This window comes from Vulpes vulpes, chromosome 11 (genome assembly GCF_048418805.1).
Source record: "Vulpes vulpes isolate BD-2025 chromosome 11, VulVul3, whole genome shotgun sequence".
Lineage (NCBI taxonomy): Eukaryota > Metazoa > Chordata > Mammalia > Carnivora > Canidae > Vulpes > Vulpes vulpes.
This window is the reverse complement of record NC_132790.1, coordinates 84,818,320-84,889,783: the sequence shown is the minus strand read 5'-3', so window position 1 is coordinate 84,889,783 and position 71,464 is coordinate 84,818,320. Positions and strand designations below refer to the sequence as shown.

At 43.8% G+C, this 71,464-nt stretch overlaps 2 protein-coding genes across 4 annotated transcripts in view; one reads left to right on the top strand and one right to left on the bottom strand.

The window, feature by feature from the left end:
• DZIP1L (DAZ interacting zinc finger protein 1 like) overlaps positions 1-19,365 on the top strand; it is a 73,954-nt gene extending 54,589 nt beyond the window's left edge. Inside the window, exons 20-25 of one of the 2 annotated variants that reach the window (XM_072726943.1) lie at positions 1-37; positions 434-585; positions 3,604-3,826; positions 4,226-4,377; positions 6,499-6,638; positions 19,320-19,365. The exon at positions 1-37 is cut by the window's left edge and continues 186 nt beyond it. In XM_072726943.1, coding sequence (XP_072583044.1) covers positions 1-37; positions 434-585; positions 3,604-3,826; positions 4,226-4,377; positions 6,499-6,638; positions 19,320-19,337 — 722 coding nt within the window. In that variant the 3' untranslated portion in view covers positions 19,338-19,365. Of the gene's footprint in view, positions 38-433; positions 586-3,603; positions 3,827-4,225; positions 4,378-6,498; positions 6,639-19,319 lie in introns of those variants that run through there. The other variant, XR_011995281.1, reaches the window with a different exon arrangement.
• A 17,320-nt stretch (positions 19,366-36,685) lies between these two features.
• Positions 36,686-65,390, bottom strand: CLDN18 (claudin 18). Of its 2 annotated transcripts, none has more exons than XM_026015436.2 (5): positions 65,092-65,390; positions 45,683-45,847; positions 44,725-44,842; positions 40,115-40,225; positions 36,686-38,880 (listed from the first exon to the last, which is right to left on the bottom strand). In XM_026015436.2, the coding sequence occupies exons 1-5, from the start codon at positions 65,309-65,311 to the stop codon at positions 38,709-38,711; spliced, it is 786 nt and encodes a 261-aa protein (XP_025871221.1). In that variant the 5' UTR covers positions 65,312-65,390; the 3' UTR covers positions 36,686-38,708. The 2 variants fall into 2 exon arrangements, with proteins under 2 accessions (XP_025871221.1, XP_025871220.1); XM_026015435.2 differs by lacking the exon at positions 65,092-65,390 and adding an exon at positions 55,670-56,154.
• Positions 65,391-71,464: the final 6,074 nt, after the last annotated feature.

Here is a 71,464-nt window from a genome sequence, read left to right as displayed (position 1 = left end):
ACTTCGACTCCCCTGCGTCCCTGAGGCGTGGGCTAAGGTGAGTCCCACACTCTGCACTCGCAGCCTCAGGCAGCCCTGCTCCAGATACAGGCGAGGGACCGAGATAGAAGTGAACATGAGGGGCCTCAGATGGGGTCCATTCCAAGCTCTCATGACGAGACCGAGTACTTGGCTCTCAGCCATGACAAACCTACCCTTTCCTTCCCCATCTCTTCCTTGAGCCTTAGTTACTGGTCGGGAAGGGTTAGGTCCTCATCTTCTAACAGCGTTGCTGGTGTGGCTGCTGTACTCCAGGGTGACTCTTGGCTTCTTGTGCCCAAAGAAGGAGCAGGGCTGGCTGACGGGGCAAACCAAACCCACTTGCAAGTGGCAAGGTATGGCTTGTAAAGTTTTTCTGGTCCATATAGCCTTCATTTCTTCCCCTCTGTGACAGTAAGTCCCCATTCAGTTTGGAAGAGGACGCAGAGCAGCAGACATTTCTCCAGCCTCTACAAGATCCTTTTAGGCCCCAGTCACGGGCTGACTGGGAATGCTCTGACATTGAGACCTTGGAGGAGATTCCCCAACCCCCTGAAAAGAGCTCAGGTAGGCTGGCTTCCTCAGGTGAGTGAGCTGAGCTCTCCAGCTCAGATTTCTCTAGTTCTGGAAATACCCTATAATATTCTTTGCGTTTTCTGATTTGGCAACTCATTGTGACTTGGAGAGAATGACCTTTTGTCCCAGTAGACATTTTCCTGGGATTGCAGAGATATCAGAAGAAAGAATCTGAGTGAGGTTTATTTTGCCCCTTGTTTTGTCACATGGAATCCACCAGAACCAGAGCTTTGGAGAAGTACTGATAGCAACCAGGTGGGACGATAGGGTAGCAGGGTGTTGGAAGCAGGAGTCAGGAGTCCTCTGATACAGTCTGAGCTCTGTCGTTTGTTCCTGCTTGTGCTTGAGTGAGGGGTTTTGGTTCCTTTGCTGTAAAATGAGGTGTCAGGAGAAGACAATTAATCAGGGGTGAGGAACACAACGCCTGGCACAAAGTAGCCCTTAACGAACAATTCTTTCTTTCTTGAAAAGATTTTACTTATTTATTTGAGAGAGGGGTCACGGGTGTGTGAATGAGTGAGCAGAGAAAGGGGCAGGGGAAGAGGAAGAGAGAATCTCAAGCAGACTCCTTGCTGAGCACAGAGTCCGACTCGGGACTCGATCTCACAATCCTGAGTTCATGACCTGAGCCAAAATCAAGAGTCGGATGCTGAACTAACTGAGCCTCCCAGGTGTCCTTTAACAAGCAGTTCTTGAACGAATCGATGAACCTAGGGCTGTTGTAGCACCAGACGTCTGCTCAGACCCTCTGACATTTGAATCTTATGAGGTGGTGGTTGGCGCCCTGCTCCTGGGCGTTCCTGAGGTCTGGGTATCACCATAGTTTAGCAGGTTGCCAGGAGTCTATCGATAATCTATGTCCCTGCTTAGGCCCCCTTCGTTTTTTTCTTTCTTTTTTTTTTTTTTTTTTTTTAAGATTGATTTATTTATTCATGAGAGACACACACAGAGAGAGAGGCAGAGACACAGGCAGAGAGAGGAGCAGACTCCATGCAGGGAGCCCGATGCAGGACTCGATTCCGGGTGTCCAGGATCACGCCCTGGGCTGAAGGCGGCGCTAAACCGCTGAGCCACCCGGGCTGCCCGCCCCCTTCCCGCATAGAGTTTGCAGAAACCCCTCTGGCCCTCGGTCCCTCTATGATGATTTCTATTTACAACATTTCTTTTCTTCTCAGTGAAGATGTTGAAGGAGGCTGTATTTGCTTGTTGGTCTTGCTTTTCACATCCCAGCTGAGTGGAGGTCCACCTCTGCCACCCAGCGAGAGGGAAGCACGGCTTCCTAAGCCTCTGTGCGCAGCCACGTGGTTAGGTGCAGCTATATGTGTAGGATGGTCACAGCGTCTTTTCATTGGTACACGTTGTACATGGCTCTGTGTTTCACTAGGGCCAGGGAACCTGGTGGCTGACGTCGCCCTGTGCCCAAAGTAGCCCATGTTGATAGGACGTGGGGACTGCAGTGCTGGCCTCCTTCCCCACACGTCTGACCAGAGGACCAGGGCAGCGGTGTCTGCTGCTTGGATCCAAGTCTGGCCTGGGGCGGGTGCTGGGAGGGGAGGCCTGTTAGAAGGGTGTAGCCACTTCCTAGGCAGTTCCTGTCACCCACCTCCTCCCTGGTGGCCTTGTTCTCTGCCCAGGGCTGGGCAGCAAGAAGGCAGAGCCCAGACCTCTGGTGCCAGGTCTCGGTGAGGAGCAGGACAAGGCAAGAACTTTAGGGTGGTCAGGTGGAAAGAGCTCTCGCGGGGGGCTGGCTCTCAGGGCTGGGGAAGGTGAACACGTGGCCATGGTTGTGAGAACAGCTGTGTGGTGGCATGGGTGGCCTCGGCAGCAGGACAAGGCAAGAACATTTTCTTGATCTCTCTTTCCAGCCCATGCCCACATGCTCCTTTCCTAGGTCCCATAAGTGTTGTGTGAATGGGCACCTCTGATCTCTGCTTAGATAGTGTTGCTTTTGTTCTGGCCCAAAGCTGTGGAATGAGACCCGCCCATGAGTGGCAAGAGTCCTAGATTTGGGGTGGCCCATGACCTGGGTTTGCACCTACCCCTTCCTTCCGTGGAACTGTGTGTGTCGATTGAGTGCCTGGATCTCTCACAGCCTCGGGCGAGGAAGGAGAAGGACACTCTCCTAAGGGCTCTGGGCTCGGTGGGTGCTGTCGTCTGTGTGCAGTAGTTAGCTGTCGTTACTTCGCCTCAGCCAGTTGGTCTGCTTTCCCCTTCCCTCTGGCCTGTCCGTCCTAGGCGATCCACTTCTGTGTCAATGCATTATCTGAGAGCAGTGTATTCCAGATGCTTTCTATCTTGAACCACAGTCAGAAACACGTTTTACCCAGTGACAGCCCACACACGTGCGTTTCACGGGAACAGTGGAACAGTACTTACTTACCCTGATCCCCTGCAACGCACGTCTCTTTCCATAAAAAGAAAGAAAAAAAAGCTGATCCTGGATCCCCCTGCCTCCCATCCTGCCCTAATGGGACTTGATGCAATTCAGAAAAAGGAGGGTCTGCGGGCCTGCCTTTAGCACTCCTGCCACCCGCAAGTTTGGGGGGGACTTGGTGGTCTGGATGCCCATGTGGTCGTGTGGCAACCTCTGGTGGCAGCATGGCCTTCCTGCAGGTGGCCTGCACTCTGCTGGCTGCAGGCCAGGTGGGTAGAGAGGATAGGTGCTGTTGGTGAGGCCAGCCCCTCGGACGGCACTGGGAGGGCTCAGCTGCGGACCAGCTGGGCCCCTCTTCAGATCTGCCAACTCCTGTGGGACTCCTGGAGTGATGACATGACCCTGGAACACCAGCTTCTCTCCTGGTCTCTCTTGGAGAACTGTGGGTGGGTCCCAAGCCCGAGTCTGGCAGGCGGCAGGATGCCTGGGGGTGGGGGCATTGATTATATTGGCTGTAGTTATTACGGTACAGATTGATAGAGTGACTTGTCCATTTCTAGCATTCTGGAACCTCCCTTCAGGCTCGAGGGCCCACATGGTCATGCCCTGGAACTTTTTTCTATCTCTGTTTCTAGTACAAAGGCAGCGGGGCCCAAAGGTCATCAAAGAGGCCCAGCCAAAGCCAAAGCCCAGGACCCTTCCTGTGGCATTGCCATGCTCGGTGGTAGAGGTACCCATGGAAACTCATCAGAGCCTCAATGGCCATGGCCCTGGCCTGGCTCAGGTACCTGCCCCTATTCCACATCAGAGAGCACACGGACACCTCGACTCCCCTGCGTCCCTGAGGCGTGGGCTAAGGTGAGTCCCACACTCTGCACTCGCAGCCTCAGGCAGCTCCGCTCCAGAGACAGGTGAGGGACCGAGACAGAAGTGAACATGAGGGTCCTCAGGTGGGGTCCATCTTAAGCTCTCATCAAGAGACCGAGTCCTTGGCTCTCAGCCAGGAGAAACCTACCCTTTCCTTCCCCATCTCTTCCTTGAGGCTTAGTTACTGGTCGGGAAGGGTTCGGTCCTCATCTTCTAACAGCGTTGCTGGTGTGGCTGCTGTACTCCAGGGTGACTCTTGGCTGTCACCTGTGCCCAAAGAAGGAGCAGGGCTGGCTGACGGGGCAAACCAAACCCACTTGCAAGTGGCAAGGTATGGCTTGTAAAGTTTTTCTGGTCCATATAGCCTTCATTTCTTCCCCTCTGTGACAGTAAGTCCCCATTCAGTTTGGAAGAGGACACAGAGCAGCAGATATTTCACCAGCCCCTACAAGATCCTTTTAGGCCTCAGTCACTGGCTGACTTGGAATTCTCTGACATTGAGACTTTGGAGGAGATTCCCCAACCTCCTGGCAAGAGCTCAGGTAGGCTGGCTTCCTCAGGTGAGTGAGCTGAGCTCTCCAGCTCAGATTTCTCTAGTTCTGGAAATACCCTATAATATTCTTTGCGTTTTCTGATTTGGCAACTCATTGTGACTTGGAGAGAATGACCTTTTGTCCCAGTAGACATTCTCCTGGGATTGCAGAGATATCAGAAGAAAGAATCTGAGTGAGGTTTATTTTGCCCCTTGTTTTGTCACATGGAATCCACCAGAACCAGAGCTTTGGAGAAGTACTGATAGCAACCAGGTGGGATGATAGGGTGGCAGGGTGTTGGAAGCAGGAGTCAGGAGTCCTCTGATACAGTCTGAGCTCTGTCGTTTGCTACCTGCTTGTGCTTGAGTGAGGGGTTTTGGTTCCTTTGCTGTAAAATGAGGTGTCAGGACAAGACAATTAATCAGGGGTGAGGAACACAACGCCTGGCACAAAGTAGCCCTTAACGAACAATTCTTTCTTTCTTGAAAAGATTTTACTTATTTATTTGAGAGAGGGGTCACGGGTGTGTGAATGAGTGAGCAGAGAAAGGGGCAGGGGAAGAGGAAGAGAGAATCTCAAGCAGACTCCTTGCTGAGCACAGAGTCCAACTCGGGACTCGATCTCACAATCCTGAGTTCATGACCTGAGCCAAAATCAAGAGTCGGATGCTGAACTAACTGAGCCTCCCAGGTGTCCTTTAACAAGCAGTTCTTGAACGAATCGATGAACCTAGGGCTGTTGTAGCACCAGACGTCTGCTCAGACCCTCTGACATTTGAATCTTATGAGGTGGTGGTTGGCGCCCTGCTCCCTGGGCGTTCCTGAGTACGCCCAGGGTATCACCATAGTTTAGCAGGTTGCCAGGAGTCTATCGATAATCTATGTCCCTGCTTAGGCCCCCTTCCTTTTTTTTATTTTGTTTAAGATTGATTTATTTATTCATGAGAGACACAGAGAGAGAGAGAGGCAGAGACATAGGCAGAGAGAGGAGCAGACTCCATGCAGGGAGCCCGATGCAGGACTCGATCCCGGGTGTCCAGGATCATGCCCTGGGCTGAAGGCGGCGCTAAACCGCTGAGCCACCTGGGCTGCCCACCCCCTTTCCCGCATAGAGTTTGCAGAAACCCCTCTGGCCCTCGGTCCCTCTGTGATGATTTCTATTTACAACATTTCTTTTCTTCTCAGTGAAGATGTTGAAGGAGGCTGTATTTGCTTGTTGGTCTTGCTTTTCACATCCCAGCTGAGTGGAGGTCCACCTCTGCCACCCAGCGAGAGGGAAGCACGGCTTCCTAAGCCTCTGTGCGCAGCCACGTGGTTAGGTGCAGCTATATGTGTAGGATGGTCGCAGCGTCTTTTCATTGGTACACGTTGTACATGGCTCTGTGTTTCACTAGGGCCAGGGAACCTGGTGGCTGAAGTAGCCCTGTGCCCCCAGTCGCCCATGTTGATGGGAAGTGGGGACTGCAGTGCTGGCCTCCTTCCCCACACGTCTGACCAGAGGACCAGGGCAGCGGTGGCTGCTGCTTGGATCCAAGTCTGGCCTGGGGCGGGTGCTGGGAGGGGAGGCCTGTTAGAAGGGTGTAGCCACTTCCTAGGCAGTTCCTGTCACCCACCTCCTCCCTGGTGGCCTTGTTCTCTGCCCAGGGCTGGGCAGCAAGAAGGCAGAGCCCAGACCTGCTGGTGCCAGGTCTGGGTGAGGAGCAGGACAAGGCAAGAACTTTAGGGTGGTCAGGTGGAGGGAGCCCTCGCGGGGGGCTGGCTCTCAGGGCTGGGGAAGGTGAACACGTGGCCATGGTTGTGAGAACAGCTGTGTGGTGGTATGGGTGGCCTCGGCAGCAGCCCGATAGGCTTAGTACCACTTGTGGGCATGGCCAAAGCTACAGCCTTGATCTCACTCCTTCTTCCACTGAACACATTCAAATAAACTGCTGGCTTACTGCAAAAAAAAAAAAAAAAAAAAAAAAAAAAAAGTCATCTCTCTGTGTTTGCTGTTCTTTTCATTCTTTTTGGCTACCTTTCCTTCTTCCTCTTGACCCTTCTCCACACTCCCTCTATCCACGCCAGAGCCTAGTCATGTTGTATGAAGATGCGGCATTCATTCTCTGATATAGTCCCTCCGGTTTCTTTTCAGAAACAATGGTGCAGTCATTAGTCAAAAACTTTGAGGAAGAGCTAGACGTTCCAGTGCAGAAGCCTCATGGAGGGATTAAGCTGTTCTTGCCGTCCAAAGGTGGGCCCCGGAGGGCTGCCGTGCCAGGATCGGAGTCTCAGGTAGGGCTCTTGGAGGTTGCCTTGCCATTTCCAACAGAGTCAACTCCAAGTTTAGGGGTCCTGGGGTTGGGGTCTAGTGAGTGTCAGTCTTGGCCCTAATGAGCCATTGCAGGTGACCTCACTGTCTCTTACATTCGCGAGAAAAAGCATAGGATGTTCCCATCAAAGCCCAGGTGGCTTCAGTGCCCAAGGAACTGTAGTCCGGGGTAGCCTGCGCCCTTGGCCCACTCTGGGCTCTCGTGTTGGCTGCAGGCCATACCCTTTCCAGACGAGGCTTGTTGGTGCTCTGGAGCTGCCTTGCTCATCCTCTAGTCAGGGTGTTTACCTGGCCCCGGAGAAGCTGTCTGAGAGGAGGTTGGGTTGGGGGGCACTGTAGCCCCTGCTGCACTCAGCTCAGTAATTCAGAAAAGTCAAGGCTCTGGGCTTTTAACTCCATCAATGTGGAGAATTTAAAAATCTGGACAACGTTTAAATTATAAGAACAACCTGATTTGCCCTAAGCCTTTCCAAAGAGCCTGCTTTGGTTTGGCCAATAACATTTCAGGAGGGTTTGAAATCACTCTGACTACAGGTCTCTGAATCAGGTCTTCAAAGACAGGGAGAGGTGATAAAGCAGGAGAAGATGTGTCTCCCTTCTGCTTTTTCTAGACCTGTATCTTGCCATCATGTCTATCGAGCATTTTCATCCTCTTGTCAGAATGTATTTTCTTTTTTTCCTTATCTCTCCGCAGCTTTCTGATGATGAGAGTGACTTGTCTTCCTTGATAGAATTCTTCAAGACCCAGGGCCAGAAACTAGAAATGAAGCCACTGGAGATGTTTAATGCCAGCCCTTGGATCCCTATGTGACCCAGGGTCCCTGGCTGGTGATCCTGCCTCAGAGCCTCGCTGAGGCTAGCTTAGGGCACCCGCAACAGAAGAGGCTGCTGGGCCTCTTGTCTTCACCAGTAACCAAGAAGTCTTCTCCTTTGCAGAGAAGCACAGCAGAATGTGGATAGAATTTCTTCCCTCCTGCCTGTGAGGGATCCTGTTCCAGAGCCCCAGGGGTGCCTGGCTGGGTACCCCTGGGTCCCTTGGCTTGAGGAAAGGTTATAATGAGCAGTTTCCTTTCCCGACCTCCATGTGCACTCCAGACTGAAGGAGCCACTTGATCTTTAGTCCCTGGCATTTTGTAAATCTGTGGGAACACTGTATAGATGAGTCTTACAGTATATGGTGTCCTTTTGGGGACATATGCCTCAGTCATTTACTGACTGCTTGCTCTGTGCCAGGACCTTCAGCCTCTCCCTGCCAAATTGGGGGGCTGTCAGAGGTGACTCTGACTGGAATGGAAGTACTTGGTAATCATCTAGTCACAGAGATTAGGGTGTTATGGGAGCGTAGCATGGACCACCCAGTGCAGCCAGGGATGATCTTGCAGACCTGATGTCTGGCTGTGCTTCCGCATGGGCAGGAAGGAAGGAGAGCCACCTAGCTGGGGCCTCCTGCTTAAGGGACCACACATTTAATGTTTGATATTATTTCCAAAATTAGATTATATATGCAACCACTGTATTTTTTTAATGTGAAAAGCACTTATTTATTATATGTGATCATTGAAATATAGCACAAAGGTTTTAACTTGTGTGTATTCATTATTTTGGGGGCTCCAGCGGGGGCACAATGAGGCAAAGCAAGCTGCACCTCTGTGGTATTAGGTGAGGTCCTTGGTATGCAGTTGCCAAGATGGAGTTCGGTGGGCCAGGGGTTTGTTGGGCTGAAGGGGGAGGAAGCAGGATGGGCAGGGGGAGCCCTCAGAGAGCAGTGCAGGTCCCACCCCGTGAGAGGAGAGGGAGCCCCCAGATTGCCTCGCAGGGCTGACATCTCTGCCAACCTGGTGGGAGCTGCAGAGCGGGGAGTCCCCACTGGGCAGAAAGGGCCAGGCCCCAGTGCCCCCACCTGTTAGCCCACTTCATCCCTCAGAAGTTTTTTTTTGCCTAAAGGGAGACCCAGCCTAGTGACTCCAAGCCTCACGGAGAGGAGCCCCAGTCTGTCTGCATGTTCGTTGTGCAGCAGAGACAATGACTGAGACTTGGAATAGGCCGCAAGGAAAGGTTTAGTGAGGCCGCCGAAGGGACGGGAGGGTGAGCCTCAGACCTCTCGGCTCAAGGGGGCCGGGGAAATGTAAAGGCAAAGTAAAAGAGTACAGAGGTGCAGCTGAATTTACTCGTCTTCCACTTGATGGGTCCCCTTTGGTTACAGATTTCAGAAATACTGTGACAAGTGCTTGTCCCCCACAGGTGCTCATCCTGACACCCAGCCTCAGCCGTTAGGAACCCAGCTGGCCGCCCGTCTTGCTCGCTTTGTCTCTCTCTCCTCTGTCTCTCCCCCGACCTGGGGTCTCTTGCCCTCCCCAGCCCTCCATCCTGGCTTCTTTTGACCTCCTGACACTGGCCAGGCCCAGAAGTTTCGGTGGAAGGAACTAGGGGAAGGCAGCAGGGAAGGGCATTGCAGAGGGCAGAGGGCAGGCCGTGAGTAGGCTTGGGGGTTGCCGTGGCACCAGGCTGCTGGGTGAGGCCAGAGCCCAGCTTATGAAGCGCCCGATGTGGGACTGGGGGTGAGTGCAGCCCTGGCCGGGGGTGTGTGTGGGGTAAATTCCCTTTGTATATCTCACACCTTTCAACAGCTGAGGACCTGTGCCCGGTGATCCCGGTGACTGTGTGAGGAGGGGAAGGGGCAGTGAGTGGGAAGCTTGGTGGGTTCATCTCCCTCCCAGGAGTCTCCTGACAAAGTCACGATTTCCTATTCACTGGGTTTGGGCAGGGGAGCTACAAAAGACTGTGGTGCCACATCCTGGGGTCCCGCTCTCTGCATCCTGACCCCTGCAGGCCTGAGCACACAGAGCAGCATGGGATGCCAGCCCCTCCCATCACACCTGCTCCCTGGGCGCTCTGCTTTTTGGCCCCAGGCTTATCTCTGACGCTGGGAGAGGCTGTGCCGTGTATTTGCAGGTGTGACCCCAAAGCTTGGGAGAGCTGACCCTACCAGGGCAGCCTGCCACCCAGGAGGCAGGGCAGCTGTGGAGTAATTGTCCCAGCCTGCCAGTGCTTTTGCATGACAATGCCAGGGTCTATCCCACAGTTTCTCAGAGAGTCCCCCAGTGGGAATGAATCCCAGTTGCTTGTGGCAGGTACTCCCTATTAACTATGCCTTTGATTGGCCTTTCTCCCCAGGGTTCCATTTTTTTTTTCATTCTCATGTCCACTTTTTGGGAGCACCTCTGAAATAAATGAACCTGTTCCCAAGTCCTTGCCTCAGGCTCTGCTTTTCGGGGCGGGGGTGTGGAACCTAAGTGAAAGAGGTGTGTGTGCACACATGTGCTTACATTGATAATTATCAATGAGAAGGACTCTCTTCCTGAGTATTTGCTATGAAGTTATATGTTTCCAAGTGTGTTTTTCTATCTACTTGGAGACTAACATATTAGTTTTGTATTTCTTTTTTTTTTTTAAGATTTTATTTATTTATTCATGAGAGACACACACAGAAAGGTAGAGACATAGAGAGAGAAGCAGGCTCCATGCAGGGAGCCCGACGTGGGACTCGATCCCAGGACTCCAGGATCACGCCCTGAGCCAAAGGCAGACGCTCAACTGCTGAGCCACCCAGACATTCCTAGTTTTGTATTTCTATGCTGCTCATCCCTCCCCACTTTCAAATATATTTTAGAATTTTTGACAAGATTTATAGGAACTTTGGGACATAAGTGTATTAATCAGGGTTCTCCAGAGAAACAGAAACAAGAGGATATAGGTATAGATATAAAGAGGGGATTTGCTATAGGAATTGGCTGATATGGTTATAGAGGCGGAGGAGTCCCATGATCTGCCATCTATAGGTTGGAGAACAAGGAAACCTGCTGGTGTCCAAAGGTCCCAAACCCAGAAGCTACGATGTCCAAGGGCGAGAGAAGATAGATGTCCCAGCTCAAGAAGAGAGAGCTAACTCATCCTTCCTCTGACTTTTTGTTCTATTCTGGTCCCCAAAAGATTGGATGATGCCCACCCACATTGGGGAGGATGGATCTTCTTCACTCAGTCTACTGATTTAAGTGCTAATCTCTTCCAGAAACATCCTGAGAGACATATCCATAAAGAATGTTTACCAGCTATTGGAGCATCGCTTAGCTTAGTCAAATTGAGACTAACCATTACGATATGTAACTTATTAAATTATTTTAAAACTATGCAAACCAGAAGATTGATGCAGAAAAACTGGAAGACACAGATATCAAAAAAAAGAAATAAATTTGAGCAACCCCCAAATTCAACCACTGTTAATATCTAGATACATATGCACTGATTAAAAAAACACATATGTCTCCTTCCCAGGGTTCCACTATATTTATTCTTCTCTAGCTTGATTTCCTTTCTTGGAAACAGATTATAAATATGATATGTATCAATATAAGCATATTTAATGGGCCCATAGTATTACGAGGTAAAGATTGCAAAAATTTATCTAACCAGCTATTTCCACTTTTGGCCTTTGATAAATCATGAAGTGATAAACAAATGCATATATACATCCTTGTGTACTTAATATTTCCTTAGGATAAATACCTAGAAGTGAGGCTGCTGGACCAACGTAATAATGAAAACCATGTTATATGCCAGGCCCTGGTCCAAGTTGCTCATGGATATTCAGTGGTTGAACCTCACAGCTGTCAGGGAAGTGGTGCAAGTATTACAATCATTACAGGCGACTTCCCTGACTCTGGCCACCTCTCCGAGTCATGGAACCTTGCCCAGGAGCGCTCCCCATTAAAGCACTCTCGAACCTAAAAAAAACAAAAAACAAAAAACAAAAAAACCAAAAACGATCATTACACAACAAGTCACTGTTGACACGTAGAGCAGTCCTCAACAAAACTTGCTTGAAGTCCTCTTCCCAGCAAGTAGTACACCCCTTCCTAACCATGTCCTTTTGGGAATTTTTGTTACCAATGGCCAAATGCTCTCCAGAAAACCTGAGCTAGTTTATCTTAATGTTTGCGGTGCTTGCACATTTTCACATTCCCTTGCCACCAGGGGGTATCCTTCATCTTGAAATGTTGTGACAATGTGATGAGTGAAAAATGAAAGTTCATTTTTAAAAAATTGATGTTGTTTAGTATTTTATTTTTCTATTTTTTAAGATTTTATTTATTCATGAGAGACACAGAAGAGAGAGGCAGAGACACAGGAGAGGGAGAAGCAGGCTCCATGCAGGGAGCCTACGTGAGACTTGATCCCTGGTCTCCAGGATCATGCCCTGGGCTGAAAGGCAGCGCTAAACCGCTGAGCCACCAGGCTCCCCTGTTTTGTTATTTTTCATTTTCATATCAAGTATTTCTATTTCTCCTTGTACAAATTGCCTGATCATATCCTTTTCTCCCCCTCAGTTGATGTGACTAACTTTTCCTTTTTGTTGCATACCACAGAAATTATTTGGGCCTTAATAGGGGTATCTTTTATTTATTTCTTATTTTTATTTTATTTTTTTAAAAGATTTTATTTATTTATTCATGAGAGAGAGAGAGAGAGAGAGAGAGAGCAAGAGTGGCAGAGGGAGAAGCAGGCTCCATGCAGGGAGCCCGACGTGGGACTCGATCCCAGGTCTCCAGGATCAGGCCCTGGGCTGAAGGCGGTGCTAAACCACTGAGCCACCCGGGCTGCCCTAGGGGTATCTTTTAAATACTTCCAAGTGCAGTGTCCCATTCTTCACAATTCTTCCTTTTCTGGATTCTCATAAGGCTTGCTTTTTAAAAAGGGAGCGTAAATCCCTGGTAGTATGTGGTGGCAGTGTGTGGTCAGTTCACTTAACATAAAGTTTTGCTGGTGATCCAACATTCCCAACTTTTATTTTGTCAAGTAAGAACGTGAAAGAAAAAAAAGTATACAATAGTCACCACATGCTAGTACTATCATTTATTATTTCAGTTTTTAAAAAAGATTTTATTTATTTATTTGAGAGAGAATGAGAGAGAGTGTGCATGGAGTGAGGGGAGGGGCAGATGAAGACGAAAAATCCTAAGCAGGCTCCACGCTGAGCACAGTGCCCGGCTCTGGGCTTGATCTCACCACCCTGAGATCATGACCTGAGCCGAAATCAAAAGTCAGATGCTCAACTGACTGAGCCACTCAGGTGTCCCAAGCTATTATTTTATGAAGAACATTTTAGTACAAGAAGAGTAAGATTTGAGTTAGTCTTGAAGACGGAACTTCCCAAGAGTAGATCATTGGCCCCCCCCTCACAATGACACCAACCCTTCATTTTCTTCATTTCATATAGCACAACACTTGATTGTAGACTGGTCCATAGCCTGGCACTTGGGAATCACTGCACTGAGTTGTATCTGTGGACCCCACAAGCTCTTACATTCTATGATTGCATGATTCCATATGAGAAAAAATAGTTTAATTAGTTGTATCTTTTTAAAAAAAGATTTATTTATTTTAGAGAGTGTGCACATGAGAGCACACAATGTGTGCAGGGGAAAGGGGCACTGGAGAGGGGGAGGAAGAGAAGCAGATTCTCTGCTGAGTACGGGGCTCTATGCAGAGTTTGATAGCAAGAGGTGGGGCTCGAGGGTGGGAGGGTGCTCGAGGTGGGGTTCTATGTGGGGCTTCATGTGGGGCTTGATCTCACTACCCTGAGATCAAGACCTTAGCCCAAATCAAGAATTGGACATCTAACTGACTGAGTCACCCAGGTGCCCCATAATTAGTTGTATCTTCTGAAGTAACTTCAAAAGTATGTTTAACTTAGGGGTGCTTGGCTGGCTCTCTTGGAAGGGCATGTGACTCTTGACCTCAGGGTTGTGAGTTTGAGTCCATAGAGCTTACTTTAAAAAAAAGTTTGGGGATCCCTGGGTGGCTCAGTGGTTTAGCACCTGCCTGCCTTTGGCCCAGGGTGTGATCCTGGAGTCCCGGGATCGAGTCCCACGTCGGGCTCCTTGCATGGAGCCTGCTTCTCCCTCTGCCTGTATCTCTACCTCTCTCTCTCTCTATGTCTATCATGAATAAATAAATAAAATCTTTAAAAAAAAAAGTTTAACCTAGACACATAGGGATGACATTGATTGGAAGTTAGTAAGAAGTTCAAGGTTACAACCTGAAATCATCTAAAAATATAAACCCACAATTTAGGAGTAGAAGATGCTTTGGTCTCATGGCTGGAACTTGGTAGTAGTATATAACTGAGATGAAGACTAAGCCCATTTTCAGCTTTGGAAAGTCTAACGTGAAAAAAGATAAGCTGATTTACATACTATAATCAAACTCTAAGTTTATAGGGAATTCAAATCAAGCAACCTCTAAAGTCAACAGAACCTCAAGTGGAATCTTGTACTTCTTTTGCTTGCCTCTGCCCTCCTCCTCTGCTGCCAGTTTCTGAGGGGAGTTACAAAGATCCATCAAGTCTTTTCTAGATTTAGGAAGAAAGGACTGGACTGAATCATCCTTCATGGCTTGCTCTATGTCTGTTTTCATGCCTGTGCTATTACAAATGGCCACAAGCCTGTCTTCCTCCTGGAGATGCTGCTGCAGGCTCCATCTTTAGAATAAAGGGCAGAAAATGGAGCTGCTGGCTCTACCACTTGCTGAGTTCTGTAGGGAGGAGGAGGGGTGTCTGAGCCCTGGATGGCTCCAATGTTCACAGAACAGACACTTGCCATCTGATATGCTGAGCTGGGCCACTTCTTGTGCTGGGAGTGTCTTCATACATTGTTCTACCTAATGACAAGACAAGACAGTGGAACTAACCTATGCAAAGTACCAAAAAGAAAACTATTTCCAAGGGGGTAAGAGGGGACTTAAAATAAAGGCGAGAGGGTGGCGGGTTCAAGAACCTGATCCAGGGCAGGATGAGGATCCGAATTGTCCTGCTGCTGCCACTAGCTGGTCATTGCTAGGCTCCTATAGAAGCTGAAGCTGCATTTCCTACTCCACAGAACCCATCAGCGGCCTGGGTCAAATGGGTGGTCTCAAGCATCAGAGAACCGCCTGCTGCTCACTGATTCCTCGGTTCTGACCACGGGCCCACCTTACGAGGGGAGATCGGTGAGAACTGGGGCCTAGAGCTGGTCATAAGGTCTCTTGCAACCTAAGGCTCCAGTGCCTCTTTGCATTGGTTCAGCGCGGTAGCCACACAGAGAAAATGCTTCGGGGCCTGTGCCCCGAAGTGATCTGTTGTTGGCTTAAAGCCTGCTACTGCTTCAGTTAGATTTTGTGCAGGATCAGCCAACTGGTGCCTACCACACGGTGGCACTGTGGGCCACAAAGCAGATGGCTACACGCAGACTTCAAGGGTATGTGACTTCTCTCCAAGAGACAACCAGGGTTCTTCCAGCCTGTAGGGCCTCTCCGGGACAGGTGGGCAGGTCTTGGCAACCCGTCTCGTTCAGCCAAGCGACCCCCCTGCCCCCTGTGATTAAAAAATCAAAAACCAAAAAGCAAAACCTTTAAAGATAGGGTATAGAGCAGAAACTTGTCTTGCTTTCCTGCTTACCCCTGTGTCGGCAAGGCCTACCTGAGAGCCTTGCACGGAAAGAGCAATCTCCAGATATCGCTGGGTTTCCACAATGTGTGCTGTCAAGGAGTCTCACTGTTAGGAGGTGTTCCCTGTTCTGGGAATAGCCACAAATGCATGGCAATCCCACACTGAGATATCCTTATGACCCTGTTGCTACTCGGTTGCTGTATTATTTCATTTTGTTAATCAATACGTTTAATTGATTTGCCTATACCTGCTGCATCCTGTTCCTCAGTCCATCAATTTCTTAGATGGACCCTGTTATAACTGAATCTCAGCTTTGGCTGACATGGCCTCGAGTTGCCCTTGAACTGTCCTCACCCCTCAGCACATGTATATACCACCAGCCCTGCTAGCTCCTCCGCCACCACCACGTCGACAGCAACCACTTCCATCCATGCATTTGTTCATGTAATTCTGGGGATCCTTGTGCATTTGGGAACATAGCTTTTATTGTAGACTGAGTGGAAAGGACCTGAAGAAGCCGGTCAGGAGCGCTGATTCAAATTCTGACAGCCACAAACATGTTTGGTGGCCTTGGGAAAGTCATGTAACCTTTTGTCTTCTCATTGGCAAAATGAGGAGGTGGACAGAGGCCATCTCCTAGGCTTACAGTATTCTAGAATCCCATGAATGCCTTAGGCTTTAGAAATTCATTTTTACCTTTAAAAAGGTTAGTCAATTTACTAATTATAACCTGAAAGTCCTTTTGATATTTAAAAAGTCCTCTTGCTTTCTCTTTGTTCTTTGAAAATTTAGAGCTGCCTCATTTCATAATGCCTCAAGCCTATATTTATAATCAGCATCTATTTCATGGTTTTGAGCCGTTTTTCACATAATTGTCTTTTTTTTTAAACTTTAGAATTAGTTCTTTTGTGGTTAATGTATAGCAGAAACAAAATGACTTTTGAAAAAGCCCTTTAGGAATTACAGGTTCAGAGCTGTATCAGTAGGGGCCCACGCGGCTCTGGGAGGGAACTGGGTCTCAGGAGGGGAAGGCAGCCCATTCTGGGGAGAGAGGGGCCACCGAGGTCAGAGGGAGTTCTGCTCTGGTGGGGCAGTCGTATCAGGGTGGCCTGGAGGAAGCCAGAAAATGGTAATCTGGACTCCACAGGGGAGGGGATGAGGAGCATCTGTGAGGCAGGCAGGGTGGCAGGGCACTGGGTGAGAGCTGAGGGAGGGTGCAGGCGGAGGTTCTGTTTTTATGTGGGGCCTCCTGGGCACTCCAGGAAGGAGCATGACCCTTCTTAGGACCAGCAGGGGGGCAGATGGAGGTACATTTGCATTTCACATGTAAATTCTGAGAGATCTTTAAAGGTTAGGGAGGATACTGCTACAAAAGATGGAACTTCCTATTAGCCAACGGTATAGGGGCTTGGAGCCCCAAGAGTTGGAATGTGGTTCTATATAAATGGTCATAGAATTTTTGCTTATCAGCTGCTGCAGCATAGGGAGCAAATATACTTGGGTTTAATACCCCATAAACTTGTATGCTTTTCTCAGTCCAGAGTGTGGATTCAGGCATTCTCAATACATTCTTTAGTCACATAGGTGGCTGCCAGTTTTCATACTGAGGGGGTTTAGGGGTGACAGTCTTACTGGTGGAGGGACAGAAAGCATGAGAAGACCTGAACTTGCATGGATTTAGGGATGCCCTATGTTTTTATGCTGTGTGTATTAGAGTAAGTAAAAATAGAAGATATAAAGATCTCACTCTCATTCTTAAAAGATAGACCATTTAGGTATAGAATACTAGGGTGATAAATGCTTTCCCTCATTACATTAAAGACACGATTCCACTGTGTTCTGGAAATGTCCATCATCTCTCCAAATGCTGTTGCTTTGTAGTCAACCTTTTTTCTTTTTTCTTTTTTTTTTTAAGAGTTTATTTATTTATTCATGAGAGACACACACACACACAGAAAGAGGCAGAGACACAGGCAGAGGGAGAAGCAGGCTCCATGCAGGAAGCCTGATGTGGGACTCAATCCCTGGACTCCAGGATTAGCCCCCGGGCTGAAGGCGGCGCTAAACCGCCGAGCCACCCAGGGATCCCCAACCTTTTTTCTTGATTTAAATTTAAGTTATTCTTTTAATCTATGCAATTCTATAAAGATCACAGTGTTTGTAGGTATGAATTGATTTGTTTTTGTCTATCCTTACTAGGATACAGTGTGATTTTATATTGGAAGATTCATATCCTTTTAAAAACACTTAAAAAAAATTGAAGTATACTAAATTTAAAGACAACTGGGATAATTAACTGAATTTTATAGAAGCAGGTCTGGGATTTTTTTTTTTTTCTGAATATGGTTGGCTTATTCCCTCTACAGACAAATAATAGTAGTTTACACTGATTGAGCAAGCATTTATTATACAGATAGTCCGTCAATGAGAGTTACTTATTATACAGATAGCATGTCAATGAGAGGTCCTGTTATTGCCCCATTTTTACAGAGCAGAGTACTGAGGCTCGATAGGTTCAAGGTCACATGACTATAAATGACAGAGGTGGGCTTTGAGCTCAGGGTAACTGGCTTTGGAAGCTACTCTTCTTAACTACTCTGCTATACTTCCTCTTTGACATTAACCTAAAGTGTTCAAACCTTTAATTTTGTTCAGTTTTCTTTTTTTATGATTTATTTTTATCATACTTGGGGAGGCTTTGGAGGGGCACATGACAATTATTTGAAGGGAACAAAAGCCTCCACTCATAACCAGGTTCTCCTGTCCTCAAGTTTGAACACACTTTCCTAAACAGGCTTCTGCCCAGCTCTTCCCCACAAACCCCATTCCTCTGCCTCAGAATGACTCCCCCCTGCCCAAGGAATCTCCAGGGTGTGCAGGGCCTTGGGCAAATATTTTTCATGGGGCTATCTGTATAAACAACTTGATCAAAACAAAGAATGACAAAACTCATGGGCTCATGTGTGAGGTGGTGATTTAGCGAGGGCAACATAGATGAATTGGCGGAGAAGTGGTCCTACGGATTTGTTTCTTGTCCAGTCAGTGTGTGTGAGGATGCTTGGGAGTGTCCTGGCTCCATCTCTTTCTGTTCTTTCTTGTCAAATGCACTATTCCAGGCTATTCTCTTATCCCTCATCATGAGGGAAAGGTAGCAGCACTGTTATGACTCCCAGAGCTGTAGCGGTGTGTATTGAAACAATATAGACCTATTGGTCTCTGCGATTCCCTTATACCTGTTACTTAATGCTGGATCCATCATTACTTGCAATGCCACATTTGCATCATGCCACCTGTGAATACTGCCTTCCGGTGACTCTCTCAAATGTCCTTGCAGTGCTTCGTTGATGAGCGCAAATATAAATCTTGCCCAGTGTGTACAGGAAAATGAGAATGGTGGTTTTCTGGTTTTGTTAAATTTACCATTTAGAATTATATTAGCACAAACGTAGAATAATACTCCCCACTATGTCTTCTCTTGAAATTGTTAGACCTTAATCTCTGCATTTCTAGAATGTGATGCCCCTTTGGGCATCCGATTGACCCCTCGTTCAGGGCAGAGGGTCAGAGAGCACTGAGGAGGGGAGAAACAGGGACTGAGTTCTCTGCATCCTCATCTGGGCTTGAGGAGCCCTCTCAGATGGCAGTGCTGCCTCAGCCTGTCCAGGCCCTGGAGGGAGCTAGAAGCTCCAAAGAGGGCATGTAGAAGAGCAGGGCCTGGGCACCTTGCCCACCTGTATCAAAGTGATGTACTGCCTGTGCCCTTCTCCTCGTTAAGATGACCATACCACCATTAGTAGAGGCTGATGAGAGCCCCAGGCCCCTGCACACTAGGCCCAGGAAGTGAGGCTGCCGTGAGCTCAGGCTTGATGGGTGATGATGGACGTGAGTCCTCCAAGTTCAGTCTCCTGTTTGATATAATCACCTCTTTTACCAGTTGACCTATTAAAGTAAGTACTGCCCTGAAGATATTTTGTTCTTGACCATGTGGTCTGAACTCATAATGAGGAAAAGACATTTCTTCCATCTGCAGAAGTCTGTCCTAACCTTGGCCTAAACGGGTCTCTGTGACTGGGGGGAGGAACTTTTCTTTCTTGCTTTACCTGGAAACTTTTCATTAAATATTATTCTTGTTTGTTTGTTTATTTGTTCTTTGCTTACCTAGGTCTCCTGCCTTGGATAAGCTCTTTCAAATCTGGAGATATCCTCTAGTGAGTATGAATGTGTGTATATGTGGTGTTTTGGGGGCTGCCATTGCTGTTGCTTTGTTTTTTGCCAATTATTTCTGTGATATAAAGTGTATTTTTGTTTGGGCGTGTTTCTGTTAGATTCCTGATTTCATAGAGGAGGAAATGGATGCTCTTAGTGACCTGAACATACCAGGGTCCCACAGCAAGGATCAGATTCTAAAATCCATGCCCCCCAAAAAAAAAAAAAAAATAAATAAATAAATAAAATAAAATCCATGCCCTAGGATCATACCCTGGGATCCATACCCTAGGATCACACCCTGGTTCCACACATTGAGATCACATCTTGGTTCTCTTCACATGCTTTTCCAGCCCACAAATGAGTAGTGCTGCCACAAGGTTCTGAAACCCTGAGGAAGCTAAGGTACATCTTCCCAGGGTTTCAGTTTTATTTGAAAAATGAGGGGATAAAAGTTAAACATTTTAATGGTAAATAACTTTAACCCTTGTTAAAAAGAAAAACAAGCCAAAATTGAAATCATTTGCCCCCCACAACAGCAAACCAAGACTTAATTATAGTTTTAACCTATCCTAGGAATGTGACCCTTATATCTATCTATCATATCTATCTATCTATCGTCTATCTATCCTCTATCTATCCAGCTATTTAGAGAGCGCATGAGAGAGTGAGATGGGGGTGTGGGGGAGGGACAGGGGGAGATGGAGAAGGAGAGAATCTTAAGCAGGCTCCACACCCAGTGCAGAGCCTGACACTGGGCTGGATCTCATGACCTTGAGATCATGACCTGAGTTGAAATCGAGTCGGATGTTTAACTGATTGAGCCACCTAGGTGCCCCAAGGAATGTGACCTGTTAAAAGTCAATCTGAATTGTCCTGATCAGCACTAGTAAGATAATCTATATGATAAAAATCTGAGCAGGTCTACCCCCACCCAGCCCCTCTGCTCCAAAACCAAAAAAAGAGAAAATTCTGGCCTGGAATGAGCTTTACTTTTCTTTTGCTAATAATTTCTTACCCCACCCTCCTTCTTATAAAAACCTTCCATTTTGTACAGCTCCTAGGAGCATCTCTACTTGCTAGATGGGATGCTGCCCGGTTCATGAATTGTTTAACAAAACCAATTAGATTTACATACTTACTTGGTTGAATTTTGTTTTTTTAACACCCTTCAAAAGCTATGGCAAGTGGAGGTATTCTCTGGAGTGGAATGCAGCAAGCACGAGAGAGTCCCTACGTAGAGCTGTGCACTTGAGTCCGGGCCCTTCAGGCCTCACAAGGACAAACTTCCCAAGGCTGTTTCCCTTGCTTTTGTTTTGTTTTCATGTGTGTGTGTGTGTTTTTTTTTTTTTTTATGGAGGTTTAATTTATATGAAACAAACATCACCACTTTAAAATGCACAATGCAGTAATTTATAGTAAATCCACAGTGTTGTGTGCCTACCCCCACCATTACTCTATTTTCAAGGGGTTCTGGGCTGAAAAAGTTTAGGAAGTACTGCCTGCCCATGCCACTGCCTCCAAAGTAGAATTTTTAGCATCAGTGACAGGAGATAGGAAAACAATTTTATTTGGTGGTGGTGAGGGGTGCTTGGGTGTCATGGGGGGATGCGTCTACTGTTTCTCTCAAGTCCTTCCACTCAGGCAATGATCCTTCTCTATTTGGGAGGCAGCCCGTTCCTTGAGGGTTCATGCTGCACCACGGGAGGATTATCTCTAGAAGAAACAAGGATGGAGTCTTCCTGACATAGAAATTACTGAATCACAAAGGACTAAGCAGCTTAGAAACTGTGGGGACTCCTGAGAGAATAGAAGGGGTTGGACTTGCTTTCGATCAAGTTTCAATGTAGAGACAGGTGTCCTGTCAAGTCCCTCATCCAAGGACACATTTGTTGTGGCATTAACAAACAAAGTCAGCCCCCCTCCCCTCGCCCCGCGGAGACCATCAAAAGCCTGATCCGGTGTGCATTTGTGCCTTTCTGTAAAGATCTGCCGTGGGATTCCGGCAGATAGATAATGGCCTTCCTCTCACTGCAGATGCCGTGGCTATTCCAGGGGGCCAGACCTGGTGGTTCTGTTGCTTATCACTTTTCATGCAAAATCACGAGCATGCTCAACAATGGGAGTCCTTTTGTCATTCCTGGCCAGCAGTTCTGCTGAAGGAGGACTTGGAAGTAGGAAAACAAGTCTTCAAACTTGCCTCTGATTTGGGATTTTCTCTTCTTGCAGACCCTCCTGAGATTCTTGAGACAACCATATGCTTTCTCAAAGCCATATAACAAAGGCTTGTTAATTTTGATCCCAGATTTCATAATTTGTACCCAATGCAAGCTCTGAAAATTCAGTGTATAGGAAAATGACTCCCACTTCTTTGAGAAATGGTAATTAACATGGATGTGAACAGCTATGCTTTTATAGGTTGCCATGTGCTAGGTGCTTTACACATATCACCTTAATCCTTGCAACAATCCTGCGAGGTAGATATTAGCCTGTGTTGACTGGGCTGCTGAGGCTAAGAATGGTGAATAACTGGCCCACTTTCACATACCTTGCTAGGAAGTGCTCTGATTCCAAATTTCCCAAGACCCCTCCTCCCACTTTCCTATGAACCATGCTTCTAATTTGACCTTATGTCATGGTCCATTGAAACATCACTGGCCTTGAATCAGACGGATAGGATTCGAATTCCAGCTTTGATAAGCACTAGATGAGTGAATCTGCAAGTCATGTAACCTCCCTGAGCCTCAGTTTCCTCTGCTGTGTTTGTGATAATGATGCTTTGGGAGGTTGTTATGGAAATGAAATGAGCTGAAACACTTCAATGTCCGCAACATGGTATTGGCACATTACATAGCACAGCAGGATCTCAACAAATGATACTTTCTTTTTTATTCATCTCTGTACCTGCCATGGCCCCTGGTACAAAGTAGGTACTCAAGAAATATTTGTGGAAGTAAATTCAAAGGATTCTGCATGGCCTTGCTTCACAGGGACATTATGAAGTTGGACCCTCTCCAAAAGCTCCCTGAAAGAACAAAAGAAGTTTTGAAGCATGTCAAATCTACGCATGGTTAAAATCTTTAGCATGAAGCAAGAAGACAAGAATAATCCTAAAAACAACAATAGTACTAAGATTCTGAAGTGAAATTCACTAGGTGGAGTGCTGTTGCCTTTCAAGAAATAGCAATAGTTGAGGATTGTTAAGTGCTCTGAAGCATAAGGGACAATAAATGTGATGAGAATGGCTCTTGGGTTTGGTGAATTGTTCAACAAGGACTGGATTGGCTGAAGACAGTGCACTTTTACAAGTATATCCTTGCTTAAGAGGAGATAAAAAATAAATACAAGATTTTTGAATGTATAACACAGGATGTTGAAAGAAGCATATCCTCACTGTGATGCAGGGAATGGTTGTCTGAGTTCCATCTCAGAGGGATTCAGGAGAGTTAGTGTGTGGCATATGTGCTGCCATTCCCCAGCCAGTTCTATGACAGACATTGCCCATTGATCATGGCATTCTCTCATGCCTGAGTCCTTCTAACCACAGTTAATTGGAATCAGTCTGAGTTGGCACTTAAGATCCAACCATTTGTTGTCCCTGGCTCTAAACAAGAAGATTCAATGCCAACTTAGCTCCCAAGTTTTAAAGACCACTCTTCCTTCTGGGCAAACTAGTTCCATCTCCTGATACAGCCAGGTCATGGTACTAAAGCTACTAGTACCTCCCAAAGTATGTCACGGAGATTTTAGTGAAGTAGTTGTCAATATTTTGCTTCTTTTTGTAGTGCACTTACCCTAGAATTCAGATACAACTCTGTGCACAGTAGGTTAGAAGACAATTAGAATGGAACCATCATATTGCACCCAGAATCAACCCTTCTCACCCTTGAAGTAAACTTGTTCTTTCCCACTTTTCTTCCCTTGAGATGGGATGTGCTAGGACATGCTTCGGCTTTCACTCTCCTCATGTTCACCAAACCCATGGGGCACAGTGGATATTTCTGCAGAAGCTGTATCCACCCATGGTCTCTGATGAAAGCTTGGCTTGGGTGTCCACGTTTGTTTTGATTAGGATGCATTGGCTTTAAGTAATAGTAAATCCCAACTGAAATTAGGTTAAGCAATAAAGAAGGTAATTATCAGACATTACAAAGAGTTTAGGGATGAGATGTCTGCAGGTGAGGAACATAAGTTAGCACTGTCGAAGAACAGACATTCAACTGTGTAAATCTGAAGATCTAATAGGCTTTATTCAATCATTGTTAGTGAGCTTATGTTTAGTGACAGAAATTTTTGTGTGGGAAGCTCGCATATGTCCTGGAATGTGGGTGCATATGTATGGAGTATTTACTGTGAAGCTCTACAGTTTCACTTATTTCAGATAATTTTTTTCTTTTTCTCTTTGACAATTAAAACAATATTTTGCTACATGATTCATAAATGTATTTTAACAGTATATTTTCTTTATGTCGGTGTAAAATAGACATTAAATACATATTTATTCAGTGAGTGAGATTCAAGTGAACCTTGAAAATATATTATGTGCACGAAACTCACTTTGGAAGACAATAAATTAAAAGCCAATCCTCAGGTTCAGATAAAGGGGAGCTACTGTCCTATTTGGAAAGAGGATGTTAAAGGGTTGTTCCTCTGTGGAGGAGTCTCATGTTCAGTTTCTTTTTTAGAGTTTGCATTCCATGGCAACATGAATCAGAGCAGGGGACTGGAGGACAGTCAGCTGTAGGGCTCACAGTAGTATCTTTACTCCTTGTCTGTCCTACCCTCTTCTGCAAGCCTCGCTCCTCAGCAGCTCTCTGAAGCTAAACTTTCCATTACAGGAGCCCAGCAATTTCCTTGAAGGGACTGGGGACTGTTGCTTCAGAAAGGCTTTTCTTCCACATCCAGGAGGGAAATATACTTAAAGGGAGGGGAGAGTTGAACCATTTGCCATTAATGATGATGACTAATTGATACTCTGTAATCCTTTTGTGAAATAGTTTCTAGGTGATTAAAAGCAGAGTGAAATTAGTTTCATTTCTTTTAAAATCTTATCTCCCTGCAGCTTTCATATATACACATGATTCTCCCTATTACCCTAGGGTGGAGAAGTTATTTTAGCAGGTGTTTTCAGTCAATTCAATGTGCTAGGCATAAAATTACATTTTCTTTTCTTTTCTTTTCTTTTCTTTTCTTTTTTCTTTTCTTTTCTTTTCTTTTCTTTTCTTTCTTTCTTTCTTTCTTTCTTTCTTTCTTTCTTTCTTTCTTCATTCTTTCTTTTTCTTCTGTTATTCTTCCAGAAGTTGAGAAGTCTCTCATTCCCTAGCACATTCTGGTGCAGAACCAAAAACTATGGAATTGACCTTTTTCCTAATAACCTACTTCAACCATAAACATAGAACAAAGAAAGACATGTGTCACACAAAATATTTAATGTTAACACACAATAAAGGGGAGGTTAACATGTAAGAAGAGATGTCTAACAAACTGATAGCTTGGTGGGAAATACGAAATGAAAAAGGATTTTTTTTTAAAGCTGACATTACCTCCTAATATGGGACAAGACATGCAGAGAGTGGCCATTGATTATTCCTTTGTCTTTTGTATTGATTTTGCTGAACATCTAGGGACTTATTAGGAGGTGCCTTTGAGATATGGGGATCATGAGGACATTTGCATCCTGGAAGCTTCTACTTCTATATCAAATGTCTGCAGAATAACATTTTCACAATTGTTCTTTCAATTGATTTCCAAAGTTAAGAATTTCCTGGTTTAGGGACATCTGGGTGGCTCAGTCATTTAAGCATTGGACTCCTGATTTCACTTCAGGTCATGATCTCAGGGTTCTGGGATCAAGTCCTGTGTTGGGCTCTGTGCTTAGCTGTCTGCTTGAGGATTCTCTCTTCCTCTCCCTCTTACCCCTCCCTGCACTCATTCTCTCTCTTTTTTTCAAATAAGTAAATAACTCTTTAAATAAACAAAAAGAATTTCCTGGTTTAGTATTGGGTTTAGAGACTCCAAGATTTTCTCATTACTATTATATATAAGCAGATATTTACTTCTTTAATGTGGATGGACTGATACTCTCAGTTATGTGGGGGAATGTGGAACACTGACAGCTGCCCAGAACTGCTGTGGTGGCTACAGTGGAAGCCTAGAAGCAGTGCACTGACTGCTCAAATTTTCAGGCTTTGAACCTTGCTTTATAATTAGTAATATACAAAGTCTTACTTAATAAGGTCTGTTTCTGTTGCTCTTCATTTCTTCCTGAAGATCCTAGTTTCCATCTGGCATCATTTCCCTTCAGTTTGAAGAACTTTCTTTAGCAATTATTTTGTAGTGTGGATCTGCTGGTAATAAATTCTCATGGTTTCCTTTTATCAGAAAACTATATTTTGCTTTCAGCCTTGAAAGATATTTGAGCTGGGTATGGAGTTTAAGTTAACAGTTTTTCTTTCAGTACCTTAATAGTATCATGGCACTGTCTTCTCATCTTCCTTGTTTCTTTTTGATATTATCCTATGAGTCCCCAAGGTTTTGTTTTTGTTTAAACTTCTTTATATTTGTTCTTGGATAATTTCTATTTATCTGTCTTCAAGTTAACTGATGATTTCCCATCATCTCCATTTTAAGTTCACATATTATATTTTTAGAAAGTTTCAGATTTTGTATTTTCAAAATTTTTGTATTTTCTAGAGTTCCTGTTTAAAAAATAATTTCTACTTCTCTGCTGAGATTTCCTATCATAATGAAAATTCATTATGAGCACATTTTCTTTTGTGTGTTTGAGCATAGTTACAATAGTTGCTTTAAAATCTTTATCTGCTAATTCCAACACTGGAGTTATTTTGAAGTCCATCTCCCTGATTGCATTCTTTATGAAAAGTGGGTCATGTTATGTGCAAGTCAAATAATTTTTATTCTATTCCATATGTTGTGAATGTTATATTTTAGAGACTCTGGATTCCATTATGTTCTTCCAAAAAGTGTTGAATTTGTTTGTGTAAACAGTTGACTTGCTTATACTCCTACTACAAACTCTGTGTCTTGGGGGCATCCCAAATCTCCATGTAGTTTTTTTTAAATTTTTATTTATTTATTTATGATAGTCACAGAGAGAGAGAGAGAGGCAGAGACACAGACAGAGGGAGAAGCAGGCTCCATGCACTGGGAGCCCGACGTGGGATTCGATCCCGGGTCCAGGATCGCGTCCTGGGCCAAAGGCAGGCGCCAAACCGCTGCACCACCCAGGGATCCCCTCCATGTAGTTTTTTATACCAAAGTGGCTATTTGTAAGTTAGCCCTGTACTTGTATAGTTCAGGATTTAATCAGAGATTTAGGGGAAAGTTTACATACAAAATTTGTACATTACCTCTCTGGGTCTATTACAAGAGTCTCTTCTCATTTTATGATGGCTCTGATTTTTATGAACCCTGTTCTTTGATTCCTCAGGCTATAAAGAATGCAGGTTTTCTAACAGAGCTTTAGATGCTCCATGCTGCCTGACTTTGGCCTTCATTTGGGCCAGAAGCCACCAAAATGGGAAACTTGTCTTATGCCTTTTCTTTCTTCCAATTGTCATCTCTCCTCCTGAATATGCCTGTCTTTGTTTGCTCTTTGGTGGCTTTGGGTGGTTGTTTTTTGCATTTAGTTTTTTAAAAAGAGCTTATATTTGTTATGTATAGGAGGGTTAGCCTGGCAGGAACTTTCTAAGTCATACTAGAAGGTGATTGTAGACCCATGTATGATCTGTGCTTCTCCCAGTTTTTCCTGGCTTGGGGGTATTGCATGGTACAGAACTTATTACCAAAGCTATTCTAGGGGAGCTCAGCTTCTAGTATAACTTAGAATTAGAGGTTAGAGGAAGAATGGGGTTGTGTGATTTCTTTTCCATCCTTGGTGCACAATCAGTGGCACATTCTGTTTGGTGTTTGTGGGCTAGCAAAGGCAGTATTTCTATTTCTTTTATGTAGTGAGCTCAGTTCAAATATCTATAGGTATGGCATCTGATGCTTCCCACAGGAGGTTAAAATACAAACAACATGATGCATATCTAGTGAAAATCCCCTTTGAGTCATGTAGCATCAACTACTCCATTTTGGGAGTTGGCTTTGAGTTCATTGTTCATTTCCAGCACTTGTGAGTTCTTTCTTAATTTCCATGCTCTATTTTGGCTAAAGATTTTAAAAAAACATGTTATTCGGTTTTATCCAGCATTCCTATGTGTTTGAAATGGCTGTGAGGTGGGGGTATGCTTTCTGTGTCAACTTAGCTTGCTGCCTTGACTGGGAGGCATCTACTGGGACTCCTGATGATCCAGGTGTCAGTTTCCTTAGCTGCTTCTGTCTGGGGTTGTGTGGGAGGGAGGCTCTCATCCAAGAGGAACATTCTCCCTCCCATTCCAGACTCTGCCCAAAATCTTGTCATAAGCTCCCAGGAGGCCGAGACAAAGGGCACTTGAGGAATACCATTTGTGTTTGATATTTATTTATTTATTTATTTATTTATTTATTTATTTATTCTTAAAGATTTTATTTATTTACTCATCAGGGACAGAGAGAGAGACAGAGAGAGAGACAGAGAGAGACAGAGGGAGAAGCAGGGTCCTTGCAGGGAGCCCCACATGGGACTGGATCCTGGGGCTGCAGGCCCTGGGCTGAAGGAGGCGTTAAACCACTGAGCCACCCACGCTGCCCCCTGTGTTTGATTTTTAAATGTCCTATACAAATATGTTGAACCAGGGTTCCAGGACCGCACTGGGGCACTGTGCCTCTTCTGCTTCAGAATGACTTTTTTTGTCCATGTAGAGCCCCTTTTTAATTTTTTAATTTTGGAGACAAGCTTTCTTCTCTTTTGTTGCTAAAGCCTTTTTTTTTTTTTTTAAAGATTTTATTTATTTATTTGAGAGAGAGAAAGAGAGAGAGCATGAGCAGGGAGGGGGTTAGAGGAAGAAGTAGTTTCCCTGCGGAGCCCAATGTGGACATGGGGCTAGATCCTAGGACCCTGGGATCATGATCTGAGCAGAAGACAGGTGCTTACCAGGCTGAGCCACCCAGGCACTCCCTTCTGTTGCTGAAGCCTTAACCTATGTGCCATGATCCAAGTGTTAGTTGTTATACAGACATCTGCAGTCTTCCTTCCAGATCTTCCTACAAGCAGATCTCCCACATGGTGGTATCTTCTGTTGTGGGTGAATTCCCGAGAGGTGAGCATATAGCCTCCACTTCTCCTGCCCCACCTCCCCCTTCTCTGTCCCTTCATTTCCCCCAAGGAAAATTTCTATTTTCTTTTTAGACACACAAAATGTGGTAATTAATTTTTTCCCTTCAAAGTTGTCTGAAATTTTACTTCCCTAAAGAGCTTACTGTGGGATTGGCACATTTACTGTAGCAAAAAGGTTAAAAGAAGGAATTTAATTTGCTCCTTTTCCCATTCCTTCTGGTTGGTGGGTGGAATATTCACCTGGGATGGGTATACCAATGGAGAGAGATCTGAGAGGGCTCCAGGTCCCAGCCCCAGCCTGGGCAGGGGAGGGCAAGAGAGGGGAGGGGAGGGGAGGGCAGGTGAGAGGAGGGGAGGGGAGAGAAAACCTGAAAGCCTGATGATTACATAGGCAGGCATGTCTTGCTGGCTGTTCACCACAGCCCTAGTACAACTTTGCCTCTGTCTGCTCAGTCTTCCTCCTTGTCCCCATTTTTTTTAAACAGCAAAAGAGGAACCAGAATGGGAATATGTTAGAAGGACAACCACTGCTTTAAACATAGTTAATTCTAGCTATTTCTGATGTCAGAGCCTCTCAAATTTCAATGAGCATACAAATTATTGAGGATCTCGTTAGAATGCAGATTCTGATTCAATAATCTGGGACAGCATGGAGATTCTGCATTTCTAACAAGCTCCCGGTAATACCCAACGCACTGGTCCTTGAGTAGCAAAGGCCTATGGTTTAGACATATAGCCATGTACTAACATCAAGAGGAGGGCTTCTGGGGCCGGGGTCAGAAGCCATGTGAGATTTTTGTGATGCTTCATGGTCTCTGCCACAGTGGGACAATACCAGTGGAGGCATAGAAGGAATGAGAGGGCATGAGGTCTTCAGTTTGGGGTTGATGTCTTGGCAGCAAAACTGTACTTTTATATACTTTCATAAATCTAGTCTTTGCTTGGGTGTGATTCCCAAGGGGGAAAAGTCCAGACTGAGAAACAGAAATCTCTATGTGACCAGTATGTGTCCTGGAATTTTACCAGTTTTAAATTGATGTATGTACATACTTAGGCCAGTCTTAGGAAACAGTACAATTGCATCAGTTAGGAATACAGCCAACTTCCAGTAACAGAAAATCCAGTAACAGTGGGGTTGATTGGTTTCACATAATGGGAAGTCTGAATCCTTCAGTAGTGTGGCATTACCTCTGACTTCTTTTCCTATATGCCTCTAGAATGTGGTTCTCAATCCTGGCCAGACCACCTGGGGAGCTTTTAAAAGTTCTGATGCCCAGATGACTGCCTAGACCAATTAAATCAAAATTTCCAGGATTAGGACCTGGGCATCAGTATTTACAAAATCTGTCCACATGCCCGAAATGACCGAGAATCTCTGCTCTTGGCCTTGCTGCCACACGGCTTCCTCTAGTACTTTTTCATCATGGTCTTAACAACCCAGCCTCTGGCATTAGTTTAGTGCCTGACAATGTTACTACCAGCATGTGATTGTTTGGCCTCTCCAGCATGGTTCCTAGATAGCTGCTACAGCCCCACTTGCTCACTGCGTCTGCATTCTAGGCAGGAAGAAGGGGAGAGGGCGAAGACAGGGCCCAGACTTCCACTCACATCTCATGGCTGGAATGGTGCCACGTGGCTTCTTTTGCTAGGACAAAAGTGGCTGGAAAAGTGACTATTTGAGCTTTTCCAGCCTCTATAGCAGAAGCAGGCAAGAGCAAAGAGGGTGGGGAATGCTATGAGGTAACAGAACTTGTGTAGGTCTTTCAAAACGTTTATTTTCAATGCAAACATAAAAACTACATGCCCCTTACAGAAGATGAAGAAAAGCAGAATAGAAGAAAGTAAAATTACCCAAGTCTCAGCACTTAAAGACCAGGACTGTTTATAGTTTTTTTTTTTTTAATTTTTATTTATTTATGATAGTCACACACACACACACAGAGACAGAGAGAGAGAGAGAGAGAGAGAGGCAGAGACACAGGCAGAGGGAGAAGCAGGCTCCATGCACGCGGAGCCCGACGTGGGACTCGACCCGGGTCTCCAGGATCGCGCCCTGGGCCAAAGGCAGGCGCCAAACCGCTGCGCCACCCAGGGATCCCGACTGTTTATAGTTTGATGCATTTCCTTGCAGATTCTTGTCTGTTTCCCTCCTGATTCAGATCATAGTGTATTTACAATAATCAATTCTACCCTTTCTTGTAACATGAAATGATGAGAATTTCTCCATCTGTTATGACAATTTCTTAAGCACAATTTTATTTTCTCCATTATATTTCATTATGCTGGCATGCTATAGTTTAACTTCTCTCCTGCTGTTAGGATCGTTTTTGTCCCTTTTCTGGCTTTATAGAATTAAAAACAACAACCCTGCACTGAACTACTTTGCACCTTCAGCCTTTTGTTTCCTTTGTTCTATGTATATCTTTTTTTTTATTTTAAATTTTTGATGGGGGAGGGTAAAAGGTAAAAAAAAGTTGGTGTTTGCTTCAAAATGCTTTCCCAAACAGTGGCGATTCATTTTTATTCACATCATTGTGGATGAACACTGTACTTCAGGCTTTCATGACAGTTTGAATTCAAGATAATGTGTGTAATATGTGTTTTTCTGAAATCCACCACATTCATTTGCACCTATGAGGTATGTTCCTTGTGCTCTTGTTCTCAGAAGAATGGTATTGGCATTTTGGTTTCAAGAACAAATAAAAAAATCACAAATACAAACAACCTGTATTTGATTTGGGTCTGGACTAATTTACTAAGGAAACATTCAGCAATAACAGTTTCAAATATTTAAAGACTTAGTGAAACTGCAATGAATTGAGGGACTGTTGGTTCTAAGAACTAGGCAACCATGGGGACTGAGGGAAGAATTTTAAGTCTAGACACCACGTTCAGAGCCAAATGTCAATGATCTCCTCTTCATTTTTGCAATTATCTATAAATAAAGTAGAAGGAGAGGATAATTAGAATTATCTGAATAATGTTAAATAATAAGTACATACAGAAGAGGTAAAATTTTTTTTTTCCACTAAGTTTGCCACTCATTCCACTTCAATAAAATCCTTGTAAGGAGAATAACAATTTAAGGCAGAAGACTATATTGCTGCTCTTCAGAACTTCTTAAGAGCAAAAGAATGTAGTCTTAGTTCTGGTTAACTTCCCTGGTTTAAACTTAATGGCTTATTTGAAAATGGGTTTTTTTGTAACCTGGACCTCTATGTTATACCTTCAAAAGCCGAAGAGGGAAGTAAATCATATAGAAAGTCAGAAACTTCACCAATACATCTAGACAGACATTTGCTGATGGTTTTTGGTATCTAAAACCTTTCCCCCCCCTACATCACACACATGCCCTTTTTGTAGGCACAGCCCTGGCAGGAATGGGAACCTGCATAGTACACAGGATTTTTTTTTTTAAACAAATTCTCCAAGTGGGGAACTTATTCTTTCCATGTGGATTGAATCCTGATTTTTTGAAGTCAAGACTTTATTTTTGTTCAGCTTTCTTCTATCACTTTCCATAGTATTCCTTGGACATGCACAGATATGTGTCTAGAATGATAGCATTATCAAGTTTCTTTTCACATTCTCCGTACCCCAGTCTTCCACCGATGATTCCCTTGGCAGGAACAGCCAGGCTGACTTTCTCTCAGCAGATTCCCAAGAATGGAGCTACTGGGTCCCAGGGAATGAGCCAGGTAGTCTTGCTGTGTGTTGCCATAGAGGCTGTGAGGGTCATCCCGACACCAGCTCTCCAATAGCCTTCATCGGGTTCTCTCCGTTCTATGGGCTGTGCCCCTCTGCAGCCAGATGGGAGTCTGTCTGCATGACAGCTATTGGTGGGAGGGCTGTACCAGTCCTCACATGCACTCACCACTGACATTCAAAATATCTCTACTCATATTCTGACCCCTCACTCCCACCCCTCAACATGTTTGCTTGCAGAGGGGCATTTTTTTTTCTCTCTCTAAATTATGATTTAACTCCTAAGACTTGGGCAAACACTCCCAGTATCATAAGGGGCTGGCTGGGCAGCCTGTGCCCTGTTAAGGTAGTTTATTCACCCTTCAGCCTCACTCCATCATCATTTCCAGAGCCATTGCCATGGCAACTGTCCTCCTTTGGCCATTAAGTATGGGTGGCAAAGTCCTACATGCTTAACACGTTTGATATTTCATCTTTCAAAAAATTCTTTGGGGGAAATTCAAGTTGGCTTGTTGAATTAAAACAAATAAGCTTTTTAGAGTCAATGAGGACTAAGGACGGCAGCTTTGATAACAGGGAAAGATTGGAGTGGCCAAAAACCTCAGACCAGCCACATCCAGCTCTACTTGACACAAGAGGGGAACAGGAAGTCTCTATAAGGTTAGTGGAGACTGACTCAGACTCCAGTGTTGGGGACTTCAACCTAAGATTAGTGCTGAGATGGCGTTCCTTGGCCCAAACCCAACCTCAAGGACCTCTGAGTGGCTTAAGCTGCCACCACTGGAGGATTTCATCTGCAGACAGGGTATTTTGGGGACCCTGGGGTTTACCTGCCCTTTGGATGGCATCATACCACAGTCTTTTCTGGTTTGGAAGCCCTTAAAGCACACACACGTCCCATAACACACTAAGAGCTTTGCTGAGGTGAATGTGACAGCTCGGAAGGGATCAGTTAGCCTGGTGTTCTCCATTCCCACCAATTGTCCACCATTTACAATAAATTTTCTCTTGTTTAATATTGTTTTTTTTTTATTTTTTTAAAATTTTTATTTATTTACGATAGTCAGAGAGAGAGGCACACAGAGAGAGAGAGGCAGAGACATAGGCAGAGGGAGAAGCAGGCTCCATGCACTGGAAGCCCGACGTGGGATTCCATCCCGGGTCTCCAGGATCGCGCCCTGAGCCAAAGGCAGGTGCTAAACTGCTGCACCACCCAGGGATCCCATTGACATTGTTTTAAACATGAGAATTAAACATTGAATTTACAGTATATTGTTTTAAGTACTATGCTTCTTGGATTCATAGGCAGATACCTTTTTCTTTGGATTCCTTCCTTCCTTCCTTCCTCCCTTCCTTCCTTCCTTCCTTCCTTCCTTCCTATGTATGTATGTAGTTTGCCTGTTTAGTGAGATTCACATTGGCATAGTAGAAAGAGAGTGAGATGTGGAGCCAGACAAACCCTGGTTGGAATCCATCCCCAACCAGAAGCAACCACTTTAAAAATAGCTTTGGATTCAGTTTTATTATTCTAAACAATTGGCATATATCTTTGGTCATAAATATTTATGATTACTTCCTTAGGGGAATTTCAAAAAAGAGAGATTGCTCCATTAAAGAACAAATATTTTTAGCTTTCTTTTATATTACATAAAAATTATCTTTACATTCCTCCAAAAATCTAAGTTGACAGAACAAAATATGATGTTTTCTATGAAGGGAGTTGTATGTTTCTTGTTTCTACACAGGACCTAGCTCCGAAGGCTCTCTATGGAAGAAGTCTGTTTTCTTCCAGCAACCCCTACGATAGCGGTGTCTAAGAGATTTCATCTTCTTTGGTCATTAGGTAGTAGTTGCTTTTACTATTGAGTATTGTGGTGGTATGCACACTAAAACCCATCACTGTCAGAACTTTTTTTTTGGTACCTAATTAAATACTTTAGTGGCATTTTGTCTCCATGATACAGTATCTTGCACTCAATATTAAACCAAAAGGAAACTGTTTATCTTCAACCCTTAATACCTTTTAATATTCACTTCATATTAATTTGAGCTATTATAAAGAGAATAATCTCTTTCTTTTTATTTTTATTTTATTTATTTTTTTTAAATTTTTATTTATTTATGATAGTCACAGAGAGAGAGAGAGAGGCAGAGACACAGGCAGAGGGAGAAGCAGGCTCCATGCACCGGGAGCCTGACGTGGGATTCGATCCCGGGTCTCCAGGATCGCGCCCTGGGCCAAAGGCAGGCGCCAAACTGCTGCGCCACCCAGGGATCCCTCTCTTTCTTTTTAAACTGTGGATTGGTAGGTATAAAAAATCAGCCTGGCTTCAGCTTGAGGAATGAAATAGTTCAAAAGCAGTTCTGAGGCACCTGCAATGCCTAAGATTTGAAAAATCCAAGAAATTATGGTTCCTGCTGAGGATCCTGAGTAATTTGAGTGTGTGTATCTGTGAGTGTGCATTTATGTGTGTGTGTGTGTGTGTGTGTGTGTGTGGTTGCTGACGCATGTCTGCAAGATTTGCGCTGCTCACTTTGAAAGGTCGTAGATTGGAGGTTAGTGGAGTGAGATCAAGATTGTTGGAGGATTAGAGATGAAATCGGTAACACCCTAAATGCAGTACTGATGATCACAAGGAGTTAATAAAAAAGTAATGTGAATTATTGTGATTGATCCTTCAAGTTCACATAAGCTGGTTGCCCGTGGAGTCAGGACAAGAAGTTCAAGTTTCTGATTCTGAGTCCAGTGTTCTCACCAGTGGAAAGCGTCAGTGTGAGATGCCAGGTCCTTTGGAAAAAACTGTGCCTATTGCTGTGGTTGACCCTGTGTAATGTCCTGTGGAGGCAGGGCAGGGTTGCTTATTACTCTAGAAAAAGCTACAAGAATTGACCATCCCATGGAGACATTGATTAAATCTCCTTTCTTTTGGACATCAAGGTGGTGACAGAGGAATACTCAGTAGTCATCAGCTTGAGATCTCCCAGGTGATTTTTATGGATAATGGCGGTGAGTCATATTTTGAGCACATATGCTATGATTTGATTCATTTATGTCTTTGCATGGGAGTCTTCAAAATGCCCCTAATCTTAAGAAATCTAATTTAAATGACTCAAAAGTCTATAACTGAGGACAGTTTTCTACTAACCAGTTTTGTAATCCCATTTGTTTAAAATTGAATGGAAAGTTTTTGCCATTTTTAGGTTTAATTATCCATTTTCTGTGAGAACTAGAGTAATCTCTCAGATCCTTCCTCTCTGTACTATAAATACTATGCTATTAGGTAACTGGTCAGAAAGGTTTGGAGGTTGTTGTGCCTCTGAAGCTTGTCTCGACATCAGGCAGCCAAAGGGGTAATAAATGAGGCAAAGCAATGAATTTGCCCAATTTCTAAGGATTCTGGGTCCATTGTGTGTACAACAAATTTCTATATCTTGGCTGTGGGACCCAGGCTTGGTTAAGCTAAATACCACTGCTCTGGTTGTATGAAGATGTTTAGGAGTGGTTATGTGACTCAAAGAACCCAATAAGTTTTATCAGGATTTTTTTTTTCTCCTACAGTTATCAGGAAAGAGATACTTCCTTTTGGCAAGGTACCCTAGCTGAAAGATGGCATATGCCTAGAACTATGAGCAGCCATCATTATTATCCTGTGGGGACATCCTGCCTGGGAAGGAAACCAACAGAGAGGAAAGCAGAACTGAGGTGCGGACAGAAAAAAGTAGAATCTCAGTCATATCCCTTGATACAGCTATGCCTGAAGCCAATACTGGCCTCAGATGTCCCACTTCCCTAAGTCAATTCCCTGTTTGTCTTAAAGTTATGCAAGTTGAGTGTTTGTCACTTAAATAGGTCCTTTACTTGCATTATTTCATTATGCTTATTATCCCCACTCTGTAGAAACCGAGACTCAGAAAAATTAAATACTTTGCTCAAGCTAACACAGCTGGGAAGTGGTGGCCCGAATTTGAGATTGGGCTGTTCTGACTCTATAGCTCATGTTTTTCCTTAGCTTGATTCATCTTTGGTGAGTACAGCTAATGAAGCCGGTGAAGCCAGGCCTTGACAGCCTTAAGAAGACAGGGGTTGGCTCATGGGCAGGCCAATGACATTAAACGCTTCAGGCTGGTACACTGAGGGTCAGATAGGCTAAACATGGTCCTTGGATCCCATGCCCCATGCCTGGCTGCTCTGGAAATCCCCTTTGATTCAGGCTTCCCAACTTGTAGGAACTAAGTGGGTGGGACCAGATCTCCTTGGCCTCCCGGCAACCAGGCTACTGCCGAGTAGACAGATGCTGCAAGCAGAAACATTCCAGATGATGCCCTCAGCTTTGAGGTGCTAAGACTCCCCCCTCTATGTCTTGAAGCTTAGGACAAAAGAGCAGGAGCTGTTCAAATGTGAGATAATAGTAATTTTAATATTTAGTTCACAAAACATGCAGGTCAATAGTCAATGCATATACAATAGGATAGAGAAACAACAACAAAAATTAACGAAGCACAATCTAACTACATGGAGGCTTGCAAACAATGAAGTGCTGGTTAGAGAGTGTGCTAATTAAAAACCCAGCTGAGCCATACCTCAGTGCCTCAGATCTGACCAGGGACTTTCTGGTGGTAGGAAAGAGAGCTCCTTGTGTCCATGGCCTTCAAGTCAGATTGTGAGAACTTTTACAGTCTCCATGCCCTGGATTGCTCTGTTTTATCTTCCCCCATCCCTGCTTTTTTTTTTTTTTCCTTTTTTTCTTCTTGAATTATCTATTCCTCCTTTGTCCCATTTGAGACAATGAGTTCCATAAATACCTTTATCTGATATAGCCTAGAACCATTGCTGTCTCAGTAAGAAGGGTCTCTCTGAATTTGTTTTGGTTGTTGCTGAATAAAATTCTTCTCAGTTTAATGGGCTGTGATCTGGTTTTTCCCAGACAAACTGTCCAGGCTGAAGACCCCTATGAATAGTCCCCCATCTCTCTGGAGGCCACTTTCATACATGCTATTGGTGTAAGGACTTTTTTCCCCAAATAATAACCTGATGGTGAGATTCCCCCAGTGTCAATGCTGCTCTCTGATTAGATAGTTTTGAGAGACTGCCCTTATTTTAGTTCTCAGGAGACCTATTCTGGCTCTGGTACTGAGATGGAATTCTGGTGGCCTGGAAGGAGTTTAGCCTTTCTGCAGCAGTGATGTGAACACGGGGGAGGTGTGTGGCTGCCAAGAGCTTTCAGTTCTTGAACATCCAATGGTCCAATCACGGTAGGTGAATTTAGTGAAGGGAAGAGCTCTCCAAGTAACAAAGCTGACCACAGTGTCAGGTAAGTGCTACTGTCAACTGACAGTGACCTCTAGCCATGCAAGTGTGCACCGGGGGGTCACGTGATATAACATTATATTTAGGCTCATCACTTTGTTGTTGCTGTTTTTTGAAAGAACTGGTTTCAACTCATTCTCTAGGTTTCATCATTTGGTTTTTGCTGTATTTATCATGTATAGTCACAGTCCTGGAGAGCTCAAAGGGAAACAATTAGGATCAGGGAACATTTCATGGAATTTGAACTGAAGTGTGTTTTAACAAAGTCAATATAGACAATATCAAAGCTATTATTTTTTCATTTTCTCCTATTCGTGTGCAGGGGTGAAGCTAATTCAGAGACAGTGTGTCATTTCACTAATCTATTATCTATTTTAACTACACTTAGAATATCAAATATATTCAGATTACCCACAAATATCCTCTTCTCATTCTTGTAGGGATACTTTCTGGCCCGTGACAGAAAGAGGACCTGCAATGGAGAGCCCAGGAGACCCCTGGGGCGTCTTGCTGGAATTAGCAGATGCCAACAAAAGCAGAAAGCTTTCCTTTAAACTGAAATCGCTTCAGTCCAGGTAATGTCAAGATCACAGTGTAAGAAAACTCAGATAATGAGCTGGAGACATTACAAATATCTTTCCCTATCAGCTCTACTTCAATCAGTGTTTATTAGTAGCCAAGTTGGCCGGGGAGGTTAAAATCAAATAGTAGGAAATGATGTCTTTTGATGGACTCTCCTTTTTTCCTTTCAGAATTGTTCTGGGGGATGAGTTGGGAAATAGATCATCGATGAGCTATTGTCTGATAGGAATTCAAACCACATTCTATCATCAGATTAGAAAGGTTAAATTAAAAAAAAAAAACCAGAGGATTGGAAACTGTGAACTGTAGCGTCTAATTCATATCTGATAACTCAGCTGTTTTTGTGATGGAACATTAGAAACACAGAGACAGTGGCCCAGACCATCTGGCCTCCTTCCGGGTGAAATCAAGGTTTTTCTTACTTTCAACTGTGAGTCAAAAGCAATAAGGAGTCAAGGTAAAATTTCCTTGTTTTTCAAGTGAGCTCTAATCGGGGGGTTCTTCTGCCCATGCTGAGGTGCCTTGGAATGCTACACATAGTCGTACTTGGAGGGATGAGATTGCATCTCGTCCTCTGTGCGGGCACCCCCATCGTATATCTTCTTGTTTTTGCTGCTGGGCCCAAAGCCAGTGCTGGCCTTGAAGCCTCCTGGCTTGTAGGCGACATTGTGGCCTGAGGCATGATAAGACACGGCTTTGTAGCTGAGAGAAAAAGAAACATTCCATGACCACAGATGTATTTGGTAAGAAGGCAACCCCCTCCATTTACCCTGGGATGTCTCCTTTTTAGCACTGAAAGTCCAGCGTCCCAGTAAACCCTTAGTCCTGGGCAAACTGAGATGGTTGGTCACCTGAGGCTTTGAGACACTGGTTTTTCTGCTCCTGCACTGGAGCAGAATTTCTTGCCTTGTATTACAGCTGATAATTAGCAACTAGTGAGTTCCCTCTGTTAATCAATTAAAATGAAGCTGAACCCAAAACTGTCCATTCATATCTGATAACTCAGCTGTTATCTAATTTATATCTGATAACTCAGCTGTTTTTGTGATGGAACATTAGAAACACAGAGACAGTGGCCCAGACCATCTGGCCTCCTTACGGGTGAAATCAAGGTTTTTCTTACTTTCAACTGTGAGTCAAAGCAATAAGGAGTCAAGGTAAAATTTCCTTGTTTTTCCAGTGAGCTCTAATGGTGGGGGGGGGGAGGGGGGGGTTCTTCTGCCCATGTTGAGGTACCTATGAGAGCACTATGAGGTAACTATGAGAACATAGTTATGCCAAAAAAAAAAAAAATCACAGAATTTGTGAGCTGGAAGGTACATACACAGAGCCCATCTCCTCTAACCTGCTCAGTTTATGGATGAGCTAATAGAGGCCCAGAGAAGGGAAATGACTTGCTGGATCAGGATTGGGATTCAGGTCTCCCAGCTGCAGGTCCATTTAGGGAGCTATAGTGGGGTTTCTCTGCAGTACTACTTTGGCATTTTGGAACAGATTCCTTTTTGTTGTGAGGGTCTCTCCTGTGCATTGTGGAAGGTTTAGCAGCATCCCTGGCCCCCACCCACTAGATCCCAGTATCACCTCCCTCCCTGCCCCCACTGCCCCAACCACCCAAAGCTGCAGCAGTCAAGAGCCTTCAGTTGTTGCCAAGTATCTCCTGGTGGGCAGACCTGCTTTCAGCTGAGAACCACTGAGTTACAGAATCCTGAAGTCAGAGGGAACTTAGGGGAATATTTTTCTCCTAAACATGATCATTTCTAAATCTGCTCAGCTAAGATGTTCCTATTCTGTTCAAGGTTCCCCCAAAAAGAGAAGGTCCAGGATCCTTTAGTTAATAAATTCTTCCATAAACCTAGACTGATCATTCTGGCTGCAAATTATACTTTAAAATGGACTCGGATGAAATGTCTGATTGCACTGGGATGGGGAGACTCACTTGCTTTCTTCAGGAACCAGGCCCCGGCAGGCGATGCACATCATCACACCCCCAATTAGTGTGAGGCCTCCGGCGACCCAGCCCACGAACAGAGCTGAACCAAAGGTGTACCTGAGAGGGGGAAATGAGGCTGTGAATGTGGGCAACTCAACTCTCCAGGCTCCACCCACGGCACTCAGCCACACCCATCCTCTCTGTCCACTCTTTTGGGTTCCACACCCATTCCCACCCATACTGTTGAGCACACACTCCTTGGGGTCACAGCAAACTGAATGAGGTGCCCTAGAGAAGAGAATTGGGACTGAAACTAGTCAGTAAAACAGCAGAGGGATTCTCGGGCCCCTAGCATCACTCAGGCATGGAATTAATTATAAGTCTCTAATCTCAGAGAAACATCTCTGGAAATCCACCTTCCTCCCTACTGGCATTGGGGAATGTCTTAAAGATTTGGCAAGAGGAATTTGAGAGATGTGGAATCAGTCTGAAGTTATTATTTCTGAAGGAATTTGGCCCTTTGAGTTCTTCCTGTGGGCCAATAAGCTTTCATCTTATGTAATTCAAGTACCCTGGTAGGCATCCATGCAGGTAGGAGCATTATCTTCAGAAAGAACTAAGTGAAGTGACCATTCATTGTTTCATTCATTGTTTACACATTTGTTCAACATGTATTTATTGAGCTCCTACTATGTGCCCAACACTGCCTTGGCACTGGGACACAAGGGTGAACAAGACAGACACAGACTCTACTTTCCTGATGCTTCTGTTTCAGCCCACAGTGGAATCTGAACCTGTGATCATCGGACTCCAAAGCTGGTGCCCTTCCCCTAAGATGTATGCCTCCGTGGGACTCGTTACATCTGAGCAAGACTGCCTGAGAACAGTGTCCAGAGAATAAAATAATTCTGATTCCAAATGGACCTTTGTGGATGGTGGAGACCATGACCAAAAACTGATAGGAATTCAGTGGGTATTTCTGTGTTAGCTGGTAACTTTCCCTTCATCTCCAAGAGCCCCGCAGAAAAGGAGAGCTCAGCACAGTGGATACCTGCCCTTAGAGGCTTTCTCCTTGTGCTCATCAAGGAGCGTGGGGCTGTTTGTGGAACACCATGAATCACTGGTATGTTAAAAGTCACAAACTAAGAACACTATACCAGTAATTGGAAGACAGAAACATGTGTGCAGACCTCTGCAACCTAGGAAAATAAGATACTTTAGATGTGTTTAAAAAGTGCACACATTTTGGTAGGATCAAAGTCAGTGATATAAGCCTGATGACCAGTGTAATGTACAGGGCAAAGCTAGCACACTGAGCTCAGGGCTTGAAAAAGTTCTGGGAGGGCAGCCTGGGTGGCTCAGTGGTTTAGCGTTGCCTTCAGCCCAGGGTGTGATCCTGGAGACCCGGGATCGAGTCCCACGTCGAGCTAACTGCATGGAGCCTGCTTCTCCCTCTGTCTGCGTCTCTGCCTCTCTCTTTCTCTCTCTCTCTCTGTGTCTCTCATGAATAAATAAATGAAATCTTTATTTTATTTTTAAAATTTATTTATTTATTCATGATAGATATAGAGAAAGAGAGAGGCAGAGACGCAGGCAGAGGGGGAAGCAGGCTCCATGCCTGGAGCCCGATGCGGGACTCAATCCCGGGACTCCAGGATCGCACCCTGGGCCAAAGGCAGGCACCATACCGCTGAGCCACCCAGGGATCCCCTAAATGAAATCTTTAAAAAAAGAAAAAGTTCTGGGAGAAAATTTATCTATAGGCTATCTTTATTTCCTTGGACTAGGAAAAGATAAGACATTTGTTTTGAGGGCTGTTGGCTTGGAGTGAAGAACCCCATCCCACTCTCTTGGTCCTCCCCAGTGTGGCTAGGGGTTTAACTGCTGACCTCGTCCTGGGGTTCCTCCTGAGCGGTCCCTGGGTGAATCTTCTGGGGGGGAGTCCTGGCCCTTCTGCCCTGGCACAGAACCCCTGTCCTTGATACTCCTCTAGATGGTTGAGTGACTGCATAATGTTAATGACAACAATCGCTACCATGTATTGAGCCCTTACTGACATTGTGATGGACGCTTTTACCACAATTCTATTTAGCTCTTCCATCAGCTCCATTTGGTGGGATTTATCACTCCCATTTTATAGATGAGGAGAGTGAGGCTCAGCTCAGAGAGGCTAAGGAGCTTTTTCAAAGACCCAGGAAGGAACTGCTGGAATTCAAATATAGATCCCTTTGCCTCCAGAGGCCTCATTGTTAGTCATTAAGCTAATACTATCTTCTGTGCATGGGGAATGAAGTCCCCTCCTTTTACTTAGATCCTTTTGGTCAAGGTTAGCAAACCTAAATACCTAACTGGGACAGCTATGAAATTTAAATGAGTGAAGTGGGCTGGGTATGAGAAAATATTTCACTCTCTTAATTCTATTATATATGGGGGAAAAAGCTCCACAAGCATAATGATAAATGACCTCAGATTTGGGACATTTGAGTGGTTGGGGCTGTGATGAACTAGAAAGGGTGAGTCCTTGTATCTGTCTCAGCTAGAGACTGTTGCCATAGAGGGCCCATTACTGTCAGATCGGATTTTTTTTTTTTTACAAGAAGCTGGAAAAACAGATTGTGTACATAGGTGTGCGCACATGCACATGTGTAGTGTGAAATATCCTTGTAGCAAACACTAATGATGTTCCACCCAGGTTCCCTAGGTTCCTTTACCCATTTCTTCTTCAGCTCCTGAGGTCTTTGCCTTTGCCTGCAGTCTCCACATCTCCCCCCGGCACATCTGCTTTGGTATAGCTACTGGAGCCATTTTGCCTGGTGCACAGAAGCTGACTGGTGCTAAAGTGTGAAAGTTTGGAGTCAAGACATCTCTGAGGTGTGCTTCATGCCCCACAGCTCCCCAGGATTGGGCTGAGTCCCAGCCTTCATTGCACCTGCTTCTCTATCCTGGGTGCCCCACCCCCTTCCCAGTCTCCCCTTCTGTAATAAATCACTTGCACAAGGAGTCTTGGATCTGTTCCTGAGTAATCCAACCTATGACACTTCCTATTTTTAAAAGTTGATGATTAATTCAAGATATAAAATGAAATGTTTAGGCTAATATAAAACACCTCGCAAGCTGTGTATAACCTGAAGGCAGGCAGTTTGTAGCTCAGGTTCTCAGTATCGCAATAGCAGAGGAGGGGATACCAGAAAGTGCCTTCAATTGACTGCCAAGATCTTTCTTGGCAGCTGTGCTGTTCTGTGATTTCTGGGTAGAGAGGATGAGAAGACAGAAAGAAAGGAAAAACTGCTGCCCATCCATGGAGGAAGGCATTCAGGAGGTCTCTCAGAATCCTATAGTCTTGATCTAAGGACTGAAGTTAGCTGTTCAAGGGACAGGGTAGGTTCTAGGGAGATGATGTGGGATAATGATGGAGGGCATTAGTGCTGGGTGCCAATGGGATGGGTGACTCCTCTGGGCAGGGACAGTGATACTAGGCATCCAGATACTCCAGATAAGATAGCTCTTCTGAGTAGGCTGACCAACCATCCTGATTTGCCTATGAAGCAAGAGTTTCCCAGGATATGGGACTGTCAGTGCTAAAACTGGTAAAGTCCCAAGAGAAGCAAAATGAGTTGGCCAGCATACTTCTAAGTTACCCTAGTAACCAAGAGACCACGGGAACATCACAAAGGAGGATGAGGGGAGATGATGGGAATCATTTCCTTTCATTCTTGAAACAAAGCAAGAACATGGATGGGGACTGGAGTCCCAGGGAGCCAGAGAGTAACGGATTCATTGCATCCTCACCCCCTTTTGTATCCCTCGATGGTGTGGCTGGAGAAATACCAAGTGTATCCACTCCAGAGATGATGGGTCACTTAGATATTATATTTAGATCATTCACAGAACAAGATTTTTCTTCTTCAAAAACTCACTGCTGTTTCTTACAAATATGTCCTTTTGAAATGGCTAAATGAATATGGATGTTAGAATTGCTCTTCAATCATTTAAAAGTTCTACTCTCCTTCAGAAACCAAATTATAGTGTGGTTTCATCTCCCTCAGCTAGGCCAAAACCTCCACGAGGATGGGGACTTAGTCTTATTCCAAGTACTCAGAACAGTTCCAGACCCACCGCAGGTTCTCCATACATTTGTAGAATGAATGCATGTATGAATGAGAGGAAGAAGCAGTTATACAAGGAAGAAACATAACATTACTCTTCTCACAAATATTGCACCTTGCTCAATTCCACTCAAGCTTTCACCTATCCCTAGCCAGGGTCCCATCATGGCCTGGAGATGCAGGTTGATGCTCATTTACATGCCTGGCCTAATAGTGCCTATTTCACTGCCACCACAATGGGGCCTGTGTAAGTGTGTTAGATAAATACTGTGAACTGTCGCTGTATTTCAATGCAAATGTCAGCTCAGTCTCAAGTCATAGTACCAAGGATATTTCACTGAAATGAAGTTTATGAATTTACGGATCATTGTTGATTTATGATATGGCATGGTTCCCTCTGATAAATTTTTGCTATTTCAGGCACTGACAGTCACATTAGGCATATGTGTTTAATAGGATTTTTTATAACAATATTCACTACAGAATACTAAGACTAGATTAGGAGGTTACCTGGTCTGAACGGTCTGCACCATCCCACCGAGGCCAGTGTACATGTTAGCTGTAGACATCCAGAAGTTAGTAACCAGCATGTTGGCAAATACAGATACTCCAACGATTGCACAGAGACCTGTGGGCCAAGAACAAGAAAGCTCCATAGTCAGCTTTAAAGGGATCACGATGTTTCTGAGGCAATGTGTGCTTAAATGAGCTTAGCACACATTCTTTAGCAAGCTGAAGAATATTCCCTTTCTTTTTTTTTTTTAAGATTTTATTTATTTATTCATGAGAAACACAGAGAGGAGAGAGAGAGAGAGGCAGAGGCATAGGCAGAGGGAGAAGTAGTCTCCGTGCAGGGAGCCCGACGTGGGACTCGATCCCAGGTCCCCAGGATCACACCCTGGGCCGAAGGCAGTGCTAAACCGCTGAGCCACCGGGGCTGCCCGAATATTCCTTTTCTATAACAGAATGGCTAATCCAAGCACTGATTATTGAATTCCCACTATGTGCTAGACATTATGTTAAGTGCTTAGACTCTCTTATCTTTCTAATTGTGGAAGGATTTGTATGTGTGTAGAAAGAGATTTTCCAGCATGTTGGGACAAGGGATTAATAATACAAATATTTTGGGCCTGGTCCTTTGATGGTGTCAAGTTCTCTTCCCTTAAAATCATTTTCTAGAGTCTTACCAAAATAATACCTTTAGAGACTGAGTCACATGACTACCTTAGGATTGAGAATCTCTTCTAATAAAATGGTGTGGCAGCTGAGGGGGACCTTAACACTCATGGTAATTTTGTAGAGCACAATTGGGCCCTAAATCTCAGATCTTGAATCCTAGTGTATAAAGCTCTGATCCATGTTCAAACTATGCTCAGTAGTGAGAAGCCATATTTTCTTTGCCAGAATGATTTTGCTTTGACATTCCCACAAGCACATTTGAGAGAGGGAACTCGGGCTCCTTGTTTACCTGAGATGATGAACATGATCCCAGAGGTCAGTGTCATGTTGGCTTTGGCGGAGTCCTCCATGCTGCCAATGCGGATGCACTTCAGGGCAAAGATGGATACCAGGAGGCCGATGGCACCCAGAACAATGCCCACGATCATCAGGGCTCGCACTGCCTGCAGCATGGCTGTGGGACAATGGACAAGACACAGGCTGACAGATAAGACCATCTCCACATGACTGATTAAGTTTTGGTTTAATGAAATAAAGCAACCATAATCAACCAGCACCAAATTGCTGAGAAATAGCAAGTCCATAAACTATGAACCTTGTCACTGCTAGGGGATGTGGAATTGTGAGAAATGCAAAACCACCATGTATAATCCTCTGATTGTTGAAGGACCTGCACACAGTTGTCTGTAGAATAAGAAAATTGTGGTGCTGGGACAGCCAATGGAATTTAGCTATTTCATTTCCTCATATTAAAGCTTGATAATCTGAGGTCTAGGTAGAGGAAATGGCTTGACAAAGGAGACATGAAAAATTATTGATAGAACTTATAGTAAAACCGTGTGGCTTTGACTTCTAACCCAAACATCTTTCTCCTCATATAGGCTTAATGCTTCATATCATTGTGTCCACTTTAGGAAAACCCAGTATTCATTTATAGCATGTGATGGAGCAAGGTTACTAGGGGATATAAGAAGGACACCATATTTTTGCCTCTTTCCAAAGAGACTACTAGGGTCAGGGTGAGCTGTAGGTTTTGGGTGTGTATAAAAGGACTGCTAGATCAATCAGAGGCCTTTCAACACAATCAGTTTATCAGCTGTTCCTATCTCAGGAAGCAATGGAGACTGTAGGTCCAGCTAGGACTCTCCAGCCATGACCTCCCTTCCAGATATATCCAAAGTGGTTTTAGTGTATCCTTAATATGCAGTGACTCATTTCAACACTTTTTCTAAGCCCCTATGACTATTGCACAGGGATCACAGTAATTAATAGGTTAAACATGGTCTTTGCACTCATGGATCGTGTGCCAAAGTAGGGAAAGACAGTCATTAAACATGCCCATAATGCATTTTTCAAAAGAAAGGCAAATGAATCCTCGGTGTTCTCCACAGGGAAAGACCCCAAGCATGGGTATTTCTGGTAGAGAAGAACTGAAGAATTATGTGAAGCAAAGCAGAAAGCTCTGTCCTACCCTAGTTATTATAGCCAATTGCTACTTTTTGACTGAAAACTATTAGTGGCTTTTCAGGCATGAAAAAATTTAATCCACAGAAAAAAACCCCCTGCAATGTAGGTGATATGATTACCTCCATTTTATAGTTGAAGAAACTGAGAGAAGTTAAGGATCTTGCCCAAGGACACATATCAAGTGACAAGTAAGAGCCAGGGGTCAAACCTAGAACTATCTCAAAATGGGGTTACTATTTCCATTACAGTACATTGCTGAGGTACCTAATCCTGGAAAAAACAGGCTGCCATCAATGTAAGGGGATCTGTAAGCACCTAAGAGAATGTATCCTCCAAACTTGGAGACTCAGCCATGAAATACCATCCTCTAAAATGGATGCTAAAAATGTATAAAGACATATTCTCTAAATATCATCTCAGGAATAGCCTGTCCCAGGAGATTATTTCTAAATGTGACTCTCAAGACGAGGAATCTCCTGGGAGGAATTTCTCTCTAATCTCTTCAGGAAGATTTCCATCTCAAATATGGCCAATATCACTGGAGCTGCCAGCTTATTCACTCTAAGGTGTGTATCACAAAGCAACTAGTCATGATGGAAGAATTGGCAATCAATGAAGTATATTGAAAAAGGAGCAGTAGATCATGCAGACCTCATTTAAGAGCCTTCTGTGTTGTCTGAGAAATGGAGGCCCTGGCAACTCTCTCCCTGTGTGGAGATGATGGTATCCAGCCACTCTAGTTCTATGCCACTTGATTCCGATTCTCTTCTCCCTGAAGAAACTTCTCTAGTGAAAAGAGAATTCTACATGCAGCCATCATCAGTCTTGGTCTTACTGCAACTATATTGGCAGGGTTAATATGTTGGTTTATGGTGTGGATCAAGCCTCCATTCTTTCCTGGGAGAATTGAACTGATTAACATTGATATGTTGGGTTGCAGTTGAGTTTTCACTCTAGAGCCATGGTGTCCCCAGTAGAGTGAAGAGAACTCAGGAAGGCCTTGGAGTGACCCTTGGATCCACTCCTAATATAGGAGGGCTCTGGAGGGTCACCTACATTCCCTAAAGCTTTGCCCAGTGGCTTTACTGGCCCTACAGGATACGGGGAGCAAACACTCTGTTCAGTCTCTTATTAACAAATGCAAGTGTACAACATCTAGTTGTATATTCATTTACATTTTTGTGTTTACATCCAGCACATTTTGGCATATGCTCATAATCATATGTTACATAACCATACAACTAATCCATGAAGTCATTCATTCATCAATACTTTAAAGCTCAAATTCTCTACAAAACCCTTTGTCAGATGCTGTAGGAGGTATAAAGTTTCATGAAAAATAATCACTGCCTTCAAGGAGTTTACAACCTGAGAAGATCATATTTCTACTGGAAATTCTGAACCTCAAATTTCTTTTCACTTTGGGAGTACTTGGCTAAGTAATAATAGAACCACTTTCTCATAGTTGCTCATGATGTGGTTTTAATTCTCTTTAACACATATAATTACACTACAAGCCTGGTTCAGGACTGCTATGGAAAGGACATTTGTGGGGCAGTCCCAGACTTCAGGAAATATCCTCCAGGCTATACTAATATGTATGTTACTATCAGAAAACTGGACATATGGGAAAAGGAAGGAACTTGACTTTCTCTCTATCTTGTCCCCATGGGCCTCTTGCGAACTTCAAATCCACCCAGAAGCCCACTGGAGGTTTTAAACATTGCTCTCATTCTGACATTTTAAGCCTTAAGCTATTTAGAGAACAAAATCATTTATCCCTTTTGAGAAGCACCTGGCAAGGCACCTGATTAAAACAACCAAAAACCAATCAACCAACCAGCCAACCAAACAAACAAAAACCAAATAAACAATATTAATTAAGCAGGATAAAGGATGTCCCTTCCTCATTATACAAAAACATTACATTTCTCCTGGACTCTTGGCGAGGATGGGGTCATTGACTTTTCTGACTGAGTAGTTTTAATGTTTATTCCTGAAAACATATCACCAGGTGGCTGTAGCTGAGGCACATGGTCTTGCCTGACATTGCTGGATTAGAAAGGCTGTGGGCAGTTGCTGCTGCTGTCCCACGGCAGCCCTTGGGTATGGGAGCCCCTGCCAGCCTATCTTAGTCAGCCTTTGTCTCAGGCTCTCAGAGGCCTTCTTGCCTCTGCTGGGTCAGGTTTGCATGACAAGGCCCATTTTTTCCTGCTCTTTCTTGATCTCTGGATTTCTGATAAACACTGGCACCTACTTTGAACCAGGGGTCCACCTTCACCCTGGGTAGCTTTTTATTTCTTAGAATCTGTTTCTAGCTTACTCCTGCCCCTTTCTTTTAGCCTGTGGTTGGAAAAGACACAACACTGTTTTACATATTGTGGGACCACTGTCCAAGTCCCAACCCTGAGCCTGGATGGATGGACCAAAGTCTTCCTTGCTTTGGAGATTCCTTGAGGGGTTCTTTTGAGAGTGGGAGCTATGATGGGGGCAAGTTCCAGGAAGCGGGAGGAAATATTATTCACCGCTCGTTGCCAGAAACTCCCTATGTCTAGTAATGATCATGGAGATACATGGAGGTGATCTCAACTTCCTTTCCAGCTGGAAGATTCTATCATATGGGGTTCTAATCCTTCATAGATGGGTATCCAGAGAAACTGCTCCCAAAGGAAGTAGGTTTCTCTTTTAGCCACTCTGTCCCTTATTTGCTATTCCAAGCAAGAGGCATATAGGCTTATCAGCTGATAACAGGTGAGTCAACGGCTTTTTAGACTGATTCCCCCCACCAAAGGTGTGACTACTGCATTCTTTCCAATGAACAATGAGGCATTATCGGGCTTGGAAGGGTGGGCAGGATTCAGGGCTGACAGAAGCAAACAGAAAAAAGGGGAACTCCATGTTCCCTCCCTATTGCAAAATAGCCAATTCCCCCAAAGCAGCTATGCACTGACAGGCAAGGTGCCTTTGGATCTGGTTCCCACCCCTGGTTATACCTTAGCATCTCCTGGGGGAACTTGTAAAGAAATGTTAGATTTTGCCTCCACCCTTAGAGATTTTCATTTAATTGTTTAATAACATAAAATTTCAAGGAATAATCTGGGAAAACTGCCCTCAAGAGGGCTCAGGAGGAGGTACTCAGAGTGACGAGTTGAGAGGAAAGAGTTCCCAGTGGCTGACATCCCTGAGCTAGCTGGGGTGCGGGGATGGGACTTATGAGACAAGGGCCTGGACCTGGGGCTTTGTTGGTGGGGTTAGAGAGGACCCATACCTCAAGGTACAGTGTGACTTCAGATTGGAGGCAGGGAGGGCTGATGGAAAAGCGTGATGGGGTCAGTTTCTTCCACCAGACATTGGGAAAAGACAAAAGCTGGTCTCACAAGATCATGAACGTTGGATTTAATGTGAAACACTTAGCCACTAGTAAGGGAAGATAAACCAGCTGGCTCCTTTAGAAAAGATGCTGAAAAGCAATTTCATATTTTTTCCTTTATGGTTTTTTGTTTTAGATTTTGTAGAATTGTTTTCTGGGTTAAATATGATTTTGTTAAAACTCCCCATTTCCATGTATGTAAATATGATCGACTGGTTGATGGGAAACTCCTAGCTCTCCAGGAGCTGTTGTTTTTTCACATTGCAATCAAAAGGGGCAATGTGGCCAGTTGTATTAAAAAAGAAAAAGCAAGACCCTCAGTGCCTGCAAAGAGGTTGGAAACCAATGATGTGTCCAGAACACAGGTGGAATGGGGGACTGAAGGAGAAAAAAGAGGGCCCTAAATAATCCTTATCTTGGGTATTTGGATTCATAAAAGATGCTGGATTTTGGAGAGGAAAAAAACCCTGAAGGATCAAATTTCCTGTTTGGGAGCTTTGGATGGTGTAGACAGGGCAGTGATGATTTATTGACAAGAGTCAGATCTTGTAAATGGGTTGCAGAGAATTTTCATACAGATGCCTTACTGAGGCGCATTTCACAGATGGGGAAAGCAAGGTCAAGAGGTATAGCTAGCCAAGCTATGCTTTTGGTCCCAACTCACTTGCCTCTAACTGTTAACATGGCACCAAATTCAATCCAAATATTTTTAAACACGTTAGAAAAAAAATATTACTTGGAGCGCCTGCATGGCTCAGTCCGTTGGGTGTCTGACTTTTGATTTTGGCTCAGGTCATGATCTCGATCTGCTTGGGATGCTCTCTCCCTCTCCCTCTGCCCCTCCCTCTGCTCTTTCTTTATCTCAAATAGACAAATAAATAAATCTTAAAAAAATTACTTGACTATGATGTCATCATGGGACCAGGGACATGGTCTTTGCCAGATCTTTGCCTCTTCTCCACTCTGTTCATTAATTGCCCTTCCCCTCCCCCAACTCCACTGTCTCTAGGTTAGGGGAAAGGGAATGACATACAAGTCATCCACTTTTTAAACTTGGTACTCTGAATTGTTCATTGTGATGATATGGCTATAAATGGGTCAAGGTACTTGTACCTTCTACTTTTATTGTGCTCAAGTGCAGACAAATCTCTTCAATTCTAAAGGCGGCCCCTTCTAGCTGGAATGCAGAAGCAGGGCCTGAGCACTAGGAGGAGAAGACACAGACCTGGAAGCTTTATGGCCTCATGTTTTTTCCCTTTTCCCATCTTCTGTCCATGGGAGCTGGGGCACCTTACTTTGTCTCCCTATCTGAACCTCAGTTTCCACTTTTGTAAACAAAGCTAATACATATTTCCCTGTATTACTGTGAAGATTAAACTGGAGTGTCTATGTGCAGTTCAATAAATGGTAGCTGTTTTTATTTCTGGGCGGTGTCCTTGGAGGACTGCATGCTGCATTAACTGTTTGGAAGACAATGAGAGGAAATCTTGGACTATTCATTGTATAGAGCTGGTCGTATACAGGTAAACAGTCCTGCTACTACCACCATTTACGTCATTAATCCATCTGTAGGTTACATAATACAGCTAGTTGAATGGAATTAAATTATTCTATGGCTGTAAGTTCCAACTAAATGTGATACATTTTTATCTGATGAATGAAAGGTTATGTGAGATTTTGCAAGAAAAGAGCTTATCCTTAGGAAGAATTGAATAATTGGTAGTGATATTATGATTGTTAACAGAAGTATTACAGTGATATCTGCCTCATGCTTTTATAGTACTTTAAAGCTTATTTCTCTGCTGGCGGGTGGTACTCCCCTGAGTTCTAGGTCAAAATGAAACCCTCTGCAATCTTCCATTTCACCTCGATCCTCTGCTTCAAGTCTCTCTTCCCTAAGTCCCTTGACATGCTCAAGAAGATGCTCTCAGCAGTGGTTCTTTCCTTTTTTTTTTTTTTTCAAGATTTTATTTATTTATTCATGAGAGACACAGAGAGAGGGGCAGAGACCTAGACAGAGGGAGAAGCAGGCTCCATGCGGGGAGCCTGATGTGGGACTCGATCCTGGAACTCCAGGATCACGCCCTGAGCTGAAGGCAGATGCTCAACCGCTGAGCCACCCACGCATTCCTCAGCAGTTGTTCCTGATGGCCAAGTCTCTGCTAGGTGTTAGGTCCTGGGTGGTTAATGTGTGACCCCTTTCTGCTTCCTCAGGAGCCCCACAAATATCCACCAGCCACCCACTGGCCCCTTCTCTGGCTGCTTCATCTTCTCATATGTCTGCCTTTAGTTTTGGAGTGTATTTTTAGCCTTTTCTTTCTGGCAATCATCCCACCCATCCCTTACTTTAGTCAGTCAAATCTTTTATTTATTTTATTTTATTTTTGAGAGAAAGAGAGTATGCCTATGGGAGGCAGAGAGAGGCAGAGGGAGAGAGAGAATCTTAAGCAGGCTCCACCCCCAGTGGGGAGCCCAACACCAGGCTCCTGATCTCACCACCCCGAAATCATGACCTGAGCCAAAATTAAGAGTCAGATACTTAACTGACTGAGCTGCCCAGGTGCCCCAAGTCAGCCAAATCTTAAGTCACCAAACAAATATTTGCATTTTGGGATGCCAATTTACACTGCAGTCACTTTTGCTGCACAAGGCCTGGCTATTCTTAAATCCGCACTGTTCTCCATGGCCTTACATTATCAGTGATTTAAAGTATCTCCTTTTTGGCAATTCAAGTCCAAGAAATGTCTTTCCTGGATTTTGGTGGAATCCTATTCCCCTGACCCAGATAGGCAGGACTGGGATATGCCTCTGTGATGACTGCCTGAAACTTTTCAGCTTTTCAAACTTGTGAGCAGTGTAATGAGGGTGGGTATGTTCAATGCTATCAGAGTGCTCTGGGTTTGGCACAGAGATCCATGGGATCCTATTCAATTTAGGGATGTGAGGAGGCCTCACAGAGGAGGTCATATTTGAGCTGGACCTTGCACATGAGATTTGTGGAGATGGCAGTGAGGTGGTGGAGGGGGCATTGGGCACTGGGGGCAATGGGTATCCAGGACCAAGCTCAGGGTATAGTAAATGGACAGGGAGAAGCATAGGCTGGGGACAGAGGAATACTGAAAGATAAACCAGGCAAGGTGAGGGATATAGGAGGGGGTGGGTATCAGGTGTCATGTCTCCACCTAATTCAGCTGTGAGTGGGGGAACCATGAGAGGGTTTGAGTTTTAAAATATCTAAGGAGGGGCAGTCTGGGTGGCTCAGTGGTTCAGCACCTGCCTTCAGCCCAGGGCCTGATCCTGGAGACCCGGGATCAAGTCCCACGTCAGGCTCCCTGCATGGAGCCTGCTTCTCCCTCTGCCTGTGTCTTTGCCTCTCTCTCTCTCTGTGTCTCTCATGAATAAATAAATAAAATATTTAAAAAAAATATCTAAGGAGATGAGAGCTGAGAACTAGAAGTTGGTGACTGAAAGATTCTACTCGACCTTCTGCCACAGTCCAAGGAGTCAATACTCTAAAGAGATGAAGGATGAAAACCAGACCAAGAGAGCCTAAGAGTGAGAGGTGGTAGTAAAATTAGTTCTTTTAATTTGGTTGTCAGTGACCCACGGAGGGACAGAACTTGACAATGATCAGAATCATGAGACCTTCTAAGAAAGGAGAATATAAGCCTAATTGAGGAAGGGAGATGAAAGAGGCAAGAAGGACAGGGGCTGATCAGCAGTTTTGACCAGAGAGGACGGCATGGGGGCCCATGTGTGGAAAGAGACAGGATGAGCCAGAGACTGGTAATGCATGGTGGGGCCCTGGGTATGACGTCATGGGCTGTTATCCCTTAATTTTGAATATGAGGTCAATCTTTTCCCTTAATTTAATAGTTAAAATGTAGTGCAGCAAGCAGCTCCACACTCCACGCTTGCACCTCCGGCCTTCTGACCACTCCCTCACCCCAGAGCAAACCCCTCCTCGCTGGCTGTCTTCTCTGAGGCCAGGTCCCACCCGCCTTGTTTCTCTAAGCAGCGTCTCAGTCAGCGATCCTGCGGGGCCTGCAATACAAGTGGCTTCCAAAAAATACAGTAAATACCCCGATTCTACTCTGTCACCCATCTTCTACTTCTTCCCAAAAGATGAAGATATATTAGTTGAATTACTTTCCATAATTCAATTTCAAGTACAAGGCTCTTAACAGTGCTGTGCACATTTATTTCCATCTTCTATTCACAAGGTGCTTGTTCCAGAGTGGCAAACCCAACACTATTCCCTTCCTCACCAAACTCAATATCTTGGCCACTCCTTGGAGCCACTAATAAGACTGGCCTTTTGTTTTCTTTTTTGCCCACCTTGTTCTTTAAATACAAGTAGCTCCCGTAATATCTAGAATGCAAAGTTTGTATATGTATGTTTGAAATAATCTGCGTTAAAAGCAGGAGCTTGGGCAGCCCGGGTGGCTGAGTGGCTTAGCGCTGCCTTCAGCCCAGGGTGTGACCCTGGAGACGCAGACCCAGGATCGAGTCCCACATGGGGCTCCCTGCGAGGAGCCTGCTTCTCCTTCTGCCTGTGTCTCTGCCTCTCTTTCTCTCTGTGTCTCTCATGAATAAATAAATAAAGTCTTAAAAAAAATAAAAAAAAGCAGGGGCTTAACCTACTTCATCTTCAGGGGTGCAAAGATGTCAGTTATATTTATATTATGAGATTATTATAAATTATATTCATATTATGAGTATGACTTTATAATATCCTGGCAGACATTGTTTTTTTAGGAGTGCATGCTAGAACTTCTCAATGCAAAGCAAGAAAAGGGATAGTTCTAATTTAATGGCAATATATATCTTCTGGCGCTTACAGAGACTCCCAACTTTTCAAAGAAAAATCTAATTGAATCGAAAATGAAATGAAACGAGCTCTCCTTAAACGTTTCTGGCTGGATGAAGACATTCACCATCCAGCTTCCTCACTCCCATGGATGCACAGGCAAGTCACACGCACATGCATGCACACGATTTGCTCCTTAGAGCAACATTCGACTACTCCAAGTATCCCGAGCACGCAGGCTCTGACAATAGAGCCCTTCTTTTCATGACCCCGCGCTTCCTTTGACTGGAGTACGAATTCTCGGATTTTCTCGGGTACGACTCTAGCCCTAGCCCTCTTTGTCACGGGGCCAACGTCTCTAATTCACACCTTTTCTTTGGAGCCCACACTGCAAGGGTTACACACACGCAGAGGTGGGGGGCGCGGCCGGCCCCTCCCGCCGCCTCACCTGCGCAGCTCCCGCGGCCTCACCTGCGGGCTCCCAGGGCCTCACCTGCGCGGCTCCCGGGACCTCACCTGCGCAGCTCCCGCGGCCTCATCTGCGCGGCTCCCAGGGCCTCACCTGCGGGCTCCCAGGGCCTCACCTGCGCGGCTCCCGCGGCCTCACCTGCGCGGCTCCCGCGGCCTACCTGGAAGGCCCAGGATGGTGAAGTAGGGCCGGCACTCGGTGAACCCTGAGCTCTGCCTCACGCAGCTCCGCCAGAGCCCCTCGTACTGGAACACGGCGGTAACGGGGTTGTCGTACAGGTCCTGGGTGCTCCACATGTCCATCCCGGTGGCGGCGATGCAGCCCGCCAGGCCCAGGAGGGACAGGAGGAAGCCCACCACTTGGCACGTGGTGGTGGACATGGCCTTGGCCTGCGCGCCTCCGGCCGCGGGCTCGGGGAGCAGCGGCGCCTTCCTCCCGGCGGCGTGTGGGTGGCTGCCCCGATCAGATGGTTTCCCTCAGCCCCGGGTGTTTGCTCACACTGTTTTCCTTAGATAGTTCAGTTTCACTCTTGGTTCAAGGGCATTATTTTTTCATTTGTTAGGGTAGTGGCCCCAAGAGGCACTTGTCCTGCCCAGCTGCGCAGGCTGCGCCGGCTTGAGAGCACAGGGACCTGAATGGACACCCTTCCCAAAGGCCACCACCACGAGTCCCGTACCTCCCACAACCCCCGCAAGCTCTTCCTTTAGGCTCTGCTCATCCCAGGAAACCCCTTGGGCTGACCTCACTTACAGACCCCAGGGGTCTGCGTCTTAACCCAGACCATCCCATTTTTATCCTCACAACTCATACACTCACTATTTTTCATGTACATCTTTCCATTTTGCTCTTACAGAAATGGGTAGAGTAGGTATTAGTATCCCACACCCATATATTTTGAGGCAAATGAGGGAGGAATCGATTAAGGAACTTGTCCAAGTGCTATGAACCACAGATGCAATAGAGTCAGCGAAGGTGGAGCTCCAGTCCCTGCTTCTCTAAGGTCGGGTGCTCCTTCCCTATTTCCCTGTGGAGTGGGAGAGGCAGGCAATGTGTTCTCACTTTTGAGAACAGGAAGTCAAATCCTAGAGATTTGCTTTTGTTTTACAGTATTGGAGATAGGATGAGAAGAAGGGAGATATCCTGATGACCTCCACCTCACCCTTTCACTCATGCCATGAGAACCACATGGAGACTACATTGCAGACGCAGAAGGTTCTGGAAAGGCCAGAGAAGGGATCAGGGCTGGCTGAGCCTAAGCCCCTAATCTGGTTGCTGAGCATCCCGGGATCTGCTCCTGACACCATCACTAACACACTGGGTGCTGGGTGATTTTGAGCAAACTGTTCGGCCCCTGCAGGTCACAGTTTCTTCATCTGTAACATTTGCAGACTAAAGTAGAATACTTCAGGGCCCTTTTGGATCTCACACACTGTCTTCCACATTTTGCAGAAAGTTTTCACTATAATTGGTCAAAATATCAGGAATTATGTAATGACAAAAAAGAGAAACTTGGCCAGAAATTAGCCATTGCATTTTGCCTAACCTGTTCAATTTTGTTAGAGAATTGGTTGACCTGCCACTTCCTGGAGGTCATGTGTATCTGGCCTTTGAATTCAGAACCATCTTTTTTTTTTTTTAAAGTAGGCTCCATGCCCAGTGTGGAGCCCACAGTAGAGCTTGAACTCCCAACTCTGAGGTTGAGATTGAACTGAAATCAAGAGTTGGACACCTAACAGCCTGAGCCACTCAGGTGCCCCCAGAGCCATTTTAATTATAGTTTCCCCACCTCTAGATTTCCAGGCCTGGAAACACACCCAACATACAACTTTCTAACCCACACAGGTTCTCCAGGAAACAAGCTTTTGCATCTGGACATTTCAATGTTATCTTGAGTGCACCCGGCCACTGCTCCTATTCCTTTTTTCCCAGCAAACACAGAAAGCAAATATGGAAGGTCTCCCCCTAGTTTGAATGGAGGCCACATTCCCCTCAAGTGCTTATCTTGCTTTGGGTTCTGTGATCACTGCAGAGAGTGAATCATGAGCCAGAAAACTAAAAAAAAAAAAAGTAAGCAAGAGTTCTATCACTTATGATGCAACAGCGTTGGTGTCTGTTTTCCCTGAACTGAGTTACAAGGCCAACCCCAAAGGGTGAAGAAGAAGCAACTAGAAAAAGTACCTCTGGTCTCTGCTGCTGGATGGGGATTGATTTATGAGACTGGAAAATATTGGAATAGTTCAAGAGTGATTCATTGTTTCATTTTGCTTTTGCTTCAACTAAGACACAGGATTTTTATTTATAAAGAGTTTGGTTTCCAGTTGTTCATTTTATGACATTTGTCTAATACCCACCTTGTACCTTGACTATGATACTATGGATTGAAAATGGAAAAAAGAAAAGAAATAGGTTATTACAAGTTATCTATTCTCACTCATGGCAGTTTCCCTCTCCTTTCCCTATGCAAATGTTTTTATGCAAAATTTCAAGACCAGGGAAAAATAGTTATTCAGGCAATAATGAATTAGCTTCCTTTTTTGTTGGAAATGGTGCCAGTGACTTTATTTTTTGGAAGAAGGTAACGTTAATTTTAAAGGATAAACTAAAGCTACTTCTCCCTAGTAGAATGCTAAATGAATAAAGGGAAAATGTGAGTCCACATATTTTTTTTAAAAAATGTAAGTCTATGTACTTTTTTTTTTATTTTTAAGTTTGTTTTAGATTTTATTTATTTTTTTATGAGAGACACAGAAAGAGAGGCAGAGACACAGGCAGAGGGAGAAGCAGGCTCCATGCAGGGAGCCTGATGTGGGACTCCCAGCAATCCTGGGGCTCTGGGATCATGCTGTGAGCTGAAGGCAGATACTCAACTACTGAGCCACCCAGGCGTTCCTATGTATTTTTTAAATGTGAAATACATATTGGTAGGTTTTAAAACATCTGGAAGATGGAATTTGTCACTTCTTGGGTGGGTTTTCTGTGTCATAAAATGAACGGACCACTGCTTTAAGTTTACTGCCAAAGAGTGAATGGGTGTTCACAGAGGAAAATCCAACTTCCTTGTTCATGCAAGAGGCTTTGTTAAAATACATTACATGTATCTCTAAAAATAATAACAATTCATGGCCTGATTCTCATAATATATAATAATAATTCATGGTTAGATTCTATTTAACAATAATGGGGTTGGTATAACTTTGCTTAAAAATCTTTAAAATGAAGCAAAATCTCTTGCTGATTTCTTCAGGGAAATCATACCCTTATTCAGGTTTAAATATGGTCTGGTAGTGCCATTCAGGTTATAAATGTTCAGTGGTTTATATTATTTTTGATATTGGAGAAAAATTTCTCCCATCTTTTCCTTATATCTTCTTAGGAATATTAATATGCATAATGTCTTCTATGGTAATTAGACAAAAATGGTGGTCAAATAGCAATATAAAATATCATAGCTAGAAATACAAGAGGAGTAAAATGAGTATTCTAGCAAGACAAATCATTGATACATCTGTTAATTTTTTCTTTTAAAATATTACCACACTGTATATCCCTAATTTCTGATTTCACTTTTGGGTGCTCATAATAGGAAATTTGGAATTAGAGAAAATTTTAACAAATCACTTATAATTTTAAATCCTGAACAAAATATTTGACATATTTCCTTTTCATCTTTTCTCCGTATCTATATTTTGACATGATTAAGAAATTATATAACTTGATCTTTTGCTCTTTTTACCTAATTGCATATATAGACAATTAAAGCTTCTTGTAAACATCATATTACTATTAAATAGTAAACATTTAATATGTTTACTATTAAAAATTTAATTTGATATGAGCAAATGAGTATTTTAATACTAGCAGATTAATATTCCATTAGATAGAGATGCTGTTTTTCAGCTAAACAGCACCTATTCTTATACAGTTGGATTACACCTTCCCCCAGTTTTTTTTTGTGTGTGTGTGTGTGTGTGTGTGTAAAAAACAATGTTATGATGAACATTTTTGCATAACTATTTGCTGGCACTTCTGATTAGTTAAAATAGATTCTGAAGAGTAGAATTAAGATGTCAAAGGGTGTGAAGTTTAAAAAAAATCTTTTTTACATAGAATCAGATTTTTTTCTATGAATTTTATTCCAACGGCAGTATTTGAGAGATCTTGTCTCACTGCATGCTCATCTAATTTGTGAATTTGGTAAGTTATACATGATCATTTCTTTTAATTTGCATCATTTTGATTACTGAGTTTGAAGCTTTGTTTTAAAAACAAATATTTATGATGATCTATTTTTTCCCTTTTCCTACATTGTCAGTTTGTGCTTCTATTTACTGTAATTTTAGCACTTTGCCTATTGATTTATTGAATAGATTATTTGTTTAAGATCTTAATATACTGTTATAATTACTAAAGAGATCTTCTCTCATCGATTATTGGCTTTTAAAATTTTTTCATGGTTTTACATATTCCATTTATTGCTTCATAGTACCTGGTGCATAATACATACTTAATAAATACTTGAATGATGTAGTCATTCAAAAAGCAAATAAGTTTGCTTTTGAGTTTCTTTCATCATTTCTGTGCTTAGGAATTTATTTTCTATTTAAGGGAAGAAAACATTATTAGAATCATTTTAGAATTTTAGAAGATTTAAAATTATTTTCTGTATTTTTACATTACCTAATCTGGAACCTATTTTGGTATACTTGTTGATTGCTACTATAATTCTTTTTTCTCTTGAAAAATCTAATCAGTAATTTCTGCAGTTTCTGCAATTTCTTATTGAATAACCTTTCCTTTCCCCATTGCTTTGTAAATCCTCCTCTATCTACATGAAACTCACGTATATGTACTTCTAATTTTAGATTTTGTTCCATTGACCAGTCTGTCCATCTTTGGGCCAAAGTGCACTTTTAATTACTACACCTTTAGAATGTGGTTAAGTATCTGGTGGAGTTAGCTCACTATTTTTATTTTATTCTGAAAAAAACTATGAAAGGTTAATTTCATCTGCTTCTTCTTACAGATTAATGACTTTGTCAAGTTCCCAAAGGAAAACTCTTGCTGATATTTTGATTAGAATTCTTGGTATGCAGCTTAGGCTCTGGGGAAAGTCTGCCTGAGTTTGAATCTTCCCCTTGCCACTTACTATTAAAATGTCATCAGGCAAATTCTTTAATCTTTCTGTGCTTCAGTTTCTTCATCTATAAAATGGAGATACTATTACTACTTACTTCATAGGGTTGTGACAATTACAGTATGCATAGGTAATTTGTGTAAACGTATATAATTATGTAATTTAGGCAATTAATATATGCTAATTTATTAAACAAATACCTAGCACACAGTAAGGTCTCAATAAATTTTATTAATAATAATAAAATAATATTTATTATTATACATTAATTAGGGACAAATCCACATCTTCATAAATTCATATCTTTATAATATTATTATCTAGGAACCTTAATTAAGACTTAACTTTTCCTTAGTAAAGCTTGTTTTTCATTTTGATTCTTGCAAAATATTTAAAATTATCATTCCTAAGTGTTTAACGCATGTCGTTGTACTATATCACCCCCTCCTCCAGCTCATATCACACAAAACTAAGTTATTTTATTTCTATTAATACACTATGCTCTCTCATGCTACTGTGTCTTTTCCAGATGATATTCTCTCTTTCTGGAAAACCCTTCACCCTTTTACTTCCTTGAGTAACTCATATGCTTCCCTAGTAACTTGGCCTCACTGGCATTTCCTTTAGAAAGCCTTCTTTTCCTCATGTCTATACCCCATACCATACAAGACACTTACTATACTTTCTTGCACTGATTCTTAACGGGGTCTGATTTTGCCCTCCAGGGACAGGGCACAATGTCTGGAGATGTTTGGTTATCACAACTGGGTAGAGGGTGCTGCTACTCCTGTCTAGTGGGTAGAGACTAGGGATGCTGCTAATTATCCTATAACGCACAGAACAGAAAAAAGAATTATATGGTCCAGAATGTAAATAATGCTGAGGCTGAGAACACTTGCATTACAATGGCCTGTTTACTCTTTGTCTCCTTCTAGATTTGTGATACCTATGTTCCTTAGGTGTAGACAGCCTGGGACATAATAGGTGTTCAACAAATATTTGTTGTATAATTAAGGATTCCTTCTAATGCCACAATTTCTGTGTTATTTATTTTCCTATTATTTCTGTGTGTGGGAAAGGATCAAAGCCCCTTGCTTTTTCTTCCTTACCCTGCCAAGACGGGCACTTGTCCAAATCTGGCCAGCCCAGACAAGTTGGCTGTCAGTTATGGGCCTAGTGAAATGATTTTACCTAGGAAGGTGACTGCCAGTCCTATGCCTAGAGTTCCTCTGGAAGGTTTGGTTGTGCCTGACTTCTTCCCTCTGAGCCTGAGAGTCGTTTGGGAAGTGTATAGCTTCTCAATGGAAATTTTAGAATTCTGTACTTTCATTTCAATGACAATGGAAGGGAAATTAAGACAAGTACATTCCGGATCCTCAGGCTGGCCTCTTATGGTTCTCGTTTGTGTTTTTGTTAATGATCATGTTTATACCAGAGGACAGTGAAGTAATCCCAACTCCTACATGAAGACAGGGTTCATTCTTCCTCAAACCGAAGTTACAATCAGGGCAATTTCTCTCTACTTTGTGGTGCTGATACTCTAAGCTAGGGCACCTGTGCCTTGTGGTCAACACCACACTAGCTTCACCAGCAGCATTGCACTGTCCTGTCTTTCCACATACTTGATTGCAACAATCAGTGGTGGTAAATGTACGGCAGAGAATTTCCCTTCTGAGTTCCAGAAATAATTGGGTTGATAACCTTAGAGCCACATTTCAATACAACTTAACCCTAAATGAGCAAGACCACTGCAAAGAGCTATCAAGCCACGGACACCTTATTACCACAGGAAAGAGGAGGCTGGTGTGAGACGTAAGTACCTCGAACTTATTAACACCATTTTGTAAAACAAACCTATGCAAATAAAGAATCTGCATCAATAATATTGAAGTCAAAACACTGAAACGGAAAATGCAAAATTGGATTTGAGGTTATATCTTTGTCTGCACATGAACACTATCCCCAACACCAACCTAATTTTGAAATTTAGATTAGTTTTTCAGTGTTACTTACATTACATTTGCAAATGTGCTTTTTGTACTTGTATAAAACTTATATGCATTAAGAATTTAAATCTACTGTTATACTTGAATAAATTCAAGTAACATTAAAATAAGTATAAGTTAAGTGAACATTGAAGGTCTGTAAGATTTTTTTTTCCTTTAAAAGGGATTCCTACAAAACTCTTAAAAAAAATAGTTCTCTAAACTAGTGACAGGATTTACACATGCGTGTGCACACACACACATAACACTTGAAGGTTCTGAGAGAAGGTCTAAGGGGCAGTTTCAGTCTGGCCCAATGTTAACTCTGTAAGCTTGGGCAAGTTGCTGGGCCCCTCTCAGGCTCCATCTGTAAAATAAATATGGGGTGTGTTGACAGATGTTGTTAATCCAGGATAGCTGCCCAAGGAGAAGTCTGTGTGGGGTTGGGGCACCAGGCTTAGCCAGGAGGTGAGGCTAGGAAGGTCCCTCCACGATGGCGATTTTTGCTTTGGGTCGGGAGAGATTTCTGTTTGGAGCTGGAGAGTCTCAGGGCTCCATGTTAGGACAACCAGCTGGGGTATCCATGAAGGCAGAGCAGGGTCTGAGCCCTGACTCCATCTGTATATGACTTTGGGGGAAGTTACTCCTTGTTTCTAAAAGGGTGTTAATAATAACTCCAAGCCTACAGGGCGGTTTGCAGAGGTTACATAAAGTGCTGCAAGCCAAGTGTTTGCTCAAGTCCTAGTCCATGATCCGCCATTTTTATCCTCCCTTTGTGGAGCAGCACAAACTCCTCAGCAGCCACATGGGTGCTCTGTGCGGCAAGAGGTCAGCTCCAGGCTGATTTCCTCCACCAACGCCTCTAGCTCTGCATTGACCCAGGTCCTACTCTCTGGAGAGATCTTGAGTTTTTGTATTTGAGGTGGAGGAGAATACCAAGGACAGCTGGTTAGATCAGAGCCAAGGCTGGGTCAGCAAGATGCCCGGATGTGGGAGTGGCTCATCTTTGCTCCAGTAGCGGAGGGAGACCCCACTGAATCCGCAGCTGGTCACTCACTGATCTGATTCATGTCCTATTGTTTATACCCAGTCCTGACCTCTCTAACAATGGCAGTCAATGCCCTCCATTATCGTGCCTACACAAACCCTCTCCTTCAGCAAAGGTCATTTGTTGATTTTGCCCCAAGTAAGACCCAAGTGGTAGCACCCTTCTGCCCTTGCTTGTGCTGCTGCCCTTTTCAAACCCTACCTGCCTTTTGAGGGTTACTTGTGGTTTTTCCTCCTCACTGGAACCTTTCCTGAGCAGTTCCATCCTCATCTCATCTCCATAGCACTGGCCGTCTGGCCTCACTTGGTACCTTGTCATACCCAGACTGGGGTGCACTTTCATATTTTTGAGGGTACTAGCCCCAATAATCCTGAGAGTGCAGTGAGCTCTCCATCAGTAGGTGTGGAGTGTATTAAAGAATGATTCACTCTGTGACTTAAATCTTTGTCACCTTCTGTGTGTGTCTGAATCTTAACCCTACAGTCAGATGGCAAAGTTCCTGGAGGGGAGAGCCCCACTTTTTTATTTCCTGTGCTCCCTACAATGCCTATCTTGGATCAGTGTCCTTCTCAAGATTTTGATGTATATTTATGGAAGGAATGAAGAACTAAAAAATAAAAAATGACAAGTTTATTCATTGTCTTACTCTGTTACATGGGTGAAAGACACTTTTAACATCTACTCCTTTTTTTTTTTTAAAAAAAAAAAAAACACTTTTAATACCTACTCTTGAAACCTGAATTTTTTTTCAAGTTAAAATGACAATCACACAATCCTTGTGTGGTTAATACCAGTCTGGGGCAGTGGGCATCACAGTCCACACACCTTGCCTGTGGGGCAGATATCACTTGCTACAAAAGGCCTCTGTGCAGAGAGCACCCTGAATCTGATTCCATGTGGCCAATATTTTCTGGAGTTCAGGAGCGTAGAGCCACAGAGAAGGGGCCCATCTGGCGCACCCCAAAGAAACACAGCAGTTGTTTTTCTGCATGCCTTTCCTCTGCCCCTTCCTGTTGCAGCTGCCACATGCTTAGGCTTCCCTGGAAGTCCGGCCCAGGCACAAGAGGTCCTGGGATGAAACTGTTTATGAGATTCACAGACTCCATTTCAGGGAGGGGGAATAAAGTTGGGTCTAAATTTGGGTCCCTGAGTCCTGTTCCTGTGTGTGACTGGATCTCAATGACATTGCTCACACAGGAGTTGTTTAAATGATGTGCCCCTTGGGAGAAATTGGGCACCATCACTAGGGAAACGGGAGCCCTGACAGCTCAGAAAGCTCCTCTCCCTAAGGCTCCTGCATTCCTGTTCTGACTCTGGTGGTGGGAGCTGGGGCCTCTCATTCCCCAGCAGCCCCTCTCCGGTGCCCCAGGCAACGGCCTCCATCTCCCTGCCAGCCCGCTGCACCCGGCCCTTACCTGGCAGCCCCAGCAGGGTGAAGTAGCCCCGGCACTCGGTGAAGCCAGAGCTCTCACGGACACAGGAGCGCCACAGGCCTTGGTAGTTGAACACAGCTGTCACCGGGTTGTTGTACAAGTCCTGGGTGCTCCACTGGTCCATGCAGGTGGCGGCAATGATGCCTGCAATCCCGATCAGTGAAACTATGAACCCCAAGCCCTGGCAGGCAGTGACAGCCATGGTGGGGTGCAGTGTTGACACAGAGCACCACACAACAGAGGGATAGCCCAGTTTTGAGCGTGCAGAGTGTAGCGATAGAGTTTTCTCTGAGAGGTTGGTGCACACGTCACAAATGGGCCGTGTATTGGAGGAGGGGACTCAACGGTGCCACCTGAGCATGTCCTCCTCCTTTATCTGCCCAAGTGAGATAATTTCCACAACATGGTACCAAGAGCCATTTGTTTTCTACCATATGTACACTCTACTCACTGTTTACCTTTGGAGGGAGTTTCTTCCCTGATTAGCCAGGTTCCCCTCTAAAGGGTAAAGTAGGTACAGAGGGCACTGCCTGGAAGGGCCCACAGGTTGGTCATACCTCAAAAATACTTGAAGATGAAAGGGCTGCATCTGTGAGACCCTGCTGAAGTATCGCTGCTGCTTTAGTTCAATAAATTAAATAGAACGAAAGCATAGAACCATGCAAAATGTAGACCGAAATAAAGAGATAGAAAACATGACACTGCAATAAGAAGCATGGAGGATAGAATGAGAAGCTCCCACATATATCTACTAGGAGTTCCAGAACAAGAGAGTAAAGAGCCTGAGAGAAAGACACTATTTGGTAAGTGATTGCCTAAGAATTCTCTAGGATTGATGAAAAGCATTATCCCTTATTAAAGAGGTCCAATAGTTCCACCAAAGGTAAATAATAAATCAACATGTGGGTACATTATAGTATTGTAAGGTACAAAAGATAATGGGAAAAACCTTTAGGAAACCCAAAAGAAGGGAATTATAGTCAGTAATCGATTACAGTAGTAGAAACCAAAAAGAGGACAGGATTCTATCTTCAAAAATTAAGAATAAAAATAACTATCAACCTCAAAAAAAAAGGGGAGACAAGCCACAGATATAAAATGTTTGCAAAAGGAAAATATTTTCAAAGAAATATTTTGTATCCAAAAAATATGCTTGGATAAAGGACTCCCATCCAAAATCTACAAAGACCTTAAAACTCAGCAGTAGGAAAATGAAGAGCCTGATTAAAAAATAAGCAAAATACCTGAACAGTACCTCATCAAAGAAGATATACAGATGACAGATAAGCGTAGGAAAAGATGCTCAACATCATATGTCATTAGGAAATTACAGATTAAAACAATAAGATACTACTACATACCTATTAGAATGGCCAATTCTGAACACCAAACTCTGATGAGGATGTGGAGCAACAGGAACTCTCACTCACTACTGGTGGAAATGCAAAGGTACAGCCACTTTGGAAGACAGTTGGGCAGTTTCTAACAAAAATACATTCTCTTAGCATATGATCCAACAGTTGTGCTCCTTGGTGTTTACTCAGATGAATTGAAAACTTACATCCTTACAAAACCCTGCAACAGATGTTTATAAAGACTTTATTCATAATTGCCCAAACTCGAAAACAACAAGATATTTTTCAGTAGGTGAATGGTTAAATAAATTGGTATATCCAGACAATGGAATATTATCCAACGCTCAAAGAAAGGATCTATCAAGCCATGAAAAGACATGGCTTTTTTTTTTTCTGTTTAAAGATTTTATTTATTTACTTATGAGAGACACAGAGAGAGAGGCAGAGGGAGAAGCAGGCTTCATGCAGGGAGCCCAATGTGGGACCCGATCTTGGGTCCCCAGGATCATACCGTGGGCCAAAGGGGGTGCTAAATTGCTGAGCCACCCAGGCTGCCCAACATGGAAGAAACTTAAATGTGTATTACTAAGTGAAAGAAACCAATCTGGAAAGGTTTCTGTATGATTCCAACTATATGACATTCTGGAAATGGCAAAACTATGGAGGCAATAAAAAAAGATCAGTGATTATAAGGGGCTCAGAGCTCTGGGAGGATTAATCAAAGGAGCATAGAAGATTCTTAAGGCAGTGAAGCTATTGTGTATGATACTACAATGGGTGGACATATGTCATTATATACTTATCAAAATCCATGAATGTGCAACAACAAGAGCATATGCTAATGTAAACTATGGACTTTGGGTGATGATGAGGTAGTGTCAGTTCACCGACTGTGACAGATGTAGAACTCCAGTGCTGGACATTGATTGTGGGGGGAGACTATGCGTGTGTGGGGGCTGGAGTATGTGGAACTCTCTGTGCTTTCCATTCAATATTGCTGTGAACTTGAAACCACTCTAACAAATAACATCTGAAGGCTGAGTTCCTATTTGGGTTGATACTGAAGTGGAGAGGGAAGAAGAGCTCTGGAAGGGCACACCAGAGAACAAGCCTTCAGTGTGGGCCGGGAGTTGGAATCAGCAGTGGGAATGAAATGTAAAATTCTGAGAAATCACGGAGTGGGCAGTAGACTTTTCCAAAGTGGAATGAGGGCTCAAAACAATCTCATTTAGATCTTCAGGAGGAGGGGAACCGCCTAGGAGAAATTTCAGGCCTAGTAGAAGAACTAGAGACTGTATCTCGGTGATGTACTCAGTAATTGGGCAATTGTGAGGCCTTCACTGGGGAGAGAGAATTCTGACGGAACATGCTCTTCAGTGATTGTGAGGCTTGTTCCTTAGCTGCCTTCCTGGCTGCTGGATTTTCACATTAGTCCTGCAGCCAAGAGAACATTTCTTATATCTAACCTTCTCTGCAGATGATCAGTGGTCAAGGATTCTTGGAAACTTGTAGGATTGTTTTAAAATTTTCTTTTTTTTATCAAATCTGGGACTCAGAAGCAAAGCTATCTTGGTATGAATGATAACGTGTGAAGAAGTTCATGTCTTAACTCCAACATTGTTTTACCATTTCACCAAAACTGGGCCTCTGTTTCTCAGAGAAATAAGGAATATTTTTTACCTACTGTATAGGAATACTTTGAAAATAACTGGCTGAATGCCACTATGTCTAGAGGTCCCTAGCATTGAGCGTGGGCTCTGAAAAAACAAATTAAAATTTCCAGAAGTGAGAGAGTCAACCTACTATTTCCAGGTGAAATGTCCATTCCAGAATCTGGCAGGAGAAACTCAGCATGTTCTTGCCATGAGCTCATGCTGCCAAGTCAGATATGACTCAGAAAAATGACCCCTAAGCCCTGAGTTTCAGCCTAATGTGAGTGTTCCGAGGACAGGATTCAGTCACTTAGTGACTCATTTACATTTGGTTTGGCTTGTGGGAGTAGCAAGATAATAATTCCCATATTGTGGATAGGGGGTATAAGTGACCTAAGTGCCCCATGCCATTTCAGTTTTGAGACTTAATTCTAAAGCCTATAAGCATGGCTATCTAATACTGCTCAGTGTTCATTGGTTCATTTTCTCTAGATATGGCCATATTTTTGAGTCTCAGTTTGAGTGACTAATAGTACCTGAATTTTTAGTAAAAATATACCTAGCATATTTGGAAAAGAATTTGAATATTCTGCATCTTTTCAGGCTAGACAAGAATTAGGTCCCTATTTGTTTGCTAGAGTTTCAGTGGGGAAACCCAAACACTGCCCCCTTTGGTGATAAAGCAAGATGCAGCAGGAATCCATAGGATTGGACAGGATCCACAATATTTGGGTTTTTCCTGTTGCCAGTACCTGTCAATATCAAGGAATACCTGAAATATAGGAGGCCCCTTTAGGGCAAAAGTTTTAAGGCAGAATCAGCCCTTGGCACTAGTACAATGATATCACAGATGAGCCTGACTGCCCTCACCAGTTTATCTTTCTCTGAGAGCATCCCTTCCTCACTGCTGCTCAGTGTTCTAGGTGCCTCATGTTCCCCAATCCCCCAGCTCTAAACTCTGCTATTAGGAAAGAGATGTGATAAGACCTGATGAACCCCAAATAGCCCGGGGAATATTTAAAAAGAAAACCATAGCTGGGGGCATCACAATGCCAGATTTCAAGTTGTACTACAAAGCTGTGGTCATCAAGACAGTGTGGTACTGGCACAAAAACAGACACATAGATCAATGGAACAGAATAGAGAATCCAGAAGTGGACCCTCAACTCTATGGTCAACTAATATTCGACAAAGCAGGAAAGACTATCCACTGGAAAAAGGACAGTCTCTTCAATAAATGGTGCGGGGAAAATTGGACATCCACATGCAGAAGAATGAAACTAGACCATTCTCTTATGCCATACACAAAGATAAACTCAAAATGGATGAAAGATCTAAATGTGAGACAAGAATCCATCAGAATCCTAGAGGAGAACACAGGCATCACCCTTTTTGAACTTGACCACAGCAACTTCTTACAAGATACATCCATAAAGGCAAGGGAAACAAAAGCAAAAATGAATTATTGGGACTTGATCAAGATAGAAAGCTTCTGCACAGCAAAAGAAACAGTCAACAAAACTAAAAGACAACCTACAGAATGGGAGAAGTTATTTGCAAATGACGTATCAGATAAAGGGCTAGTATCCAAGATCTATAGAGAACTTATTAAATTCAACAGCCAAGAAACAAACAATCCAATCATGAAATGGGCAAAAGACATGAACAGAAATTTCACTTCCTTTTCAGGAAGACATGGACATGGCCAACAAGCACATGAGAAAATGTTCCGCATCACTTGCCATCAGGAAATACAAATCAAAATCACAATGAGATACCACCTCACACCACTGAGAATGGGGAAAATTAATAAGACAGGAAAAAACAAATGTTGGAGAGGATGTGGAGAAAGGGGAACCCTCTTGCACTGTTGCTGGGAATGTGAACTGGGGCAGCCACTCTGGAAAACTGTGTGGAGGTTCCTTAAAGAGTTAAAAATAGACCTGCCCTATGACCCAGCAACTGCACTGCTGGGGATTTACCCTAAAGATACAGATGCAGTGAAAGACCGAGACACCTGCACCCCGATGTTTCTAGCAGCAATGTCCACAATAGCCAAACTGTGGAAGGAGTTTCAGTGTCCATCGAAGGATGAATGGATAGAGAAGATGTGCTCTATGTATACAATGGAAAATTCCTCAGCCATTAGAAACGACAAATACCCAGCATTTGCTTCGACATGGATGGAACTGGAGGGTATCATGCTGAGTGAAATAAGTCAATCAGAGAAGGACAAACATTATATGGTCTCATTCATTTGGGGGAATATAAGAATTAGTGAAAGGGAATAAAGGGGAAAGGGGAGAAAATTAGTGAAAATATCAGTGAGGGTGACAAAACATGAGAGACACCTAACCCTCAGAAACAAACAAGGGTTAGTGGAAAGGGAGGTGGGCGGGAGGTTGGGGTGACTGGGTGATGGGCACTGAGGGCGGCACTTGGTGGGATGAGCACTGGGTGTTATGCTATATGCTGGCAAATTGAACTCCAATAAAAATAAATAAACAAAACAAAACAAAAATAAAAAAATAATAAAATAAGACCTGATGATTGAATGTCATTGCTTAGTTTGTAACCTCTTCTGAACTATTTGGATTTCATCCCATGAATCAACTTCTTTTCTATCTTAAAAACAAATCAAACAAAACCTTTTCTGTTCACTGATGGTGTGGTAATCTCCAGACTTTTGAATTGTATGCATAAGAAAATTTTTGTATAAAAGATTCCAGAACCCAAGATGACACCAAATTTTGATTTTGCCCAGCAAGGTGATAATTAATTATAACAGTCACTCTCATTTACAAGAAAAAGAATATTTTAATAGAAAAATACAGAAAAACCACAATCTGAGAATAAAGCATAGTCATGGATAGCTAGGACATATATATTTGTATTTATGTTCCATATTATCCTCATCATTTCCCTCTTTTATTTTCAGATGGGAAAACCATTACCAGAGCTGGAGTCTTATAGCCAGTCAGATGCTCATCACTAAGATTGTTGAAGGGGAACAATGCCAAGATACAGGGGTAGAGACATGGCTCTTGAGCTGAAGGTGACTGGAAATTTTGGTGATTCTGAGAGTGGGGGGTGGTGCTCATTTTGGGAGGAGATTAGATGGACAAAGATAGGAGATCTTGAAGCCTCAGGATGATCTGGTTAAGAGGCAGAGGCTGAGGTGGGTGGAAGAGGGTTGGTGTGTTTGGTGAAAAACATGGAAGATATGCAAGACAGCAATGAAAAGTCCCTATGGACAGAGACTATGACTTTATAAGGGACTCATCTAGAATGTTTTAGGGACAGAGACTAAGAAACATCACTGATTGATTGATTGGACTCATTAATGAA

Bases quoted from the DNA above. Each gene is read 5' to 3' on its own strand.
- CLDN18 (XM_026015436.2), bottom strand. From the start codon at position 65,311: ATGGCTGTCACTGCCTGCCAGGGCTTGGGGTTCATAGTTTCACTGATC. The intron at 45,848-65,091 runs GTAAGGGCCGGG...ATTGTCCCACAG, and splicing joins CACCCTGCTGGGGCTGCCAG to CCATGCTGCAGGCAGTGCGA. The intron at 40,226-44,724 runs GTAACCTCCTAA...TCCCCCTCTCAG, and splicing joins GTGCAGACCGTTCAGACCAG to GTACACCTTTGGTTCAGCTC.